General features: G+C 37.1%; 2 protein-coding genes across 6 annotated transcripts; both read left to right on the forward strand.

The window, feature by feature from the left end:
• Positions 1-24,006: 24,006 nt before the first annotated feature.
• Positions 24,007-29,357, forward strand: LOC144704604 (MLO-like protein 12). 3 transcript variants are annotated; one of them, XM_078577081.1, is made up of 15 exons: positions 24,007-24,316; positions 24,424-24,481; positions 25,714-25,958; positions 26,379-26,495; positions 26,588-26,648; positions 27,093-27,181; positions 27,311-27,385; positions 27,455-27,549; positions 27,641-27,690; positions 27,778-27,818; positions 27,891-28,064; positions 28,156-28,191; positions 28,265-28,332; positions 28,703-28,763; positions 28,852-29,357. In XM_078577081.1, the coding sequence occupies exons 1-15, from the start codon at positions 24,197-24,199 to the stop codon at positions 29,236-29,238; spliced, it is 1,677 nt and encodes a 558-aa protein (XP_078433207.1). In that variant the 5' UTR covers positions 24,007-24,196; the 3' UTR covers positions 29,239-29,357. The 3 variants fall into 3 exon arrangements, with proteins under 3 accessions (XP_078433207.1, XP_078433210.1, XP_078433209.1); XM_078577084.1 differs by lacking the exons at positions 24,007-24,316; positions 24,424-24,481 and adding an exon at positions 25,302-25,440; XM_078577083.1 differs by lacking the exons at positions 24,007-24,316; positions 24,424-24,481 and adding an exon at positions 25,421-25,557.
• Positions 29,358-48,966: 19,609 nt separating this feature from the next.
• LOC144704162 (polyadenylate-binding protein RBP47-like) lies at positions 48,967-55,933 on the forward strand. Of its 3 annotated transcripts, XM_078576445.1 has the most exons (8): positions 48,967-49,637; positions 49,886-50,266; positions 52,054-52,507; positions 53,261-53,316; positions 54,196-54,326; positions 54,429-54,525; positions 55,044-55,205; positions 55,627-55,933. In XM_078576445.1, the coding sequence occupies exons 2-7, from the start codon at positions 49,892-49,894 to the stop codon at positions 55,194-55,196; spliced, it is 1,266 nt and encodes a 421-aa protein (XP_078432571.1). In that variant the 5' UTR covers positions 48,967-49,637; positions 49,886-49,891; the 3' UTR covers positions 55,197-55,205; positions 55,627-55,933. The 3 variants fall into 3 exon arrangements, with proteins under 3 accessions (XP_078432571.1, XP_078432573.1, XP_078432570.1); XM_078576447.1 differs by lacking the exon at positions 55,627-55,933 and having other exon boundaries at positions 48,967-49,313; positions 55,044-55,404; XM_078576444.1 differs by lacking the exon at positions 55,627-55,933 and having other exon boundaries at positions 48,968-49,637; positions 55,044-55,404.
• Positions 55,934-72,089: the final 16,156 nt, after the last annotated feature.

A 72,089-nucleotide genomic window follows, 5' to 3' on the forward strand; every position in this document is an offset into this window, starting at 1 on the left:
AAGTTTGGAATAAAACAATGATAGAAAGTAACTAAACCATGGAAGCTACGTATTACATGGCCACTTCTGGGGTAGGTCATTAGGCTATGGCGTTGATTTTAACTGGATCCACAGAGACACCTTGTGCAGATAGAATAAACCCAAGCAATGAGACTTGGTCAACGAGGAATGAACATTTCTTAGGGTGTGGATATATTTGTTCGGCCCTTAAAACTTCACACACTTGGCGTAGTTGTTGCATATGGTCAATTCTAGACTTACTATATATGAGCATATCATCGAAATAAGCCATCACAAAATCCCCAATAAAATGTCTAAGGATATGATTCATCAATCAATGGAAAGTGCTAGGGGCATTTCATAATCCAAAAGGCATGACTTTGCATTCGTATAAGCCATCCTTAATTTTAAAAGCAGTTTTCCATTCATCCCAAGGGCGGATTCGTATCTGATGATAACCCCTTTTTAGATCAATTTTTGAAAAGATGACTGAAACAGCCATCATATCAAACATGTCATCAATGCGAAGAATTGGAAAGCAATATTTAACAGTGATTTTATTGATAGCCCTACTATCAATACACATGCGCCAACACCCGTCCTTTTTTGGCACTAATAGTGCAGGGACTGCGCACAGACTAAGACTTTCCTGAATGAATCCTTTGTCCAATAACTCTTGGACTTGACGATAGAGTTCCTTGTACTTTGTGGGGTCAATGAGATAGTGGGGAAGATTAGGCAAAGAAGAATGGGGAGTGAAATCTATGGCATGTTGGATATCGCGCATAGGCGGAAGGAATTTAGGTAAATCCTCTAGGAATACACTCTTAAATTCCGTCAGTAATTTTGAGATTTCAATGGGGGGAGGATGGAGCTTTCCTTGGAATCATGGCAAGACAGACATATAGCTCGTTATCTAATTCCTGTTGGAATTGACGTCCATTGAGAAGACACAAACCTAAGGGCGTCGATATCTGAATAGGAGTCTTAGGAGTTTGAGTAAACGGGTGCCACGTAATCTTCTTGCCATTGTATATAAAGGAACAAGTGTTGCTCCTACCATAAAGTTGCACATCATTATCTTCGAGCCAAGGACGGCCTAAGATAATGCTCCCAACTTTCATGGGTAATACATCACACAAAACCTTGTCTTCGTATGATTGTACCTTGAGGGGAAGGAGACATTGGTTTTTCACAGGGATCGATGTGGCATCGATCCATGAGACATAATAGGGGTGGGGATGATCTATCAATGGCAACCTAGTCACTAAGTCATGGCATTGGATACCGCGTTGATACAACTGCCACTATCTATGATTGTCTTGCACATCTTATCTTTGATTTTAACATAGGTATAAAATATGGAAGTCCTCAAAGCGGAATCTTCGGTGGATGGTTGGGTAAGGGTGCAACAAACAACACCCCTAATGGAAGTAGAAGGGTCACCTCGAGGAGGGTATGGTGGGCAGTCAGTGATTCCTACGAAACTTACCAAACCATCCTCGTGCACAAATTCATCTACTACATAGTTCTCTGCCCTATATTCTTCCTCGTGGACAGGTTGTTCTTCTAATGGGGGCTCAATATCAATGGACTCATGTCCTATGTGTAATGCTAGAGAGGGACACAAGGAGGCTCTATGGCCACGTCCCTGGCACTTAAAGCATGTCATGCCGGATGGGCCAATTTGGGCTGGATTAAGTTGAGTTGGGACCCTTGCGATAGAGTCGAGGGAGGAAGAGGTACGACTATTGGGGAGTAACAGAGCGGATGATTGTGGTGTGTGAGTAGAAGCACGGTGTTCAGCGAGAGTACGATGTGGAGTGGGTATGGGTGCTGGGAGAGCTAGAGGAGGGTTGCGAGGAGTTGACTTGTTGGAGTAGGAAGGATAGGTGCGATTGCTAAGAGTGGGTCGGCCACTAATTATAGGGCTACTGTAAAGAGTTTGGCAGAGTTCGAGATCCTCTACAATCTGATAGGCCTGCTCAAGCATGGCAGCCTTTCGAACAAGTAACTCCGTCTCCAACTAAGGGTTAAGTCTGGTTCTAAATATGGATATTACAACTCGAGGGTTCTCCTCAACTCGACACCTCATATAAAATTCTTCAAACTCAGTGATGTATTCCGACACAGGGTGTCTACCCTGTTTTAGCTTATGCCATTGATCCAGGAGATTATATAAATAAGCAAAATGTACATACTTCTCACTCGACTTATCTTTTATTTGGGGCCATGTGTCTATGGGTGTCTCTCATCTATTATAGATTGAAAACTCAAGGTTCTCCCAAAATGTTTTGGCTTGGCCTCCTAATTTTATTTTGGCATATTGAAATTTCTGCCACTCGAGCATATCATACCATTTGAAATAACTGTTTAGCTTGGATTCCCAATCAATATATTCCTTAGGGTCTCTAGTTCCCTCATAATACGGGACATCGACTTTGACACTCCTCTGAATCTGTTGCCAGTGATTGTCGTGATCCGAATGATGGTGATCACGAGGTTGTATCTCGGGTGTAACCTCGTGATCACCATCATTCGGATCACGACAATCACTGGCAACAGATTCAGAGGAGTGTCAAAGTCGATGTCCCGTATTATGAGGGAACTAGAGACCCTAAGGAATATATTGATTGGGAATCCAAGCTAAACAGTTATTTCAAATGGTATGATATGCTCGAGTGGCAGAAATTTCAATATGCCAAAATAAAATTAGGAGGCCAAGCCAAAACATTTTGGGAGAACCTTGAGTTTTCAATCTATAATAGATGAGAGACACCCATAGACACATGGCCCCAAATAAAAGATAAGTCGAGTGAGAAGTATGTACATTTTGCTTATTTATATAATCTCCTGGATCAATGGCATAAGCTAAAACAGGGTAGACACCCTGTGTCGGAATACATCACCGAGTTTGAAGAATTTTATATGAGGTGTCGAGTTGAGGAGAACCCTCGAGTTGTAATATCCATATTTAGAACCAGCGGGTGTAACCTCGTGATCACCATCATTCGGATCACGACAATCACTGGCAACAGATTCAGAGGAGTGTCAAAGTCGATGTCCCGTATTATGAGGGAACTAGAGACCCTAAGGACCGCTGAATCGGTCCTTAACAAGATGATCCTTAGGAGGATAGGGATCATCTTGTTAAGGACCGATTCCTATTCCAACCTTGACATCTATCCTTACGCGGATAGGGATCATTCCGTGGTGAATGATTCCTATCATGACCAGGGATCTTATCCTCAGGTGGATAGTAATCGTCACGGGGCGGACGATTTCTATCTTGTCCTAGGTGTCTATCCTCAAGCAGATAGGGATCGTTCCCTAGAGGAAGATTCCCATCACGACCCAAGGTTCTCTTCTCAAGTTGATAGGGATCGTCTCGATGATTCCTATTGTGGCCTGGGGTTCTAACCTTGGGAAGATTCAGATCATCACGCTCATGACGATTCTGATTACGACCTTCAGATCTATTCTCGGGTCGATATGGATCATCATTTTTTGGATGATTTCTATTGTACTCCCAAGGTCTAGGTTCAAGTGGGTATGGGTCGTCATGATCACCATGATTCCTATCATGACCGTGAGTTTCTAACTGATGAGTTTGCTCACTAACTACATCAATAGAATTGGTTAGGTGGTTGTCCATGTTGGCTAGATGTGTGTTTACGTCACGAAAACCATTTTGGACAACTTCTAACATGCGGTCGACATCCCCACGTGATGAGGATGGTGGAGCAGGTGGAGAAGAATCTTGGATAGGGATAGAGGTCTCACGGTTATCTAAGGAAGGATTGGTCATTGCGGTGACAAAGAGTTGGCCTGAACAAAGATGCATGCAAATGAAATGAAGATGGACGACGTCTACGAATGCGTAGTAGGTAGGCTGACATAGGTTAGGCTCTAATCCCAAATTGATGCAGGATGTTAGGAGATGTGGGATGATGGGACTGACCGGGTAGGGCAGGCTAGCTTGACTAGGGTAGGATAAATCAGACCACAATTTACACGATCGAATTCGAAGATTTAAATCTGGTGTAAATACTGATGGTGTAGCTCCTTTCCTCGATTGAGGGCGGGAGTACTGTCTTTTAACCACCTTGGTTAAAAAAAGCGACAATTTCAATAAATCGAACGGTCGATCACAAGAATATTCAAAGGCCTAATCAACTAATCGCGAGAAGATTCAAAAGCCAAATCAGCTAATCTAACGACGGTGGAACAACAATCGAGGAACACTGGAGGAAGAACACCGACACCAACGAGGATAGAATTTATCTCGGCACTTGAGTAGTGCGATGTGGGTAATTCTTGACACGTCGTTGGCAGGGGGCGAGTGACGTGCACTTTAACAGGGTGTCGCAGATCCAACTACGCGGTCAATTGGCGGAGGGTCAAGGGGGGAGTTGCCCCTTTGCGGGGTTTCGGGCCGCGCCCCGAAACCTAAAAGGTTTATGGGGCACGCACTTGTAGAACGAGGCACGGGCAGGTGAATATATGCGCGGAGGGATGGGTGGGCGACCTGCGTGCGGCGGGCGCAGGCGGTCAGCCTGCACACGACGGGCACGGGCGGGCGTCCTGCGCACTGCGTGTGCGAGCCCTGGCGGTGCGCGCGGAGGGCACGGGGACGGCCTATCGCAGGGGGGTGGGTGGGCGGCCTGCACGCGGCGGGTGTGGCAGGCAGCCTGCGCGCGGCAAACGCAGGCGGGCGGCTCAGTGCATGGAGGGCGGGGGCAGGGTAATGTACGTACAGTGGGCGCAAATAAATCACCATGTGCGCAGCGGGCGTAGGAGGCTAATGGTTTTCCCTTGACGGTGGCGGCAACGGCAAGAGGTAGTGGTGGTGACTCGGGATGGACGACGGCTAGGGCAAACTTCCATTTTAGAAGAAGAAACTTCAATTCCAAAAGAAAATTCACCAAGTTTTTCTTATAACATTGGCCTATGTCATAGGCCTCGGATGAAAGAGAAAATAAGATAACCGTAAATTAAAAAACCTAATATTAATCGACGTTGGCGACTTATCTACGTGTCACGTCAAAGGATGGTTCTGAAGTTGGCGGTGGTGACGTGCCATGACGCGAGACGACGCATGAGAAGGCGGAGGCACGTTTGGTACTGGTGCGTTGTCTTGGTCGCCATCAGATACAAATGATGACCACTCCTTTAAAGCACTCTTACTGCCACTAAATACTGACATGTCCACTCTTGCTTGCCCTAATGCCTAGGAAATCTGCCTTGATTGCTGCTTGCACCATCGATGGTTGGCCTACTTTGTATTAGCAAATGTGATGGTTGCGATGGGCACCCTATGCACCAACAATGGGTGTTGTGATCACCATTTTTGACATTTCTTGCGTCTATGAAAACCTAAAACCTTGTTTGATACTATTGCTGGTATTTTTGGCCTTGAAAAACTAAATCCAAAATCAATTACACAGAAAAAGATCAAGTAGAAAATAGATCTGAAACTAAAAGCTTAAATAATCTCATCACATTTGCAAGGATCAAATCCCTAATTCTTTGGCACCTTGGAAGAATCTCTACGGGCCATTCATATGTCTGGCTGGTAGACATATCAAATCAGATATTTAGAGCATTGTATCTTGTTGTTCCCTCAAAATATGCTGCCATAAATTTCATTTGCTAATCATCTAGCCTCACTAAAAGCATCATGCGGGAGGAGCAAGAGAAGAGAGTAGAGGGTACTCAAGAACAACTTGCATGGATATAAAAAAGTGAGTTCCTACACGAATATTTCATAAAGCCCCAAGGGAAATTTCATAAAATTCATCACATGTGAGAAAGTTTTATAAAATTTGCTAAACTTAGTGTATACCCATCAACACCTAAAAGTGTTATGCATGTGGTTGTCTAGGCCCATGTATCAGTCTAGTTAATAGCTCTAATGGCCCACGTGCATTTGTTGAAAACATATTAATTAAATGATTCTTCATATAGATTAATTAATCAAAGTATCAATTTAGCAAAATCAATAGGTTTACTTTGAGCTCTAGAAGATACAAAACAAGTAGGTGAATTCTCTCATGGAACCTTTACTATCATCTTTTATCATACATGTACGGTTCTTCCTTCACTGGAGATTCCTTAGTGATTTAGAGTATGCATAAATTTTAAACCCTAATTAGTCATGCTTATTACTATTAATGCATCGGAAAATCATTGGAGGGAACCTTATCCGATACTTACACTACTCTAGACATGGATTTAACTTCATTTTATTCCTTGATCCAATATCCTCTTATATGAATGGGGGACAATACTATGTTGACCAAACAATTACCTTCATTTAATTTTTTTGTATCTAATCTAGGAGTGATTTGAATCTTATACTTGGAGGCTAGTGTTGGGTTCTAGAGGCCTAGATCTGGATGAACACAAGGATTCCATGCAGTAAAAAATACAACGAAATCGAACGACCTTCATAAGACCATTGAAATGAAAAACCTGTGCACGGATCATATCCATTATTTCTCGGATCTTGCAGCAAGATGAGCCAAGCTTCTCAAGTGTGCAACCTCTAGACATATCCACGCTGTCCTCGGCACATTCGATCTCCTCCTTCTCGTTGATGAGCCCTGTTTAACCTCTATCCCCGTCGTTACGTCATCCCGATTGCATCAGTAGTCATGGGGAGAAAGGAGAAGAAGGGGAAGGCCCCTGAACAATTTTGGTGAAGGTGAATTTCGTTCAAGACCTTCCCCTATTTATACTAAGTGGGTATTTTTCATAAAACCCCCAAAACATAAATATATCTTTCGACATTCAGAAGACCATTTGGCATGTGATCCTCTAGGCCCATGTACCAGTCTACTTAACGACTCGGGCGGCTCACTAACCATAATGGCCTTCCAAATTATTAATTATATCATCATGTAGATTTATTGACATCAGATCGATTTAACCAAATCGATAGGTTGAGTCTCCAACACATGGGGTGCCAAGCTACATCTCGTGCTCAAGAAGATACAAAAGAGTGTGTATCGACTCACTCATGGAACTTGTTCATCATTGGTTTCCATGTACGTATAGTATCCAACCACTTGATGCTCCTAGGATGAATTTGGGTATGGTCAACTATCGAACCCTAATCGGTCATCCAAGTTAGTACTGATGCGCTCGGAAATCATCAAAGAAATCTTCTCCGATATTTCACTAACTTGGCCGTGGACTTCATCGCATCATCTTCCTTGAGCTGTCCCCTCTTATATTGAGGGCGGATGATCCCATCTTGACCACTCAATCGTCTTCGTGAACTTCTTGATGCACCCAAACTAAGACTATTTAGAATCCCATGATTAGGGATATGTAAGTCATAAGTCAAAGTACAACTGTCCGTCCACAAGACGTATTTGGTATCTCGAGCCTTATGACCACTTAAAAAACTTTGACTTGAATCAACGTGATTGATAGTTTGGTTTAACTCCATTCAGGAATTTTTACAGGTCGATTCATTGAACTCTTTCCACTAAAGAACACCCACAATCTATCCTTAGTGTCTCCACAATAATAGATTAAAATAACATACACTCCAAAATTCCAATTATCAGGGATTTTAAATTATTTTTACATAATTTTCTGATTTTTATTCCCTCAGGAATTAATTCAATAAGTTAGTGAATGAGCACATTGTATTACCAGACATTTACTAATTTGTCTTGATTTGACATATTTAATGGAATTTTCTTCAATTAGAATCATTAAGAAATTAATTTTATTTGTTAGAATATATTTTTAATTTATTTTTATAATTTTAAACAGGTTTATTATGCTTTATTTGTGTCTCATAATGTGTACTTTTTTCCTTGGGAATTGATCGGCTGCCTCATGCATTGGAGGAGGAACATTGTGGCATCGCAAATTTGTGATTAGTTAGTTATGTTATCATTATCATGTTTTTAAACTTTTTCAAAACACTCGGCTTGGCAAGATATCCTTAAATACGTTTTCTATTAAATGTATTTAAGGGTTGGGCTAGCATTGAAAAATAAGAATTTAATTTTTGTTCACCACAAATGTGACTAAGCATAAACCAATGAAAAAGGCAAGATGAAGTTTTGGAGATCTCAAAATATGGAGGGGCACATAACCTGTTCTAGTTGTCTGAATGTAGCACATCTTTGGTGCTGATACAAGCATATGAAAGTTTGTAGGATCTTTTTTATTCCATTTCTGGAATTATTTTTAGCCCCTTCAAACATGGCATAGTGCAATACAAAGAGCAACATATATTATATTTAGTTGTTATCTAACAGTCATTGATTTCTTATAAAATGTCGATCAACAGTGTGTGTTGAAGCATGCTTTGTGGCTATCATGCCACACATGTTTTTGTCAAATCAATGGTACATGAATCCTAATGTCCTGTTAGCATTGTGGAAGAGAGATAAGGAAGAACTAGCTGCTATGATTTATGCACTTTAATGACGCCATATATCAATCCATTCGTTGGATGGACCTGAAACTTTAAGGGTAACTTTTTGTTTTCTCCCTCTTTCCATCCATTTTGAAAATAATAATAAGTAAATTTCAGAATAGGAAAATTTTTATAAAGCTTTCCCCACCATTGGTTTGCGTAGAAGATTCACAACAAGCTTTTGAAGTCAATTCTTGTAACACTCGTTTGATTGTTTGTATGAGTTTCTTCTTGCCACCTTTATTAATTTCTTGTTTGTACCCAAATTGCAATCATTTGAGAAATGTGCATGCTATAGGAGATGTGATATAGAGAGAGAATTGTATCATTTCAAGAGTACACACAACTTTTTTAAAATTTAGTAGGGATTTTTGCTTTAATTGGTTAATTGATCAGAATTTCCAATGAAGATTCACATATATGATTTCCAATTCATATTCATTTAATATTGAAGATATTTGTCTCCAAGTGATGACAAAGATCAAGAGGATCTAACCCTATCATCCTCTTTTTGCTTTCTAAGATCTACACCTCTTAATGATGATCAATCTCTAGAAACCCTCGTGATTCTCTTTATATCAGGTTGTGCTAGATCTTCAAGAAAAAATTTAGGTCAGCTAGGGTCCCCTACCGCATTTCATACTATGTACTCCATTGTCAAGCACTATCTATAATTTCTAAATTTCTATCTCTATCTCTCTCACTCCCTAAATTAGCTTTAAGATTTCACATATCCTCATTCTTGTACGTTTATCCCTTTCTCATCTTTTATTTTTCATTATTTTAAAAAGGCAAAGTTTAAAATATTTTTGCATGAGTTTGACCTATTTTTACACAATTAATTTACATTATTAAAACACTTAAAATGGGCTTCTTAAAAGTTAAAACTGACTGTCCATCCATAATGTTTGTTTGTCATTTCAAGGCTAAGGACCGTTTACACGTCATTGAGATGAATCAGCTTGATTAATGTTGGGAGTAATTCCATGCAAGGATATATATGAAACAATTTAGTGAGCTCTATTCCAAAAGAACACCTGATATCTGTCTTAAGTGTCTCCACAGAAATGTTTAGGGGATAGGCCATAACCATGAGATGAATTATAGTAGATAGTGATATTATTCTCAGATTACTCAATACCCTTCTTGAGATCACATGTTTAAATATTTGTGATCACTATATTATGATGTCATCATAATTCACATACTCATTACACGTTATAGTGAACTTTATTCTAATCATCTCACATACATGTTAATGAATATATTTGATTTATGAATATCAAATGACATATATAATATGCAATCTTCTTGCACGGCACATATATTTGATGGATATTATGTAGTCATCAAGTTAACCACACTTCCATTCCATGTCTAGGTTCATCAAAATAAGTCTTAATTGATTATTATTTTATTCTGATATTTATTATGAAGTCCTTAAGTATACTTAATGACTTAGTGAGCGGTGATGACATCATAATATAGTGATGAATGCTCGAGAATATGGATGTGATGGTCTATTCATTTAGCATGTAAGCTTGAGGCTGAGACAGGTATGGGGATACTCTTTGAAACTGACAATGATCTGTAGGTATCCAACTTTTTTCATTTCTGGAAAATATTTCACTACACTCTCTTTATGTATGTCCAAATTTTCAACATAGATGACATTGAGTTGGAATATATGATTTCTAGCTCTCCCTCATCCACTATTTTGATAGTACCATTTTTTTTAGTATCCATCCCTCCCCTAAAAAATTGGTGTATTATGTGAGCATACACACCCTCAAAAGACATTAAGAAAGTAAAAATCATGAGTGCATCACTATTTTTTTATTATATATCTCAGCCAACTCAATTGTTATCTGCAACTGTTGAAATTAATCAAGAATAAGCTATATATTCGTTACTAGACATATTACCTTTGTTCATATAATGAAAATTTTGATTCAAATCCATAATTTTTATTGATTTATGCTGAAGAAAATATTTTAAAATATCTCCCCTGCTTTTTGGAATATCTTGCACTGCTAGTGCAAGGCATGATCAAATCAAATGTCGTTGAATCAAGAGACCAAATCTCTTGCTGATGTACTTTCCACCATATCTTGTAAAATTTTGTTAACACCATTTCATTCCCTATATGGAAAAGAAATATTCAATATACTTACTTAAATAATAACTGTTTAGTAGTGGTAAGATTTACTTTTCCAAGATTGCTAATTGTAAGTTTTAAACTTTATGGGCATCATTATTCCTGCAGGAAAAATTTTTGGGACTTATCCTGTGGCTTTCAAAACTCCCCTAATTTTGGAATTCATGGCAAAAGATCTTTCATCAGAAGAACCTGGAGAGATATTTAGATTGCAGGTATGATACCATGAAAGAACTTGAGATCAGGGAACATGGAAGAAGAAATAGGTGAGATGATAAGGAGAAGGACATGGTCACAAACAAGTACTTGAAAGATCATTATGTTTCACAAGGTTTATGATATGTGTTGGTTTTTTTAAGAGAGAAATTTAAAAAATGGTTTTTAGTGCTCTATTGATGCATTTTTTATCTTTACAGAAATTATAATCTCAAAATTTATAATGACTTACATATGTTAAGTAATGGCTTCTAAACTCGTCCTATGTATGTTTCATCCTAGCCATATATCTGTGATCTTCTAAACTCATCCTATCTCTTAGAGAGTACATGGTTCATGTAATATTTTACATTCCCATTTCTCTGTATTGAATTCTTTATTACTCTGACACACTCTCTCAGTCTCTTTCTCACTCTTCCACTTGCTCTGTTTGTCTCTTGGCTGCAAACCTCTCATTTTTCTGCCAAACCTTGTGAAAATATAGGGAGAGAGAGATAGAGCAAGGTACAAAGAGCGGGAGAATCATCGGGAGAGAGTACGAGTAAGAGAGAGGGATAGACAGCTAAGAAGAGAAGAGAGTAAGAATTAGAGGGAGAGAAAGAGCAAGAGTGAGGGGGAAAGAGTGAGTGAGAGAGAGAGAAGAGGAGGAAGAGAATGAGGGAGAGAGAAGGATAACGAGGATAAGGAACAAATGGGGGCCAAGATTTTACAATTTATTTATATAAAATAAAAAAATTATAAAATCTCATATACATCACAACCAAATAGCCTCATTGTATACTTTTATTATCAATAAATAATTGATATCGATCTTTGTCATCATCCTGTACATATATTAATTGTTCACTCAATAGGGTTTATTAGCAATCATTATTCATTCTTTTCATTTTCACAAAACTTAAAATTTTTTAATAATTTTTAAAAATATTAGTAGAACCACTATATCTCCCTTTTTATTCTAAACTGAAACACATTTATTATTCTTCTTTTTGTTATTTATTAACTTGTCACCTTTATGAGCCTTGAATCATACGCGGCATCATTTGTCACCCACTATTTTATCATGCCATCTGTCATCCAGATGACCTCTTTAAGCATCTTCTATCCTATTATGCCTCTGTCATCCATTTTGGAAGATGTAACGGGTGATGTTTTCTGGACCCTACTCTTGCTCACTCTTGTTCATTCTCTCCCTTCTCCTCTCCGTATCTCTTTTGCTCACTCTCTCTTTCCCTATCCATCTATCTCTCAATCACTCCCACTCTTGCTCTTTCTCAATCTCTACCTCCTTTCTCTCTGTCTCTCTCTACCTCTCCCTTTCCATCTCTCTATCTCTCTTTCACATACATGCTCAACCTTTCTCGAAATCTCCTTATCTGTCTCTGAATCCTTCCGTCTCCACCATTCACACAATCTGTCCTTCTTCATCTCTCTCGAATTGGGTCTTTCAGATGTTTTGATTCCAACAAGCGACGATAATACCGCATCAGACGAACTGTTACTTCAAAAATTAGACACACACATTCTATCACTATCTTCTTCTCTCTCATTCTCACATACACAAGTACACACACTCATCTTCTCACTATCTCTCTCCCTATCTTTCTCTTTATCTCTCTCTCTCTCTCCCTCTCCATCTCTTCTGGTTTATCTTTTTCCATCTCAGGTTGGGTTCTAGGGCCTGATTGAGATGAAACCTTGAGGATTATGCAATATAAAGATAATAACCAAATTGTAAAAAACCTTTCAAAATTGTTGATCAAATCATGCATGAAAGGATTGTATCCATGATATATTAGTTCCTCTAGAGAGTCATGTTGAGTTGTTCATGTCCAGGTTTCCTGAAGAGCACAATGTATCGGTTAAATCCATAGAGAGAAGGTATTTATAATTATAATTTCAATTCATTTATATTTTAAAGGATTATGGTTTGAGAAATTAAATATAATTTAGTGCAATAAAACTAGCGAATATAAGGTAAAAATAATGATATATTGTTAAAATGTTTTAGTATTTAGTTCAAGAAATATCCTATAAATTACGAAAACTAGCATTTTGGTTATGCCAGGTGATGGTTTATCATGGCGAGGGTGAGTGGTGTGTTCTGTAAAACACCACAACTGATAGTGGCACACATTCTGGTTTATATATGCCAGAAATTGATAGAAAGGATCAAGGATGTGGATAAGTACCAATGGTTACATGAGAAATAGTGAGTGGAGTGTACATTGATGGGTCATCTATGGGTAAATATGAGACCACAGCTGGATAATGAAATATTTACAGAGATGCACATAAATTTTATCATGAAAATCCTTCTACATTCTTATGTATAATGTTTTAACATTGGAGAATTTTGGACTATCAATACTTTCTCTGTCATCCTCAATCTTCATCGTGGATTGCCAGTACCGCATAAAATTCTCAGATTCTCCATAGATCCACATCAAGATATGCGTTTAAATGTGGTTTAATTCTGCTTCTAACTCCTGTCCTCTAAATTTCCCAAAAAACGCAAAGGTTAGTGTGAAAATATGTGTTTGAGCAGTACATCCAATCATATTTCACCACATGTGCCTGAAAAGGGACTAAACTAAAACAAATCAAGAATTAAACGTGTTTTTCCCTTTTATCTAATAACACCTTCCCACAGGTCAAAGAACATTTTTCAGTTTAGGCAAATTTTGTGTCCCACACGTATCATATCACATTTATTGAGATTTTTACTGTCCAGTTTCTCATATGCCTTCTCATTTTTGAAGTCAAATTATTGTGATGATTGACGTCTTAAATAGAAAAAATAATCCTAAAAAATGTAATGGATTAAATCAAAATAGAATGCTTTTCAGAAAGAAAAACATATTAAAATAAACCAACGTAAATATTATGACATAAAGTAATTTGAATAAATTATTCTATTGTTCCCCATAGTGGAGCTAATGCTACTACCTAATGTACCTAGGAGGATAAGCTGTACATATAGCATGAAAAATCCTAGATATTTTACTACCTCTTTGCCCAGATTGGACATAAAGAACAACCATGTGAGCATGGTTCATAATGGGACTTCATCTAATTTGAATAAATTGGTCAGATGGGTCCAAAAAGCACGTAAGGCTGGTGCATGCATAATAATACAAAGTGATTATGTTGAATAGGGAGCTGAAATCTGAAGTAAATGGGACATAAACGTTGGCTAATGGATAACTTAAGTGGTTGACTCAACACACACATTAAGTCAATACAACTTTTCTTTTATTTTTGCTACTTAATTTTAGGTTTACAGTTACATTATTCACCATTTAATATTAAAATAAAAAGATTACAGTTTATATCCTCAATTTCTATTTTTGTATACTTTATCAATTTCAGAGTCTCAGAGTCAAGTGGATTTTTTAACACCTTGTTGCTGTTTAATTTAATATACAAGACATAAGTGAATTAAATGGTGATTTTTGGATGCAAATTGGAGAGGAATACAAGCCCAAGACACTTCCTTGAACATAACATGAAACAAATGTCATGGCCCCAACGATAAAAAGAGGTCCAATATACAAGACGTTCCTTCTTCAAGACCATTAAGACATTTTTTAAGAGCTGAGTCAGATAAAAGCGAGAATTCCAGAACTAACCCCAAAATTCAGTTCTGAACGGTATTGTTATTATCATTATTGTTGCCATGAGTGAAGTCTAGATAGAAATATATCCTAGACGTCCAGATCTAGGGATTTAAATTCAGGGGCTGGGAGACTTTGATAAATTCTCTCTAAACTCTTTCCTCCTTATTTGGTGATGTGATGCCAAATAAGCATATGATATCTAGGAATTTAGATATCTAAAAAACCTTCAATTTCTTTAACTATGATAAAATCCGTTTGGCTTAAGGGTTAGTTTATAAACCATTATTTTGAGTAAAATATGTCATTTTAAGGTTCAGATTTATGAAATAATACTTATAAAATTCTCCTTATAACAGGGTAACTGCTAATTTCAAAGGGAGATGTAATTTAAAAAAATTTCAGGAATAGTTGGTTAATATTTTACAACTATTTTGAATACTTATTGGAATGTTTTATAATTTTATAAGTATTCATTGCCATACAAACTAAACCAAACTATTTAAAAGTAAAAATAAACAAAATAACTTCGGTTTGGTTCAGGGTGGTTTGGTCCTGGTCAGTTGAGGTCTCTCTCTGTCTCATTTTGGAGAACACCCCCAATAGAAGCATGCAGAAAGAAAGATACTTGCATAAGCTTACATAGAGTTTAAGACTTCAATTGAATGGTTTTTATTCTTCTTATTTTTAATTTTACCTTCTCTGAATGAGTGAATCCCTTGCCCACTCCATATATAACAGTGAGGGATACATGTGAATTTTATACGTATTATTACATTAAGTACATTTCTACAATGGCCATAGTTAACTGTTAAAAGTAAGTTAATACTCTCATCAATGTCAATATCCAGAATTGTATCAGATACCCATTACAGACATCTAACCTAAATCAGTGTTGTCTATTATCAAATATATGATAATGCTAACTGACTGTCCATGTATATTTCTGACTTCTTAGCCCTTGGTGGTATGTTATCATCATCTGGCTCAATGTGGTCATCAGTATCCTTAAAATTGAAATCTTTAGTATCATTTTGAAATTTATGTTTATTGTTCTGTAGTGATGCGAAGAAAGGATACAAAAATTCATTTGAGACCGCTCTTAAATTACTCACCCATTTTAAGATAAACGGATACAAAAATTCATTTAAGACCGCTCTTAAATTACTCACCCATTTTAAGATAAATGGATCCAAAAAATGATTTCATCTAGTTAAAGATTATCTAAGATACATTTTTTTCCTAAATGTTTATGAATATTATAATTTCAAAACCAATTTTTCTTAACCTTAGGAAGCTTAATTCCCTTCTCAAACAATCTATAGAGAGTGAGTTAGTAACTAATCTGAATTCTTGTATTTGAATTTTTTGCCATTTCACGTTTTATTTTTTCCTTAATTATTCATTAACCAAACTACTTCTAATTCAGTGTTAATAGTTTACATTCAGTGAAACAAGCAAATGGCTATGAAATATGAGTGACATCTTATCCATGAATACTAGAATAGGTTTCTTCATACTTTTATATGAAATATAATCATTTTCTTGGGATAATAATAAGTCGTTATGGCCAGAAAATATTACTTTCCATATATGATTATTCATACTTAACTTTTGTTCTAATAAATTAATAGTGTTTTGGTTGACGTATTAATTAACTCTATACCACATTCCTTTATGTCGGTCAAGATTTTATCCACTAGATATTACCGACATTATTTTATCTAACCATCATTAACCTATATAGGTGTAATTTATAGTGTGAATGTCACATATATTATGCTCCTACAAGTGGATCTACACATAATACAAATAAACATATGTTATCTATTGGATGATATCTAAAAATTAGAAATTTCTCACAGTTAAGGTAATGTCTTACAAAGAATGATTTTTGTACTTTTAGTTACATTTAACTTCTGTTTCACATTTCTAAAAAAATAATGAAAATCATCTTCATGCATTAGTTTAAGACCATTTGCAAATCCATCCTCATTGTCATCTTTCTTGTTCTGGAACTCTGAATATAGTCTTCCACGCTCAAAGATACACTTCTTTAAACTTTAATCGGGTGCATAGTATTGAGGCATAATAAGTTAATAATGTTTTGGATATAATACCATTATTTAAGATGTAGTATTTGAATCTAAAGGGTTTAAAGCATCCTAAAGTAGTTCCTTTTCAATTAACAGCTCATAAAATGTAATTTACATATTATTATGAATCAATAATGATCGTGAAGTAAAGAATATATTTCACAAATTCAGCCCACAAATTGTGGGATTGTCCGTTCGTGAAACCGAACAGCCGAATGTGCAATTGTGTGGTGTGGTGTGAAATTTGCACACCGCACCGCACAGTATTTTTGCACAACCCACTGCACACCGCACACAGGTCTGTGCGATGCGATTTTGTGCGAATGTGCACTTTTGTGAGAGCCCACACCGCCCCCCCTGTGAACCACGCCATCGAAGGCGCATGCCACATCCAAGCACACCCCGCGAACCATTCCGGGCACTGCTGGCTGTCACACTCATCTTCATCTTCTTCGCCAGGGGCTCTGGTGGCCAGCCTGCGACCGCTCCTCCCACCTCATCGGCAGCGTCCGTGACTTTGTTTTAGAAACTAATTCCATATGCAGAAATGCGAGTGTTCTTCATTTGGATGGTAGACCCTAGAGTCTAAGTTATCCTTCATTTAGATGGTAGACCCTCGAGTCTAAATCATAAAATCATTCCCTTGATGTTGAAAATTGATAGGATATCCTACTTACTACAGTTAACTAAATATGAATCATATAAGGATTATCAGGAATAATGCTACATAATAATAATAAAAAGATTGTATTAAGTAAAGGCCTGGGAGATCCCCAAATTGTGTACCGGGCACAATATTACCTAGGGTGTCATTTTATCAACATGGCCCTATTTAAGTCCATGCCAGAAAGTCTTTAGCCAAACTAATGAAAGTCCATTAAAATAAACAAGTGTTATTATTTACGGTATTTAAATATTTATCTTTATTAAATTATTTACCTACCTAGGTGGCAATCATCTTGAAATCGATCTTTATTTTTTGATTCAGACACAATAGCCACCACTTTGATTATAGTCCTCAAAGGATTCGTGAACATCCTCATTATATTCAATCCTTTGATCAATACTAAATAACTGGTAATATCATGCATAAAACTGAATCATTTTATGCCATAACATTCCAACCAAATCAGTCTAAGTCAAGTTCAATTTCTATCTAATTTCTTATACTCAATCCATATGGCATTATTTGGCAGTATATCATTTTAATTCATATTTCAATATTTATTATTTTAATCCAAATAATATCCATGTTTTGTATTTCATTCATCTTGTTAAATAGTTATCAACATTTGAAAAATTCTATATTATAAAATATTTCATGTAACTCTAACTTCTTTTTTAAAACTCAAGTTTTAAGTCCATTTAACATTATGATATTTTATCTAGTGAATTTTTATATCAGTAACAAGTCCTCATTCTCTCATGCCACATTGTAATATAAAATTATCTGTATTCATAGAATCATATTAGCCTTAACTATCATTGAGATTCTTAATTTATAAAATTAGTCATCTCAAATGGAGCTCGATATCTTTTTTCCAAAAATTTAATGTATTTTCTTACACGTAATTTTATTTTTTGTGGATTGAGGGAGTGATAGATATGATGTTTTTATTAAGCTACTCAAAATTCTTTCATTTTTAAGTTCAATGAAATAAAATTTTATTCATTATTATCCTTGTGTGATTTTCATAATGAAGCCCATGAATACATGAAATCACTTAGTGAATTATCAAGGCACCATAATACATTGATTGTTAGTCTTGAAGTATGTAGTGTAATTATTCCTATTTAAAGATCACTTGAGATGGAAATCCAAATCTCGAGAAAGAATAAGACTATTTGTCCTACATATATGATAAGTATGGCTTATCCTCTGGCCATAACTATAGAGACCCTAGATACAAAAAATATGTGCTCTTTGGGTAAAGAGTCCACTTAGTTGGCTCATATGAATCCTCAGATGATGTTATGCCTCAACGTCAATCTAGTTGAGGCATCTTATGTTATTGTTAGTAGTACTTAGACCCGAGACAACAAAGAGATATTTTCAATGTATAAATATTTTTGACTATGATGCACGAGTCCGGAAACAAAATATTCAAATCAGTATATGCTTGGATATAGCAAGAAGTACATGAAGATGATAGAGTGTCCAAGATGATATCACCTATGCTCATTATAATAGGAGACTATATCGAGGACAAAGATGCATACAATTTCCTAACCAGGATAGTAGAGATATCAACGAAGATGTTCTCTGATGATTTCCATTACACTTTATTTATAACTGGAATGTTGGATTAGTGTTTGATTGCTAACCATACCTTAAATCATTTATGAGTCTTCTATGGGTGAATGGTTATGCACATAAAATAACCGAACGCGATATGAGGTTCCCGATAAGCTCGAACAGACGTGTTTATATGTCGTTATTGAGGGGTTTTTCGAACTTAATCACAAAAAATTATGTAACCCTTAATGCGTAAGGGGTCGAACCCTAGGGAGGCGGCTGGTTATATTCAATTTTCTGTCTAATTAGGGTTTAGAATTCGAAACCTAAATGAAATGATGTTTTGACTACTTGTTTAAATGCTAATATTGGTAATTTGCAACTAAACTTATATCTTTTTGAACTTTAATGATTTTAATAATTCTCTGTTATTTAATAACAGAGATTTAAAATCACTTAACTTTATCTTTTTATTTGATTGAAAATCTTTATTTGTTTTGAATTATATATATATTTTTGTTCTTTTTAATGAATTTGAAATCGATTTCTAAAATAGATTTAACTCTAATTTTGTGTATTTCTTTGATTTGTTTCACTATTTTTATCAGAAAACGTTTTACTATTTTTAAAGAAAAAAAGAAACTAATTTTTATGCTATTTTTAGAGCATTTTTTATTGCATTTTTATTTTATCCTAATTAAATCAAAATTGTGAAAATGTGCTAAAAGAGCAAATTGTGAAGATGATTCACCATTTGCTAATTTCAGAACTATGATATCGTAATAGATCAATTCGAATTGATTTAGAAATGAACTAAAATCTACAAATTAAGACGATTAAAATCAAAAATTGAAAAACCAAAGGCGAACATGGACGGAATACGAATTTGAGAAAATCAAGTAGGAAATAAGGTGCAAAAATCAAACAGAAATAGCCTAGAGGTTCCAAGAAGGATTTCGACTCAGCTGGAATGAATCTCGCGCGACGAACGACGAATTTCCTGTGATTTTGTGCTTCGCTTTGGGGGACAAATACAATGACGGATCTGCACAATTCAAGTCCAGTTTGAACTCCAAATCCATCCAGGTGGTTTCTTGAGTCTTCGAGAAGGGTAGGCGCTCACTCCTCGAGCTTGAAAAATCAAGAACAACCTCTTCATATGTCAATTTTTCGCGTTGTTCGCAAAGCGTACAACACAGCGGCGTTCGCCGTTTTGGTATCGTCTACAGGTTTTCCTCCATGCTCACTGCACTATGTGCGCATGCTTTGCACAGGAGAAAACCCGCTCAGCGCTGTGCATGCGCTTAACTTGTTGCGTTGCACGCAGCGAATTAAGCCGCATGAGATTGGTCAGCGTGCCGTCGCCTGTCGTGCACGACACGCATGGCGCTGCATATGCGTGTGTCATGCAATGAAGACACCAATCTGCGCGCTGATTGGTCTGCAGTGGTCTCGTATGCCCTGCACCATGTAGCACCCGCGTGACTGCCAAAACTGGCCCAATAAGGGCCAGTTTAAATTAAAAAAAGGTTTTGTAATTATAAAATAACTGGAATCAATCTAAAAAATGTTTATTAATGACTAAAATGATTTTATTAATTTCTAAATTTCGTTTAATTTGTTTATTTTCTTTTTATTTATAGAAATAGGTCAATTAATCATTTAATTTCATTTAAAATTCATTTTAAAAACATTTAAAGTGTAAAAATTGACCAAAATATTGATTAAAAGTATTATTTAACTTGCAATTCAAAGAATTTATTATTTCAACCTAAAAGGATGATAACATGCGTTAAAATCCATGTTTTATGCATTAAAAGCCCAAAAATATGATGAAATTAGTACTTATTTAGCTCCTATTTGCATGTTATCAGTTCCATTAGAGAGTTCATCTAATGATATGCATCTTCTAAAGCAAATGTGTTGCCGAGATTCCAAGGGATATAATTTGAACCTATTGATTGATCCTTGATTAATTAATATATATGGTAATATAATTACCCAAATTTTTTGGCCAATAGCTATTATTTTCTATACTAAATTTATTACCTAAACTGATCCATGGGCCAAGAGGAAATTTTTTTTCGTAAAATAATAAGAAATGTTTCAATCTTGTGTAAAATAGCAAGAAATAAAAGTTTTATACATTTTTCAAATGTTTTGGCATTAAGTTTAAAATAATATTAATGTATTGTTGTATAATAAATTATTTTCAAAGAATATTTAAGATTGTTTTGCTCTATATCTTTTAGTACCATATAATAAAATAAAATGTACTCAAATATATAAGTTAGTATGGAATTAAATACTTAGATTTATGTTGATTTGTGCCTCTCTGATTTAGATTGTTACGTTTTTTAAAAACTTTCACTTGACCTCTCTTGTAACCATTCTATTTTCCAGGTCTCTGCATTAACCTGAAGGATTAGCTCAAGAAATGTATGTGCAAATATATCTGTTTATCCTATTATTATTTCCTCCTCTCTATCCCTTTCAATTTAGACTCATTTGGTTGAAAATATTGCAGTTATCCTTTTAGAAAGTAAACTCACAATAAAAGATGTTGAGAGTATATTAAAAAAATATTTTTGTTTCCTCTCTCTTCCTATCTTTTCCATCTATTTCTCCTTTTTTATCTTTTATCACTCTTGTTCAACAAATTTTTTATGGATATTTTATGGGGTTTAAGCACCCTAAAAATTCATATACTATACCAGATGAAACTAAGAAACAAGTGGGAATACGTCAGATATATGTTTGATATTGATAAATCCCAGTCCGTTGTGTTTTAGTAAAATTTTTAAATACTACTCTTTGAAAATGATAGACTGAATCTATGTAACTATGTAAAAATAAAAAGCATTTTTTTATGACCCTTTGAATCAACAGTTTTATTCTATATGATCAAATGGGTAAGATAAGTGGAGTGGAGTTTTTTTTGAGTGAGCTGGAGTTTAGAGATGACTTTGGGTATGAGGAGAGCCAAGTTTATTATGAGGATAGAACACTTATTATTGAGGCAAAGAGAAAGAGATGTGAATTTGTGTAAGGAAAGATGCTAGGTGTAGAACCTTTTATTGGGAAAACAATGATTATCACTGAGAAAATAACTGAATAAAGTAGGAAAAAATAATTATAGAACAGTTGAAAGTTCAGAGAGAGAGTGTAAATCCTAGACAGTAATTGATATTTATATTGTCAAATCGTTATATGAATATGTTTCTCTTCTAAAACTTTAAAAAACAGAGTGAACGTCATCATTTTCATAGATAATCAAACTTCAAGACATCACATTAAACTATGTTGATTTATCATTGACTGTGCTTATTGTCATGTTAAAAAGTAACCTTTTCTTTCGACTTAATTATTTAAAAATAATTAAACTTTTAGTTCAAATTTTATGAACTAAAAAATGTGAGGATACTCAATATAATTATTAAAATTTGACAATATAGAATTTCCGAAGTCCTAGTAAACTAACTGGTAGGAATGTGATTTTGAACTCATAGAAAGGGATAAAATGGGGGGGAACAAAATCTCTCTCATGTTATGTTTCGTTTCAAAAAAAAGCTGAAGAATTCACTAATTTTGTGGGATGAAAATGAAAAAACAATTGTATGAAATATTTCAATATAGAGGAAGATACTAGTTATATAAAAATATAGATATTGAGTTTCTCTCCACCATAAAATCTGCATTGTATAATTCCTTTAGGGTTCAGGTCAGCATTCAGGGACTTATGAACGTTATTTTTAACAAGTTACTTTACAAATTGAGTATTCATTCTTTGACATTTGACATATGATTAAATTAATTGACATATACTTATTACAACCTATATCATCAAAAACCCCCGTGACATTTGATTAAATTAATTGGCATATACTTATTACAACCTATATTATCAAAAACCCCTCTGACATATGATTAAATGAATTATTATTTACTTTTTATTCATTTGAACAGAATTTTACTCGTTCATGACTTTTGAATATCATTTATAAAATTTATTTTTTGAAATGGAACTCTTTTTTGCAATATTTTATTGGGTAAATTAAAGCCATAACTAACCAAATATGGCCTTGCATATTTGAGAACTAGACACATTTTCATGGATCTAATGTGAATAGGTTACTGCAAAAAAAATTTATTGCATAAGATATTTGAGTAATTTACTCAATATATGTAAATTTTAAATTATTTTACCACGACATCGGATTGGTTGAATAATATCAGACTAATATATATTTTTAATATATATACATAACTTACTAAATTTATGCAATAAAATTTTCATTTACAAACACATGCGGTCTTCTCCATTGATTGTAATATGGAAATACAAAAATATTCATAGGATTGAATTCTTCGGTGCTAACTCCGGTCTCCTTTTTATTCACAACGACATCTATTTTTTCACTCAAATACCGCTTGCCTTAAATTTACCATCATCCTGTCTCTCTTTGACTCTCTTTCTGTACGTACAACCGTATTGTGCGTACCTGCAAGCAACGGTCTCTCCTACTCTATCTTTACGCCCGTTTCAACAAGGTGTTTCAAAAATTGATAATTACACTTTCTGTCTGTGTCAGTTTCGACCAATCGATATGGTTTCTCTTAGCCACATGATTAAACAAAATAAGTCAATGGTTGAAAGGAAGCAGAACCTCAAAACTTTATATAAAGAAAACCCCATAGGTATTTCAACATCCGAGTTATTATTAAATAACCCATGGCGTAAGCAGAAACGTATTTTCCGATGAAGTCCACAAAAATGAGAAATAAGATGCATCTTCTAGGACTTCAACCCTGCGCATGACATATTGCAGATTCCTCTCCTCTAACCCCTAATCCATTTGGTGGGTTTTATCTCTAAAGTTGACTTAGCGTTCTCTATCTTTATCGCATAAACTTGTGGTTGCTCTTGTCTAAGGAATCGTGGAGAAAATCTAAGATAATTCTCTTCCTTCTTTCTCCTCTTCTCCATCTCTTTCAACGGCTTATGATTTGCCCTTAGCCGTATTGTGCCAAGTTTCTTTCAATCACTCCTTTCCCTCTATTTTCCTCTCTTTCTTACCCTCCATGCAATAAAATTTATTTCTTCCATCCAATAGAAGTCTCACATTCGTCTAGAACAACAACGAGAATCTATGTAATGAATAATTCTCTCTCTTCTTATCCCTCCTCTTCTTCATCTCCATATATGCCTTTTGACTTGCTGGCCTAAGCCGTACTTCGCTAAGTTTGTGTCCATTAGTCCTTTTCCCTCTATTATCCTCTCTCTCTCTCTCTCTCTCTCTCTCTCTCTCTCTCTTATACTGCAATAAGTTCTTTCCTCCATCCAATTGAAGTCTCAGCTTCGTCCAGAACAACAAGAAGGCGAGATATTCAGAAGAATACTCTCTTATCTGCATACTGCGAGATAGCGCGATGGCCGGAGGTAAAGGGCGATCTCTTCAGGATACACCAACATGGGCGGTGGCGATTGTGTGTTTGGCGCTGGTTGTGATCTCCATCTTGATCGAGCATTTGATCAATCTCGTCGGAAAGGCAAGCCAAATAGGAAAAAATATGGGGAATAAAGTCTTGTTTTTTATCACATTTAATCTCGCTCCATGTCAATGGGTTTACATTCTTTGGCTCAATTCGCGCCGCAGTGGCTCATGCGTCGAAACAAGACGGCGCTCCATGAAGCTCTAGAAAAAGTAAAATCAGGTTTGTTGACAGCCAATCAGGACTTTCATCTCTCTTTTCCCTTCTCTCTGTCTCGTTTCTCTCTTCTCTCTATCCCGCTTCTTTCTTCTTTCTCTCTACTTCTCTCATCTCTCTTTTCTCTTCTCTCTACCTCTCTCATGTCTCTTTTCTCTTCTCTATCTCTCTTTTCTCTTCTCTCTATCTCTCTCATCTCTTTTTTCTCTTCTCTCTAGCTCTCTCCTCTCTCTTCCCTCTCATTTCTCTCATCTCTCTATCTCTCATCTTTCTTCTCTCCATCTCTCTCTATCTCTCTTATCTTTCTTCTTTGCATCTTTCTCTATCTTTCTTCTTTCCATCTCTCTGTCTCTCATCTCTCTTCTCTCCGTCTCTATCATCTCTCTTCTCTCCATCTCTCTCTATCTCTCTTATCTTTCTTCTTTGCATCTTTCTCTATCTTTCTTCTTTCCATCTCTCTGTCTCTCATCTCTCTTCTCTCCGTCTCTCTCATCTCTCTTCTCTCCCTCCCTCTCACCTCTCTTCTCTCCCTCTCTCTCATCTCTCTTCTCTCCGTCTCTCTCATCTCTCTTCTCTCCATCTCTCTCATCTCTCTTCTCTCCCTCTCTCTCATCTCTCTTCTCTCCGTCTCTCTCATCTCTCTTCTCTCCATCTTCTCTCATCTCTCGTCTCTCCGTCTCTCTCATCTCTCTCCTCTCTTTCTCTCCATCTCTCTCATCTCTTTTCTCTCCCTCTATCTCATCTCTCTTCTCTCCGTCTCTCTCATCTATCTTGTCTCCGTCTCTCTCATCTCTCTTCTCTCCATTTCTTTCATCTCTCTTCTCTCCATCTCTCTCATATCTTTTCTCTCCCTCTCTCTCATCTCTCTTCTCTCCCTCTCTCTCATCTATCTCATCCTTCTCTTTCCCTTCCGCTCGCGGTTTCTCACTTCTCATAATCATCATCATTGGTTCCTCTATAACATTGTCAGTTCGTTGTTATTTTAATCAATTACGTATTCTCTGTCCTCAATTATATGGTTTTGATATGTATCTCTTTCTTATGCTTGGGTACCCACATGAGAGTTCCTTCTATCTTGTTCAGTATGGTTTCCCCGCTCCCACTTTCTTTTTTTGCCTTCCATCTATTAATTCTACTCGGATATATTTTTTTCTATCGAGCTACACGCTCAACAGAAAAATTTCAAACCCATCAATTCTAGGAGAAATTCTCTTAAATCTATGTTTTTTTGCTTTCAGAGCTTATGCTTTTGGGGTTTATATCACTGCTTTTAACGGTGGGGCAAGCACCCATATCTGAGATTTGTATACCCAAGAGCATGGCTGAAAGTTGGCACCCTTGCTCCAAGTCTAAGGAGTTGGCGGCTGGCTACGGCAATAAAAGTGACGGCGCTGCAAGACGTAAACTACTTGAGAACATACCTATTTCTGCAACAAATCGCCGAGTTCTTGCTTCCTATGGTGTTGACAAATGCGCTGCAAAGGTGAGAACTGTTTAATCTTTTTTTTTAACTGTAATAATTTATATGAAGTCACCGAACTTCTGCTTATGAAACGCTCCTTAATCATTTTTTTTTGAATGAAGACATCCAAATAATCCTCATGCAATAACTCTCTTTTTAATCTTTATTTAGGATGCTAGCTCTTTCTATCCATATTCCGATCATCTATCTATAGGCAACTTTTCATTTTTATTGAGTTTAGGACGCAAATTAATCAGGAAAATTTGCGGGTTTCTCATAATTTATATCTTTCATTCTTTTTCCTCTGGAAAGTGATGATATGATTGGTATTCAGTATCCAAATTCTACCCAGATGATTTTTTGTGCGAGATAGTGAATCTCTTTTGTCAAACATTTCACCATAAAGTTCAAATTACATCTAATTAATGTTTAATTATTCAGAATATGGTACCTCTGGTGTCAACTGACGGTATTCACCAACTCCACATCTTCATCTTCGTGTTGGCCGTCTCCCACGTTATTTACTGCATTTTAACCCTAGCCCTGGGACAGCTCAAGGTCAATACCACTACTTTGCATGACACTTGACTTGATTTAGTATATGGGTCTTGCCTAACCTGTAGTCATAATGTGTGATCTGGAAATTAAAGATGCGGACGTGGAAGGCATGGGAGCTGGAAGCCCATTCGATCGAGTACCAGTTCACACATGGTAAGTTTTTCCGGAGCAAAAAATATAGAGATGCAAGGAGATAAATAAATAAATAAAGACCAGATTGATTGATGGATGGAGAGATAAATACTTGGACAAAGAGATAGATATATAGATAAATAGGTAGGTAGATAGATAGATAGATAGATAGATAGATAGATAGATAGATAGATAGATTGATTGATTGACGGATTGATAGGTAGATATAGATAGATAGATAGATAGATAGATAGATAGATAGATAGATAGATAGATAGATAGATAGATAGATAGATAGATAGATAGATAGATAGATAGATAGATAGATAGATAGATAGATAGATAGATAGATAGATTGACGGATAGATAGATAGATAGATTGATTGACGGATTGATAGGTAGATATAGATTGATAGATAGGTATCGGCAAGTTACTAAGAATAAAGTAAACGAATTGCATGGCAGATCCCGAGAGGTACAGATTCGCCAGAGATACTTCGTTTGGCCGGAGACATCTGAACTTCTGGAGCAGCTCCCCCGTTCTTATGTGGATTGTATGACTTCTTCTTCCCTTTCTTGATTCATGATTGAATTCAGAGGGATATATCATGCCACAAAGTACGCTTCACGAACACCGTATTACTCGATGATTTACTCCATAACTTCTCTAATTGTTCCATCAGGTTTGTTTTTTTCGGCAATTCTTTCCCTCTGTAACCAAGGTAGACTTTATGACCTTGAGGCATGGATTCATCATGGTGAGGCTCAGAATCTTCTTCCACTTGGGTTTTAGCTTCTTATCCCATCATTAATCTAGCTATCTGCAGGCGCACCTAGCCCCATCGTCATCCACCAAGTTTAACTTCCACAATTACACCAAACGATGCCTTGAGGAAGACTTCCGACTAGTCGTCGGAATAAGGTTTGACTCAAACGACTATAACTGATCATTGAAGATATATTTAAAATCGCATGTTTGGAAGCGTTTAACTTATTTTTCTGTTATGTTTCAGCCCCCTGATATGGTTCTGCGTGGTTGTTTTCATTTTGTTCTACACGCACGGTTCGTCTGTCTTATTTCTTTCTTAACTTCAGCAAAAAATAATCTTATTGCTCAAATAAGTCTTGAGGTTTGAGGTGTTCTTTCCAGGATGGTACTCCTACTTTTGGCTTCCCTTTATCCCTCTCATCGTAAGTTTTCAAATATAGAAAGACTGAAAGATTGAAAAATAGAACGGTAAAAGTATATCATCATTGGAATAGGTTATTCTGACTATTGGGGCGAAGCTACAAATGATCATCACTAGCATGGCTAACCAGATTATGGACAGAAGAGACGTTGTTAGAGGTGCTCCTCAGGTCCATCTAACGGATGAACACTTCTGGTTTCGCCGTCCCAAGATTATTCTCCTACTCATTCATTTCGTTCTCTTCCAGGTTCTATATCTCTATTTGTCAGTTTACCCATTCATCGGTCATCTGCCTATAAGTTAGACAAATGATAAGCAAATGTATGATTTTTTTGCAGAACGCATTTCAGCTAGCGTTCTTCGTCTGGAGCTCGGTATGTTGATTGAGTCCTAGATAATTAGCTTTTGAAAGAGCTGATATATCAATTCTATTTGAAAACTTTGCAGTATGAGTTTGGGCTTAGCTCTTGCTTCCACGAACGTGCGGAAGATATTGCCATTAGACTTTCCATGGGGTAGGAATCCTATCTATTGTTGCATTATAGTACTCAGAAGTCATGGGAAGTAGCATCTGAATAAACTTCAAATCTAGAATCAAAATGTTTTAGTCTTGGAAGCCTTAGCATCTCAATTTTAACTATTAATTGTTGTAAGAAGGGAATTACCCAGACATAATGATTTGTATTTTCCATTAGAAATCAAGTTTGACTGTTTCTTAGTTAAGCTAGTAGTTTCCAATTCACCAACACTTATCTCTTTCGAAAAAAAGAATAATAAAGAAATAAATGAGTATTACAATACATTATGAATTAGAAAAAATATTTTAAATTTAAAAGGAAAAAAAAATTACCACTAATTGTATCAAGGTTTACTTCAACTTTCCAGAGTCCTCATCCAGGTTCTATGCAGTTACATAACTCTTCCTCTCTACGCCTTGGTAACCCAGGTAGACCATTGAACCTTCCTCCCAGTTAATAAACTCTTATTTTTTAAAATTCCTTTACAGCGATCATCGACATTCATTAAAATTTCAGATGGGTTCGAATATGAGATCGTCAATGTTCAACGAGAGGATATCCATGGCACTAAAGAAGTGGCACAACACAGCAAGGAAGAACGTAAAGGAAGCTCACAACCGTTCTGGATCAGCGAGCCCTCGCTTCAGCCGGACACCACCAAACGGACTATCGCCAGTTCATCTTCTTCACAACTTCAAAAGAGATGTGGAAAGCTTGCCGAGCTCCCCACGTTTCTACAATGTGGAGGATGGCTCGTCATCGCCTAACTACAGAAGAGGGGCAGACACAGAATCAATAGAAGGGAATGATGGTGCAAAGGCTGAGGCCAGAATAGGAGGGGAAGGACGTGCTATCGACGTGTCCAGGAGTTTGTCCCTTGATGGAAGTGGAAGAAAGGCGTGATACTTTTGGAATCTTATGTTTTTGGTGTAAGATTAATCTCTTAAACGATGGACAAGTACATCGTTATAACCGCATGTTCCAATTGACAGGTTCCAATTAATGTGATTCACTTGTGCCAATGATGGGATTCAGATATTTATGATGTAAGTCTTGTGATTAAAATTATATTTTTAGAGGATAGTCATCTTCATGAACTTCTTGATGCGCCAAAACTAAGAATGTAAGTCATGTTTAGAATCCCATGATTAGAGACTTGTAGGTCATGGTCAAAGTACAACTGTCCATCCACAAGACTTCTTTGGTGTCTCAAGTATAAGGACCACTTAACTTTGATGTGACTCAACTTGATTCAAAGGTCGGTATAATACCATTTAGGAATTCATATGGATCACTTTAAATAAACTCTTTCCACTAAAGAGCACACACTATCTATCATTAGTGTTTCATAAATCTAGCTAATTATTTATAATAATATTCATATATATATATATTAATATGTATATGTATATTAATTATGGATTGACCTTAGCCAAGGGGTCGGTTCAGCTTCCAACCTGAGGGGTGCCAAGCTACACCTCATGCTCCAAAATATACAAGAGTGTACCAACTCTCTGATGGAACATTTATTGTCATTGGTAGTTATATACATATAATCACTCATATGTGGAAGACTCTGAAATGACTTAAGTTATGGTTGAACACCACCCTCATGAGTGATTCCAACTAGTATTTATGTGTAAAGGAGGTCATCGGAGAACCTCTTTTACAACATATACACTACCATAGTTACATAATTCAATGTGTCTGGTTTGAGTAAACTCCAATCATAAAGAGGGTGGACAATCCCATCTTGAACGTCCAATGATCTTTGCAAGCTTCTTTTTATATCTGAGCTAAGACTACACAAATTCGATGAGTAAGGATTCTTAAGTCCTAGTCAAAACATAATCGTTTATCCCTAAGAGTTCTTTGACATCCAAGTCATATGACTAATTACAAGATAGTGACATGAATCAACCATATTGCCAAGTAAGTGTGATACCATTCTGGAATTCATAAAGATCAAAACTGTATACACACTAACTTTGTATACACCAGCGGCCACATTATCATTCATACTCCTTAGATAAGTAAGATTAGATAGTATGTTTTTTTCTGTTTATTTGTACATCTATCATGAGTATCCATTGAACATCAATATCCAAAACATTTTATAAAAAAATAGTGATCATTTTATTATGGTTGCATCATAATTCACTAAGATATTAGACAATTTCAAATACTTCATTATAAGCATTATGATCAAATAAGAATGATCAAACATTTATTTAAATTAATTTAATATGACATAGAGTAGAATCAACTTGAAGGCCACATAATATCTATCAATATCCCACTTAGAAAAAAATCGATTATCCCTATTCAACCATCCGATTATTTTGTAGTGACGCTGAAAACATCATGAGATAAGGAAATCATTAGTGGATATTCCATCACAATATCTCATCTAGTAGTGATATCCATATTCAAATTACAGAGCCTGTAAATATTTTTTCCCTTTAGATGAGACAGTAGTTCTTTTGCTTGTGCTATTGTACCATTGTTGTCACAAAATAAAAAATAAGTTCTGAGATCGAAGGAACAACACCAATTTGAATGTTGAATTTCTTTAACAATACTATTTCCTAGTGGCATATGATGCTGCAATATATTGAGCTTTTCCCATTGAGTCTATAGTAGTACTCTATAAATGGACATTGTAAGCTATAATCGAAGTTATAATGCCTCTTATGAAAATGTCCGAATGAGTATAAACAACCAATTCTAAATCTCATTTCAGGTTCCAAGGCAAGCTAGACTTGGTTGTAACCCCCTCCTTTCTTCTCTCCCTCTCAAAAGCTTCCTCCTCCTAATGTGGCTGGATGGTGAGAAGATTGATAAAGTCTCACGAAGATTTGGATATATTGAATACGAGATCTATTATTGAAGCAATCGTGTCGATATATCTAGAGCTCAAACACATGAATGACTTGAAGGTACCTTTCCAATGAATCAATTGAGAGTAGAATATATTTCACCCAAGATTATTTAGAATACATTCCATTCAGTCCCATTCCATTTGTTCAAATAGGCCATTCTTCTTTCATCCAAAAATCCCATATAGAGGATAGGGAGAAGATAGGAAAACTGTGAGAGAGAGGAAGTGTTGTCACACCATAGAAAAAAAAAGTGAAAGTTGATGAAAATGAAGATACAACACATAGTGTCTATAAAAATGCCTAAAAGAGAAAGTGTTTAATTAGATTTTTTATTTACCTATAATCTGAAACTTGACAGAACGAGACAATACATACATATGAAAATTTAGTTATTTTCTAAGATTTTAAATAATTAAAAAACAAGGAAAAATTTTAGGAAAAATAGTTGGAAAATTAAGATAATCGACAGTTGTTCAATAAAATGGGTAGAATAGAAAGAACAAGTCTTTTGTAAAAAATTTAGTAAATTTTTGTTATGTTTGGTTTAAAAATATATTTTTTCATATGAGTCTTAATTATATTCATGTGAGACAACTTGTTAGATTCAGCTTCTTCCTCCATATTTGTCCTCACATCTCCTTTCTCTCTCACTCATTCCACACCCATCCCTCAGGCACAAAGGACTGTCACCCTCTAGATTTGAAATGATACGATAAGGATGAAGGAGAAGAGGAACTTCTTCCATTTAAATTTCAAAAATCAGTTTCATGTTCCGCTAGAAATATCTCATATTAAATGAGAAACTAGTGAATATACAGGCAGGAAGGACGTCTAATTTCCTGGTAGACAAAGAGAACAAAGGGAAGGGATGTAAATTGATGATTTTGCCCTTGGCCACTCATTTTCCACCATTGGGAGGTTAAAAAGTGCAATTTAATTGCAATTGTGTACCCTTCTTATCTCTAGTGGATCTTCATCTAAGTCACCATGCTATGTCAGTTGCTGCTGCCACCTATTACTGATTGGTATCCTGAAACAAGATGAAGAAAGAGAGTACAATGGACAAAATTGATCTCGGCCATTTTGTCTTCTTTTAGATGATAGATAGTCAGGATTTTTCAAAAAAACATTTTCGAAGCGCTCACTTTAAGACTTGCTTTTAGCCGGGTTATCTTAAAGCCCACATATTGATACCCTCTTGTTCAATTCAAACTACAGCTCTCAAGTCGTGATGGGTATCTTCTCTACTTGCCAAAGGCCTAGCCCACACTTCAACTAATATAAATTGATGATTTTGCCCTTGGCCTCATTTTCCACCATTGGGAGGTTAAAAGTGCAATTTAATTGCAATTGTGTACCCTTCTTATCTCTAGTGGATCTTCATCTAAGTCACCATGCTATGTCAGTTGCTGCTGCCACCTATTACTGATTGGTATCCTGAAACAAGATGAAGAAAGAGAGTACAATGGACAAAATTGATCTCGGCCATTTTGTCTTCTTTTAGATGATAGATAGTCAGGATTTTTCAAAAAAACATTTTCGAAGCGCTCACTTTAAGACTTGCTTTTAGCCGGGTTATCTTAAAGCCCACATATTGATACCCTCTTGTTCAATTCAAACTACAGCTCTCAAGTCGTGATGGGTATCTTCTCTACTTGCCAAAGCCTAGCCCACACTTCAACTAATATAAATTGATGATTTTGCCCTTGGCCACTCATTTTCCACCATTGGGAGGTTAAAAAGTGCAATTTAATTGCAATTGTGTACCCTTCTTATCTCTAGTGGATCTTCATCTAAGTCACCATGCTATGTCAGTTGCTGCTGCCACCTATTACTGATTGGTATCCTGAAACAAGATGAAGAAAGAGTACAATGGACAAAATTGATCTAAACCATTTTGTCTTCTTTTAGATGATAGATAGTCAGGATTTTTCAAAAACATTTTGAGCGCTCACTTTAAGACTTGCTTTTAGCCGGGTTATCTTAAAGCCCACATATTGATACCCTCTTGTTCAATTCAAACTACAGCTCTCAAGTCGTGATGGGTATCTTCTCTACTTGCCAAAGGCCTAGCCCACACTTCAACTAATATAAATTGATGATTTTGCCCTTGGCCACTCATTTTCCACCATTGGGAGGTTAAAAAGTGCAATTTAATTGCAATTGTGTACCCTTCTTATCTCTAGTGGATCTTCATCTAAGTCACCATGCTATGTCAGTTGCTGCTGCCACCTATTACTGATTGGTATCCTGAAACAAGATGAAGAAAGAGAGTACAATGGACAAAATTGATCTCGGCCATTTTGTCTTCTTTTAGATGATAGATAGTCAGGATTTTTCAAAAAAACATTTTCGAAGCGCTCACTTTAAGACTTGCTTTTAGCCGGGTTATCTTAAAGCCCACATATTGATACCCTCTTGTTCAATTCAAACTACAGCTCTCAAGTCGTGATGGGTATCTTCTCTACTTGCCAAAGGCCTAGCCCACACTTCAACTAATATAAATTGATGATTTTGCCCTTGGCCACTCATTTTCCACCATTGGGAGGTTAAAAAGTGCAATTTAATTGCAATTGTGTACCCTTCTTATCTCTAGTGGATCTTCATCTAAGTCACCATGCTATGTCAGTTGCTGCTGCCACCTATTACTGATTGGTATCCTGAAACAAGATGAAGAAAGAGAGTACAATGGACAAAATTGATCTCGGCCATTTTGTCTTCTTTTAGATGATAGATAGTCAGGATTTTTCAAAAAAACATTTTCGAAGCGCTCACTTTAAGACTTGCTTTTAGCCGGGTTATCTTAAAGCCCACATATTGATACCCTCTTGTTCAATTCAAACTACAGCTCTCAAGTCGTGATGGGTATCTTCTCTACTTGCCAAAGGCCTAGCCCACACTTCAACTAATATAAATTGATGATTTTGCCCTTGGCCACTCATTTTCCACCATTGGGAGGTTAAAAAGTGCAATTTAATTGCAATTGTGTACCCTTCTTATCTCTAGTGGATCTTCATCTAAGTCACCATGCTATGTCAGTTGCTGCTGCCACCTATTACTGATTGGTATCCTGAAACAAGATGAAGAAAGAGAGTACAATGGACAAAATTGATCTCGGCCATTTTGTCTTCTTTTAGATGATAGATAGTCAGGATTTTTCAAAAAAACATTTTCGAAGCGCTCACTTTAAGACTTGCTTTTAGCCGGGTTATCTTAAAGCCCACATATTGATACCCTCTTGTTCAATTCAAACTACAGCTCTCAAGTCGTGATGGGTATCTTCTCTACTTGCCAAAGGCCTAGCCCACACTTCAACTAATATTTCCAAAAGGATAATACCATATGGAAAAAATTAGAAAGAAAAATAAATATATAAATCTCAAATAAAAATCATTATTTATTAAATATCAGACGTTTCTCTTGTGTTGCGCATGTGGGACCCTTGCACGATTTTAACTCAAAAACCATAGATGTAGCACTGCATGTGGCCTTGTATTTTGGCCACACATGCTGCTGCTGATGTGGGTTCTAAGGCTTGTGGTTGTGGCTTTGGTTCCGGGTGTTCCCACCAACTACAGCTGCACACCCTAGGTGCAGTTGTGCCCTCCAGTTGTAGCCTGCTGCTTGTGGCTGAGTTAAAGCCCCTTTTTCTAGAGTTATCCTATTTTCTCATGACAAGAAAGGGGTAAGACAATGAAAAGTTCAATATCTATATTTGTTGTCTCATTCATGAATAAATCAGGGAAAATAAGGATACATAATAAATTTCACGTCATACATGAATTCATGAATGAAATAGGATTATTCGTCAAACAAGGACATATGTATCATATATCAATGTTTTTAACATGGTAATACCTTTGAAATGATAAAATGGATAAATGACTTTTTATATGTCAGTATCCTAGTACATCACGTTATTTTTAAATTCTAGTTGTACAAGAGTATAGGATATAACCAATTTGGTCTTGGACAGTAAAACCGAACCAACCAAACTGAACAGCATAAAATATATATCTAAATTGTTTTTTCCATGAATTTTCTTCCTTAAAAATATCTAAAATTATAAATTTTATCTTTTTGAAATTTTTTTTACTCAAACCTAATTTGTATTTTCCTCTCCCCATGGTTGTGAGCCTTACCATGTACTGTTCCATAAATTTTATGAATACTGTTGCATAAATCAGACCCTTAATTATGATTTTTTGGCAAAAGATTTTGATTCAATACTCACAGAATTTATTCATTTCTTGAGTTTTTCTCACAGTTTGATTCATTAGATGATAAATATTATAAATTGGTTTGCCTATGTATGAGGTGAGACTTACAGTATGCTCTTGATCCTGCGAGTGAGGTAAAAATGAGAAATTATCAAAATTCATTCTTAATAGTTAATTTTGGATACAATAGCATTATTGTTTCGATAAAGAAATGTTTAAATTACCATAAAAAAATGAATTAAATGAAATTAAATAAATACCTATCAGTACTCCAAGAAATCCTATTGCTCTCTTCAACATGCTTTTCAGCACAAATGGTTCCAAGAAGCTATGTGGTGAAGATCTTGTTGATGGCCTTACCAGAAATCACAATCTCCGACATCCTTCTTCTCAACCTTCACATTGATCACATATTTGCTTTGTTTTTAATATCTCTCTCATTTGAAGGAATAGAAATGAATTATTGGGTTTTTGTTTCCAATCTTTGGATATTGTTTAAATAATTAGAAACCAATCAGTGTTTTCTCATTTATTTTTATAAACACAGCCTTCCTGTTTGAGCTATAAAATCATCCTTGATTATTTTTCATCTCATTCATATCTCTATTTACATTGATCGATCTGATCGTCAAAGAGTTTTTTTATTATTTCCATCATAAAGCTTCAGATTTCTCATTCAATATTTCTCCATGTTCAATATTTTTATGTGTTCCATTTTTGTTTACATTCAATATTGTCTTTTGATTCAGTTTTTTGTGCCCCTTTTTTTCTTCCTGATCAATCTCTGTCTTGCCACCCATTCATTTTCTTTCCAATCAGTTTACTTCCTCCCAATCGCTTATTTCCCCATCAATCTCTTTCGTCTTATTTAATTTACCTTCCCCTTGAACTTTTCATTCACGTGCATTAAGTACAGTGAGGTGTGCTTATCTTATGGGTCAAGTTCTATAAAATCTTTATAAGCTGTATTGAATAAGATTCTTTTTTATCTAAATCTCACCTCATTCATCACTATCTCTTTTTTATTAGAACTGAATTCTTGCTGTCTCCGCAAACTTTTGTAATAAGGCATAACTATTATTGTTATTTTTCAATTCATAATTTATCTCCATGATTATTGATTTTAATTATAATATTTTATAATATTTGGTGTATTATTTTAAATAATATTTAGACTAAATATAAATTTGGTAGGTTTTGGACAGAATAATATCGTGAGATAAGAAGATTGTTGGTGTGATATAAAACTTAATAGCTTATTTAAGCCCTTTTATAACCTAACCACATTACTTAGATCTAACACCTATAACAATGCATGGGCTGTCCTGGGGATAGCCTTTCTCTCTCTTAGATAAGATTGGGTCACATTTTTTGTGGTTCACTTTTCCATTCGTTTATTCTACCTTTCTGTACTATGTATTTATCTTCAATTTGAGTAAGAATTTTATGTTAGTCATACATCCTCTGATTCATTATTTCATGTTAAACTGTGCGAGAAGAACCACTAATTATAACATGTCTTCAATTGTAAAACCATTTGGGTGAACATAAATGCATTTTGTTTATGAGAAGGCCAAATTTATTTTCTGTGGAATTTATGGAGGAAAAATTGACAAAACTGAAATCCAAAAAGATAAGCTTTAATTTATTTTAGTAGAAAAGTAAGAATGATACTTGTGTTTTTATAATGGTAAGCTTTATTACATTTTCATGAATTAAACATCCTATTTAGATTTTGCATCCTTTTTATGAAGGTTTAAATGATCATTTTCAGGATACTTAATTTCATAATGCAAAGGATGATCACCAACATACAATCGTAGTATGAATATGGCTATTTATGGATTTATTATCCATGACAGCAATAATAATTTATAAATATTAAACATTATTTAAGCATTAATGATCATTGACTTAAAAAACATGTCACCAATTTGTTAGGAAGGAATGTATAGTATGAAGAGGAGTAAGAAATATTTCATATAACTTTCATATCAAGTTTTCAAATACATCATAAAACTTATTTATTATTTCTAAATTAAGTTGGTGGTTATATAACTAAGAGGAGCAGTGAATTGGTTTCCAAGTTAGTCTCTGTGTTTTCTAAATGATTTTTTATGGATTAGTGGATTTATTACGCATTGCTCAATATCACAAAATAGGTATTTTTATTTTGGTTTGGGGACCAAAATGTCATATATGTCCAGGCTCCAGTACATCTACCTCTACTCCTAAAATCGTCACCAGCGAATCCTGATCTTTACATCCATCTCTAGGGTTGTAAGACTACCTTAGTACAAGACACAGCGAACCCCCCCATGGCACTCCCTATCACTCACTGTCGTCCTATATTACCACCCACTCTAATCTCAACCTCCTTTGCTCTCAAACACTTTAACTTTCTCGGGATGACCTCTTTGTTGAGATCCTATGTTATTGCGGATGTGTTGTGCCTTTGGGTGGTGGGCTTCTCGACTCAGGTAGTAATTCTTGTACTTTTTAGGTTTTCAGTCTACACAAATCCTTTGGCTTGCAAAGAATCAATGATACAATATAATTTGGATCTTGCTTTGAGATTCAATATGCATTCAATTTGAACTAGGGAGAAATGATTATGCGAACAACATAGTTAGCCACCTAAAGGGGATTTTCCTATGCCTATTGGGTTCTGGTGCCTTGGTTGAATGATAGAACAGCATTTATCGATTGAAAATTTATCCTTAGATAGGAGTGCCTCCATTATTTACACTTTACGTGCAACTTTTCATAAAAACCCATTAAGTGTATTCTCATATACCCCTACGATCTTATGCGTGTGACCCTATAGGCCCATGTATTGTTCTAGAACTAACTTTAGTATTCCAACAATTATTATTAGCCAACATTATTAATTAACTATATATATAGAGTAACTAACTAAGGATCAGTTTAACCCAATTGATATTTTAAGCTTCCAACCCGTGGGGTTCCAAGCTACAGTATATGCTCTAGAAGACACCGAGTGGTGTTTGAACTCTCTCATGGAACCTTTATCATTCATTATATCAAATTAAATCAATGAAATTATGCTTCTATACTTCTTTTTTGTAACACATTTTTAGATTTGCACAAGCACGCTTATTCACCATTTAAGGATAAAATGAGAGATTATAATTTATTTTCCTAACTTAGATATTTTATTGATTTCTCACATCTTTTTGGAGTTTTATTTAAAAAAACAGGACTTAGGTAAATGCAATTGTGAATCTGAGACACAAATGAGAGGAAAGTAGAAACCTAAGCCATCTAGTAGATAATAGGAGGCCCACTACACAAGAAGCCCATTCTAGAAGCCCATTCAAATCTCCTTAAAGACTGAGTCAACTAAAGGCAAGAATTGTGGAACTAACCCACAATTTGAATTTGAAAGGTCTATTTTCAAATCCGAGGAGGGGACATGGGAGCACACTGGAAATTAAGAAATTCTAACCCTCCAATCCCTTAGAATTAAATCCAATGGAAGGGAGAGTTAGGGCATGATGGCGGATGTCGTCAGAGACATTGTCTGGATGCATACGAGACGATGCTTTTATACTAATTCGATGTCGAACATCGTCGGGGACGTCATCTGACACTACCGAGATGATGCTTTGATACCTAGATGATGACAGACATTGTCGAGGATGTCGTCCGATCGGATAATTCCCTAAGGGGTGTAACTACGTGATGATGTGTCCTAGGCGAACAGTGACTGTGACGGTAACCTTCTGACCCTCGTCGGAGCGACGATGACAACTATGGCATCAAACTTAATAATTTTGTTGGCGCTCGCAAGTAACGGACTGGCTCGACCCATACCAAAGAACTCACTCAATTCATAGTTTTCTCAAGATAATCTCTCACCTATTTCTAACCCGAGCATGGTGGAGTGCAGCCAATAATATACTGAAAGACGTAATGTAACTAACGAGCAAGGGGAACGACATACCTCATCGGTGGCAATGTGATGGCGAGGACGCCAACACATCACCGTCGAACGCGTCGCCTCGGTCAACCAGAGTCAACACGTCTGCTATGGACCCTACGACAAAGTCAACCAAAGTCAACCCACCACGGTCAATTGAAGTCAACACCAAAGTCAACACGCCGCAGCCGTCGACAAGCACGTCTCCACCCGCGCACGTCCCTACTCACGTCATGACACGACGCCAGAGGCAGATCAACTACTGCCCTTTGGCGTGACATGGCGCACGTCTTTACTTTCTTGTCTCTAATTTCTCGTCATTTTCTCGTTCCTCCAAGGCCTATATATAGGCCATTGTTTTCAAGAAACATTAGGCAGTCATAATTTCAAGAATTCAGTTTTGTTTAACTCTTCTTGGAGGATTGCCCAGCCTCCCTTATCCCTCCTAACCCTAGCTGTCGCCGCCACCGTCGCTGACCCCGCCGCCGCCACATTGCGTTGCCTGCCTTCCACCTCTTCCCCTCCCACTCTCTCTCTCTCACTCTTCCCCCGTGCACGCGGCCACCCGCACGGGCCGTGCGCCGACTATCTGCCCGTGCCGCGCACGCGGCCGCTCGCGCGCTGACGCCTGACCGTGCCTGCGCGCGCGACGCTGCGCACGCGATCGCCGCCACGCCGCGCGTGCCGATCGCTGCCGCTCGCGCACGCGGCCGCCCGCCACGCCGCACGCTGGCCACCAACATTGTCGAGACCGTCCAACGGTTCATCGTCGACGCCGTCCACGCTTCGAGTCGCACGCGCTACGCGCGCTCCGAGTGCACGCCGCGCACTCCGCACGCTCAGCGCCCGCGCGCGCTACTCTGCGCGCTCCGTGCGCTCCGCGCACCCTACACGTGCTTCGCGCGCGCGGGTATTCACCTACGCCTGGCTCTGCGACAACGACATCTACTCTCAACCAGGGCTGTTCAACGCTCGGAAAGCCCAGAATCTTCCTCGTCCAATGGGCCGCTCAACGCCCGAATTCGCCAGCCTCGTCACGATCAGAATTTACCGCATCGTCTTCACGCACTACGGTGCCGAGGTACGCCTGAGCTCTTTGCTGTCGAAAGTGTTCTCCGTCCAGTGTTTTCTCGAGAAGTTTCCACCGCCGTCAGAATTAGATCTGGTTTGGATTTCCACTTCTGCTCTCTCTTTCTCGAGTGTTTCTTCGCGACGCGAATTCAGGTATTGATTTCGGTGCTTAGGCATCGTCGCGGTGGGGGAAGACAGTACTCCCGCCCTCGGTAAGGGTCGGAGCTGCACCACCAGATTTTCATCGGTTTTAAAGTCCAAATCCGACCGTGTGAATTTCTGTGGACTGTTTTATCCCTCCCTACATACCCATCTATCACCATTTACCCGTCGTCATCCCATCCATCTCCTCAGTCACCCTTTTCCTTAATCGTCCTACGTCACAATGTTCCTCGTCGATGTCTTCATCGATGCACGGGCTGCGGGCAGTTAGGCAGAGGCGTGTCGTTGACGAGCACGGCTTGGCTCGAATGACGGCGGTGCTATGGCGTAGGAACGGTTGTCAGAGCAGAGGCGAGGAGGGAAGGAGTGTCGAGGTGGCGACAGTGAGGCGGCAACAACAGTAGGGGTTGCGGTATGGAAAAATGCAAGCGGAGACCATGGCAGTTGCGGGTGGCACAATGAACTACGCTGCGGTTACATCGATGGCAGTGTGTACGACAAATGCTTAGTGGGTACGAAGTGCAGGTTGTGATGCAAAGGACGCGAGCAGCATCCCGAGAAGCTTGCATCGCCACTAGGGCCGGTGCCGGCCGGTCACAACAACAACAGGTGTCATAGAAATGGCAGCAACACCACGTGCGGAGGTGGCCCCAACGTAATGCCAGCGTGGTGCAATGCAGACATCGTTTGTAGTAGGAGGATACCTGCGCAGGCAACAACAACGACGTCGTAGCAGTGACGACGTCGCATGCGTTGAAGCTATCGGCAGTAACTTCTCGCATGGCAGTGGGCGGATGCTCGACAGGGCTTTTTTTGGCTGCACCAAGTGATGGCTCGACAAAAAGTCAGCAGCTGCGAGGACGTCTGGTAACCACGTGGCCGTGAATCGACTCTCCGTGAAGGCCTCATGAGCAAGCATTCACGACTTTCTATGAAAGCCTTGTCAGTGCCTTTGTGTGACTCAGTGGGTGTGGTCGTCAAGCCGTCGCGTGCACCAGGTCGCGTCAATGCAGTTGGCATGGCGCAATTTTGCGACGTGGCAAGTACGCACGTAGTGCGACCGATGGGGGAATTAAGAATGGGTGGTGATCTAGCGGTCCACAGTAGGAGAACAATGTAGAGGAGGTGGCGATCTTCCTCTCCTCTTCCTTCTCCTTTTGCTTCCTCACCTCCCCCTCCTCCTTGCTTGCTCTCCTTCTCATTTCTTCTTGGTGATACCAAATTATGAACAAAATATTCAACTTGATCATCTGGTCTGAACGGGCTAGGGCTCCATCATGCCCCTTATATAGGGGCACGATAGCCCTTACAAAGTGCAGGGAAGCCTTAAACATAGGACCTCCCCCACTTTTACACAAAATACAAACTGGTTTGACGCGTGTTCGACAACACGACTCGACACAACATGCGACGATATGACTACGAACATGCCACTACGGATACCGATAGGAAGAAAATGAAAATACAAACACGATAAACACAAAACTGAACAAGCATGATAAAACGACTAAAATGAGCATGAGCTGGCAAAAAATTCAAAACGGTTGATGGCGCATGCCTTCACCCGGGGTGTTAAACCCGAATGTCTTCACCGTCGCCTTGGCATGCTAGGTGGGGGGGGACATGAACCGGCGGGCCATCGATGACGATGACGGTGGACCCGATGACGTCTCTGATGGGGTGGATTGGCGTGCTCCATTAGGGCACTTCTATTTATTCACTTCTTCCCTCTCTTTGTATCTCATCTTGAATTTTTGCTCCCAACTTTTTTTTGGAGGCCTAGCCTAGTGCATCATATTTCTTTGATCCATTCTTTTTCTATAAGATTATGTTAGAGAGAGAAAAAGGGTGATTAAGATTCTTGGAGAAAGAGCACCATTTGGCCCTTGGGAAGTGACAACAAGGTTCTTATGATATCCTGAATGTTTTTTTGTAAGTTTTTTCACCATTAGATTATAGCCTAGATTTCAAGCTTTCCAAAACACTGAAAAATTCCTCCTTTAGCAAAAGTTATAGTGTTTTTAGTCAACTACTTGCCCAGTGGAGCGCCGCCACCGAAAAATTGCAGCCAAAGTTTTTCTTCTACGTTAAATCCTATTTAAAGCCCTAAAAATTCACTTGAAATCAAAATTTATTATTATAACTTATACAAAACAATACAATATGCATTTCATTTATTGTAAACAGTTTTGACTTGTTTTTATTTATTTCATTAATTTTTCTTTATAGAAAATACTTAAAAATATGAAAAAATATGTATCACCTAAAATAATTATTTTAAAATATATTTTAAATGCATTTTACTATCTCATTACCTGTTGTTTGTTGATTCGACCCTTACCCGATTCTAAGGAAAACTTTATAAAATTTGTTGCATAAATCAAAGCCTTAAAATGACTTATTTAACCCAAATTATGGTTTTATCAACCATTATCGATTACCGTGTATGTATAATTCTTCATCCATGCAGAATCCCAAAGGACTTGGTGTATGGTTAATTGTCAAACTCTAGTTTGTATCATTAGATCGGTGCTAATGTTTAACGGGGATCATTATAGATTGCCTTCTCCTATATCCTCACTCCCCTGGCTATAGTTTTAGCTGCATCTTCTTCCTTGAGTTAGTATCCTATTATATAGATAGCGGATGTTCCCTTATTGACCACTCAATCACCAAGGTGTGCTTCTCATTATATTTGAGCTAAGACATGTTTAAATCACATGACTAGAGACTCGTAAGTCATAGTCAAAAGATAGGCATCCATACACGAGATGTCCTTGGTATCTCAAGTTAATGGATTACTTATACTACTATGGCATGGATCAACCAAATTACGTTTAGGTATAATACCATTCAGAGATTTATATAGATCAATTCAGTGAAATCTTTTTTCAAAGAACACCCACCATCTGTCCTTTGTGTCTCCACCCTAATGGCCACAATATCAACCATACTTATCTTATGAGTAGGATCAGATAATGCTATTCTGTTCGGATAATTTGATGTTTATCTCAACTATCCATCGAATAGGTATATTTGGAATACATGTTTGAAGGATGGCGATCATTGTATTATGATCTCATCACAGTTTGCTAGTTCATTGCACATATTCATGAACTTCATTATAAACATCACTTTAGAATAATAATGAACTAATATTTTATTCAATGGACTTAAATAAAACATGGTGGTGTGATTTGTCTTGACGGAAACAAAATATCCATCAGTTTTTACAACCCTAAACCCTAAGCCCTAAACTTTTACATTGAACCCCAAAGTGTAAATACTGTAAAATATTACACCCCTGAAACCTGAAAACCAACCCAAACCTAAGGTCTAAGCTCTCAAACCATCAAGCCATTAACCTTGAACCATAATTGTAAACCCTAAATAATTATATCATCAAATCCTTCTTCAAAAAAATGTGAAAACTATTAAAATCAGAACCATAATCCCTAAACATCAAATCCTCAAAACCTTCAAATCCTCAAAATCCTCAAAATAATAAAACTTTTTATTTGTTATTTCAAAAATAAACAAAATCTGGGCATACATTATCTATTTTTATCATCTCACCCATGTGTTAAATTATATACATAAAATATGAATGGTCTATGTAGTTGAGACATGAAAATAAGGCTAAAATATTTTAAATTAAAAAAGTTCACCATTGGCTAGCGTATAATGCAGAACCTATTGATAGTGTATGGTAAATCACAGATTCAAATTGCTAGTAGTATTTTTAAAACTCAATCTATGGCTAATTAATCTTTGATAAGTTTGCTGATGTAGAATATCTTAATGCTTGAATGAAGTTAATATATTTAGTGTAGATCCTTTGTTGTGATTGAATGCATTTGAAATCATAACAACATTGGTGAAAATCACAAAATTAAATGAATTAATAACTTGAGTAGAGAGTTAGATGAATTTATTGACTACTTTTAGCATGAGTAAATTAAATAATTTTTTGAGGACTGTATTCTGTACTAGTTTTGAAAAAGTCGTGACTCAAGTTAAAGAATTGGAGTGAGAATGAAGCTTTTTTGGAGAATAACTTGGATACGCCATTGGATGGATGTGCGTGTTGAGGCTTTCTTTGGGTGGGATGAAGATAAAAGGATGATAATAATGATTGATGAGAGCCTAGGTGGCCTAGCTTAAGATGTTAAATCTGTAAAGGAGTTTGATGATATTTGTTTTAGATTTTTCAATTTACTGTTTCTTAGTTGACATAGTTGTTTCCTAGGTGGATTTTCCTATTGCATATGACATTCTGTGTCAGGATCTGCAGGAGGTAAGGTACCCAATACAATATTAGATAGTAGCCCAAACCTCAGAAGCAATACTTTTGTCCATCCATTTAATTAGCCCATTTACATAGAAGCGCACATAATACTTTATACTATTAACACAGCTTTGATTTGAGGTCATGTTTCATCATTCCTCTTAGATTACTATTTCTTAGTTGACATAGTTGTTTCCTAGGTGGATTGTCTGATGTGAAACGACAACGGCCGGGATCGATCGGCGCGTTTCACGTCACAGGGTTATGATGCGAATGTATGGGATGTAAGCCGAATGATGAGAAAATACGAATGAGCAGATAAGGACTTGACGGATAGCGACGTCGGCCGTACCGATCAATGAGAGACGAGTGAACCTAAGATCAAACTCCCAATGACCCGCTGGACCTACTAGACGTCTACTAAGTGAGGGGCATCTAACAGCCCTGGAGCGTTCGGCGTCCAAGTCGGATGACAGTCCGTCTACCACAAGAATCCCTATGCTCGACAAGGTGGCTAGTCCTATCCGATGATGTTCGAGAATATCACGGTAGCGGACGCGATAGGGGAAGACGAGACTGTCGAAGATAATAATACTGGAGTTTATAGAGGGAATTCGTAACTGACCTTTTTATTGCTTAGTCCAAGGCGTCCAAGTCGCCGAGCGGATGCTTAGTGTCGGGTCGTGCGGACGAGTGTCGTTGGCGAGGACAAAACCGGGTGCGGACGGTGCGGTCGTAACTACCAGCAGAGAGCTGAGTCCACGGGTGGCGTGCAACAAAAGTCGGAGCAGAGGGCGCACAAGGCGCGCGCTTGGCTGGCGCACGGCGTAGTCGTGTGGGCGGGCAAGACAGCGAACCAAGTATCGTGGGAATAGTCGTGGGGGTGGGGCAGAAAACCAAGTAATCGGTTATGGCGTAGAGGGTGGGAATCAAGAAATCAAGAAAGATGAGGGCGAAGGGGAGAACGAAGGGGAATCAAGGAGATATGGTGAGATCAAGAAATCAAGAAGTCATGAAATCAAGAATTCATGAAATCAAGAATTCAAGAAATCAAGGGGAAAGAAAGTGGGCGATCAAGAAAGACAAGAGGATGCGGTTGGGAATCAAGAAACGATGGGGAAAGGAGGGTGGGCGATCAAGAAAGGCAAGACGAGGCGGTTGGGAATCAAGAAACGATGGGAGAAAGGAGGGTAGGCGATCAAGAAAGGCAAGACGAGGTGGTTGGGAATCAAGAAACGATGGGGAAAGGGGGGTGGGCGATCAAGAAAGGCAAGAGGAGGCGGTTGGGAATCAAGAAACGAAGGGGAAAGGAGGGTGGGCGATCAAGAAAGGCAAGAGGAGGCGGTTGGGAATCAAGAAACGATGGGGAAAGGAGGGTGGGCGATCAAGAAAGGCAAGACGAGGCGGTTGGGAATCAAGAAACGATGGGGAAAAGGGGGGGGCGGTCAAGAAAGGCAAGACGAGGCGGGTGGGAATCAAGAAACGATGGGGAAAGGAGGGGGGGCGATCAAGAAAGGCAAGACGAGGCGGTTGGGAATCAAGAAACGATGGGGAAAGGGGGGTGGGCGATCAGGAAAGGCAAGACGAGGCAGTTGGGAATCAAGAAACGATGGGGAAAGGAGGGTGGGCGATCAAGAAAGGCAAGACGAGGCGGTTGGGAATCAAGAAACGATGGGGAAAGGGGGGGGGGTGAGCAGGAAAGGCAAGACGAGGTAGTTGGGAATCAAGAAACGATGGGGAAAGGAGGGTGGGCGATCAAGAAAGGCAAGACGAGGCGGTTGGGAATCAAGAAACGATGGGGAAAGGGGGGTGGGTGATCAGGAAAGGCAAGACGAGGCAGTTGGGAATCAAGAAACGATGGGGAAAGGAGGGTGGGCGATCAAGAAAGGCAAGACGAGGCGGTTGGGAATCAAGAAACGATGGGGAAAGGAGGAAAGAGGGGAAATTCAAGAAATGTGGGAGGGTGTTCAAGAACGGTGGTGGGGTGGATCAAGAACGAAGAGAAGGGGGGGTATGGATCAGGAATGGTGGAAGGGTGGAAAAAAGGTACCAAGAAATGGCTTTCTTGAACTGTAACAACCAAGAACCCTCCAAGAAAGAGGAGTTCTTGATGGATCTGGGGTGTGCTCCCTCGGCGGAGCAGATTTCCCAGGTTGATGACGTGTCGGCGACGCTTCTTGAATCTCCCAAGACCCCCGGAGTAATCTCGACGAAGGCCTCTTTCGATTCTTGATGGCGGCGGCTTCTTGAAACTCTTTCCTCGCACCGGAGTGATCTCGACGGCGCGCTTTAACACATCTCCCTCGGAGTGATCTCGACGGGGAGACGTGGGCTCTACCCACGGAGTGATCTCAACGTGGGGTGGGGCTAGCCAAACCCCCTACACTACTCTCTACGATAGGGGGGGAGACGAATTGTGAATAAACTTTTCAACAATGACTCCAAGGTGTTCCTTGGGCATGCCATCCCCTTATATAGTGAGGATGGGTGCCAAGTGAACGTGGGAGAGGACGAACCGTCGCGAGACGTGGTTCGGCCTCCCTTACAAATTCAAAATACAAACATAAAAAGTAAAAATGACGAGGACGGGGCCCAACAACATTGGCCCAGTCCACGAATCCAAAAATACAAACACACATGAAAATGAGCATAAGTAAAAAGATAAAAGTTCTTACGCGGGGTACTTAAACCCCGGGTGGCGAGCGTCGGCGCGAGCTGCTCGGCGTGGCTGACGACATTCCGTCGCGTCATCCTCGAGATGGTTCTTCGTCATCGTGGCGTCGTCCTCGAGATGGTCCTCCATCATTGTCCTATTGCATATGACATTCTGTGTCAGGATCTGTGGGAGGTGAGGTACCCAATACAATATTAGATAGTAGCTCAAACCTCAGAAGCAATACTTTTGTCCATCCCTTTTATTAGCCCCATTTACATAAAAGTGCACATAAGACTTTATGCATAGTTGATATATATTAACATAGCTTTGATTTGAGATAATGTTTCATCACTAGATTATATCAATATTTTCCATAATGCATAAGCTAACTTTACTTTGTGGAGTATAGTTTACTTGTGGGGTTCTGTAATGAGCTTTTGTTAGTCTTCGCATGGAATTCAAATTCAAGGGTAGCAATCACTAGAAAAACATTACTTAGGATTATATTTATTATGTTATTATTATAAAATAATATTAATTTACCATCCATTCCATAAAAGTTCCCTGGGTCTAAGATTAATCTACCCATGCTTTTCTAGGAGTTCACTTAATCTCAAGATTGTCTATTTGTGGTATTTCTTTGTGATTGGGCTATCCTCTCTGTGAAGACTTAACTCAACTATAATGAAATAGTATTTGCATATTGTATGCTAAAGTTTTATTAAAAACTTGCACCTTGTAATGTTAAACATGAGTTTGGTTATTTAGTTCAACTTATTCAAGAAACTCTCTGCTGATTGACATGGAAAATTTTAAAAGTCGATATCTCTAAAAGTAGTTATCCCCTGTTAATGATTTGAGTGTCAATGTTGCTTCCAAATAAAGTATTTTTATTCGAATGATGCTTCCGTATAACTTAGAACACTTTCAACCACGTGGGTAAAACTTAATTGCCAATAAGACATTCATAAATTACCATTAACATCAAATTCATATTAAAATTATTCAAAGCAGAACAACCACAAGATCTCAGCCAAAAATGCCGAGAAAGGTACAATTCAAAGCAAGGCCTAAATAAACGCAAATTTATTATTTATAGTAGTACTTTATGAGTCTTAATCCTACCTTTAAGTGAACATCAGAAATATTTTCCATACGCAGTTCCTCTGTAAGAGACTTCAGTATAGCCAAGTTGGAAAAATTTCACTCCATCAGCAGTAGTATAATGGATTAAAAACATGAATAAACTTAAATGTGCTTGTTATCAAGAAGGAAATTAAGGGTTTTTCTTTTGTGGGGCCAAAAACTGCCTTGGATCGGTCAAACCCCTGCCCTGAAAAATCGGACGGTTGCGATCGAATCCGCCATTGCCGCCGCCGCCCCCTGTATTTAATCCATCTTCTTCAACGAAGAAGCCATTGAAACTCTCCTTCCTCCTCTCCACCAGGCTTTCTTCTTCTTCTTCTTCCTCCGCCGCCTCCACCCTTTCTCTCTCAATCCAATCCATCTCTCTCTACCCTTTTCCCTCTCTTCCTAGAGAGACTCGTATCTCTCTCTCTCTCTCTACCCTCTTCTTCGAAGAGCGAAGCCAGCGGAACTCTTCTTCTTCGTCTTCTTCCTTCGCTGCCTTCTCAATCCAATCTTCTCTCTCTACCCTTTTCCCTCTCTCTCTAGAGAGACCCATTTCTCTCTCAATCTCTCTACCCACTTCAACTTCGACGAGAGAGGGCACCAAAAACTCTCCTCCCCTTCACTGGTATTCTTCTTCTTCGGCGGCCTTCGCCCTTTCTCTCTCAATCCAGTCTTCTCTCTACCCTTTTCCCTCTCTTTCTATAGAGACCCATTTCTCTCTCTCTCTCTCTCTACCCACTTCTACTTCCACGAGAGAAGTCACCAAAAACTCTCCTCCCCTTCACTGGTATTCTTCTTCTTCGGCGGCCTTCGCCCTTTCTCTCTCAATCCAGTCTTCTCTCTACCCTTTTCCCTCTCTTTCTATAGAGACCCATTTCTCTCTCTCTCTCTCTCTACCCACTTCTACTTCCACGAGAGAAGTCACCAAAAACTCTCCTCCCCTTCACTGGTATTCTTCTTCTTCTTCCTCCGCAGTCTCCACCCTTTATCTCTCTCTCTCTACCCTTTTCCCTCTCTCTCTACCCATTCCTAGTCTCCACCCGTTATCTCTCTCTCTACCCATTCCTAGTCTCCACCCTATCTCTCAATCTCCCCCATCTCTCTCTCTCCCCCCATTTCTCTCTCGACCCATTTCCCTCTCTACCTAGAGAGGCTCAAAGCTTGAATCTTGACGCGTTTCTGTGTTACCCATCACAGGTGGGCATGGAGGTCAACGGAAACGAGGACGGTCAAAGCCCGACGCCGGCGTCGCCACAGCGCAAGCCGCCGCCGCCGCCTCCGCAGTACCGCCAGCTGGCGGCGACGACGCCGCCGCCGCCGCTGCCGCCGCCGTGGATGTCTCCAATTCCACATCAGATGATGATGATACCGCATCAGATGGCGCCGCCGCCGCACTTCCTGCCGCCTTACATGCCGTTCCACGCGCCTCTGCCGTACCACCACTTGCCGCCGCCGCCGCCGCCCTCGCCGTCTCATCAGCAAGGTTCTTCGGAGGAGAACAGGACTATATGGGTTGGGGACCTCCAATTCTGGATGGACGAGGGCTATCTTCAACATTGTTTTGGACTCACCGGCGAGGTTGAATTGCTTTGTTGAACAATGCCCTTTTTTTTTGGTTTCGTATGTGCCCTTTCGATTGATTGCTTCTTACTTGTGTTTAGTTGTTTTTAGCATGTGACAGTTATCTTTTAATGAGAATCAACAGTGTGATTTATTTTATTTTGAAAGAAAGAATCAGTAATGCGATTGAATTGCTTTGTTGAACAATGCTCTTTTTTTTTTGGTTTCGTATGAGCCCTTTCGAGTTTTCGTTCTTGATTGATTGCTTCTTACTTGTGTTTAGTTGTTTTTAGCATGTGACAGTCATTTTTTAATGAGAATCAACAGTGTGATTTATTTTATTTTGAAAGAAAGAATCAGTAATGCGATTGAATTGCTTTGTTGAACAATGCCCTTTTTTTTTGGTTTCGTATGAGCCCTTTCGAGTTTTCGTTTTTGATTGATTGCTTCTTGCTTCTGTTTCTAATTGTTTTTGGCATGTGACAGTCATTTTTTAATGAGAATCAACAGTGTTGAGTTTTGTTCTTTTGAAAGAAAGAATCAGTAATGCGATTGAATTGCTTTGTTGAACAATGCCCTTTTTTTTTTGGTTTCGTATGAGCCCTTTCGAGTTTTTGTTCTTGATTGATTGCTTCTTACTTTTGTTTAGTTGTTTTTAGCATGTGACAGTCATTTTTTAATGAGAATCAACAGTGCGATTTATTTTATTCTGAAAGAAAGAATCAGTAATGCGATTGAATTGCTTTGTTGAACAATGCCCTTTTTTTTTTGGTTTCGTATGAGCCCTTTCGAGTTTTCGTTCTTGATTGATTGCTTCTTGCTTCTGTTTCTAATTGTTTTTGGCATGTGACAGTCATTTTCTAATGAGAATCAACAGTGTTGAGTTTTGTTCTTTTGAAAGAAAGAATCAGTAATGCGATTGCCATTCGTTTATGACAATAACTGTGCTAATATTTTATGATCTAAGTTAAGGCACAAGTTATTCCGTGTTGCCTCTAGATAGATTAACATTGTTTTTCCTTATTATTTTATGGGTGTACATTGTTACTAACTTCTTTTCCTCTGTTTCTTTTCAACTTCTCTTCGTATGAACCCTTTCAAGTGCTCTCTCTTGATAGATTCTCTCAAAATTGTGTTCTAAATTATTTTTAGTTTATAATGGAGTCGTTTAAATTGTTGTTTTTACAGATTCATCAATGTGATTGTCGTTCATGTCCTAACAATAAGTATTGTTTCCTTGAGGACTCAAGTTATTTTTTTCCTTTAAGACATTTTATGAAATCTTATTTCCTTGAGATTTTACAAAATACATTCAAGTTTTCTGGTTTCATGAATCATTCAAGAACGAGGCTTCACTTTTATGCACCATTTCAAGTTCTCAGTCTTGATAGATTGTCTATATTTTTTGTTCCTAATCATTTTTTCTGCATCAAGTAACATGCAGTTGTCATTTTTTAAGAGTCAACGATGTGATATTCTTCATGTCTGAAATTTAAGTTTACTGATATTTTATGAGCCTTCTTTTGCTCGGAATTTATTAGATACATTTAATTTCTCATGTTTCTTTAATCTTCTTATCATTGAATGACTCTTTGCACGATACAGAATCGTTGTTGTATCATGCCATGTCAGTTCAAGCTGATTAAAATTGAAATGTTTTTGTTGTGAAGATTGTATTCTGAGAGTCGAAATACTGTTCAATTAAGTGGAGATATTGTTCTACCATGTCATATCCCTTGTAGCTGAGAAATTTGAGACATTTTCACGGGTAAGCTTGTATTCTGAAAGTAAACTCATTTTTTCAGGTTGTACAATTAAAGGTTATTCGCAACAAGCAAACTGGTCAGTCAGAGGGATACGGGTTTGTGGAATTTTATTCACATTCAGCGGCAGAGAAGGTTCTTCAGATGTTTAACGGGGTCATGATGCCGAACACAGACCAGTTCTTCCGTATCAACTGGGCCGCATTCAGCATGGGCGATAAGCGCGTCGACACCGCATCAGATCACTCTATTTTTGTGGGCGATCTAGCTGCTGATGTCACTGATACCCTTCTGCAGGAAACGTTTTCTAGCAAATACTCATCTGTGAAGGGGGCAAAGGTTGTTATCGATGTGAACACAGGACGATCCAAAGGTTATGGGTTTGTTAGATTTGGCGATGAAAATGAAAAATCTCGGGCGCTCACAGAGATGAACGGCGTGTATTGTTCAAGCCGAGCCATGCGAGTCGGTGCAGCCACTCCCAGAAAGTCCTCTGGTTTGAAACACTCTCCATGAGTTACATTTAGACGACAGCTTTGTCCATTGATTTGCATTATTTTAGAACTTTGACTGGTTCCATGGTAATCAGGGTTTGGCATCCATCATCACCAATAATTAAAACATCGACTCTCCTTGATGTTGAAGAGGACGATGATGGTTTACAAGGATCTTGATGATGAAAGATAAAGTCTACAAGTGCCCTGAACAGTTGTCATATACTGTTGATGGCAACATCAATATTGTATCAATGACAACAGGATGACTCAAATAAATGGAATAAGGCGTCGACCGTCCATTGATGATATTTGCGTGGTTGACGATGACATTGATGATTAATGGCACCCCTGGACAGTTGACATTGATATTAACATTGATGTTGTGATTGACATATCAACAACAGTCGTCGATGTCCCATCTCAAGGTTGGCAGTATGTGCCAGACCCTACATATTATATCATTGACTTCACTGGCACTCACTTTATAATGAAATTAACTTGTTAAAGTCACTCGATCATTGGTTTCAATGATGTGCATCATGTTTCCCCATGACCGAGCATGATCTATGTGGGTATTTAAGCCTTACGAATGTTTCTTCCACCTTTTGTAATATATTTTGCTTCAGCATGGTTGTTTTTTATTTCTCCTTCATGAGTCACTTCAGTCTTATAGTAGTTGTCAAATGTCCCGAGAGAATATTGGAAACGAATCTTATAGCCATCATGTTTTGTAAATTCTTTGTGTTGTCTAGGCTCTGCATCTACTAGCTCGCATGGTTCCCCGTCAGGAGACTCAACCAACACTACAGTAAGTCAACCTCTCACTCTTCTAATCTTTCTAATCTTCTAATCTTTCTAATCTTTCTAATCGTTCTAATCTTTCTAATCTTTCTAAGTCAACACTACAGTAATTTTTTACTATCTCCCTCTTCCTCAGTCACTATATCTTACTTCCTATTTTCTTTCTAACTGCATCTCACTCTATTACTGTCACCTCCTCTCTTTTTTCCTACTCTATATTTTTTCCCCTCGATCTATCTTTTCCCCTCGTTCCCTCTCTTCTATTTCTATATCTAAATCTGTATTTACCTCTCTCTATCCTTATCTCTCTGTTTCTCTCTCCTCCCTGTCAATTTCTGTATCTCCTTCCCTCTCTTTCTCTTTTTCTTTCTCGTTTTGGTTTCACCCCCTCCCACTATCGCATTCGCTCTCTTTTCTCTCTCTCTATTCCAATCACTTTGTCCTCTTCTCCCTCTATGTCTCTGTATCTCTTTTTTTCCTCTCTTTCTTCCTTTCCCTCTCTCACTCCATTCCTATCTCTGTACATATTTCTATCTGTCATTTTCCCTCGCGTTCAATTTTTCTCTCTCCATCTCTCCTTATTTCTATTCCCCTCGCTCTGTCTCCTTTGATATCTCCCCCGTTTCTCTTTCCTTTATTCTCCATCTCTCTCTCTCTCTTACCCTATTTTTCTATCTGTCTGGATCGCTCTCGTTCTCTTTTCATTCATCTCTGTCTTTCTCTTTTACTACTCTCCTGCCTCTCTTATTCTCCCTCCATCCTTCTCTCTCCCCCTAACTTGCTCTCTCCTTTACTCTTACTCTACCTCTCTCTCCATTTACCTTTTTCTGCCCCTTTCTTCTGTCTTTCATTAACTTGTGACGAAATAAACTGTATTTTTCCACAGTTATTTATTGGTGGGCTTGACCCGGATGTCAGCGAGGAGGAGCTCCGGCAGGCCTTCACCCAACATGGTGAGATTGCCACTGTGAAGATCCCTGCCGGAAAACAGTGTGGTTTTGTCCAGTTTGTTCGCAGGTGAGTTCATTCGGTCTTTTAGTTTTCTAAATTTTCATTTTCCCAGAGATCTAAACACTTTTATCTGAATTTCCTCTCTGAATTTCCTTTGCCACGAACCAGGAATAGCGCAGAGGAAGCTCTGCAGAAGCTGAATGGGATAACCCTGGGGAAGCAGACGATTCGGATTTCATGGGGTCGCAACCCAATTAACAAGCAGGTTACTTCTCACTACACTCCCTTATTGAGCTGGATTGATTTTCATTCTTGGTTGACTTCATAGCGATCATCTTCATCTGAATTGACTTTGTGCTGAGGATGCCCAGTTAACCTAACAAGTCTTCTCTGGCCAGCATGACTTAAGAATGGATTTTTTATTATTAGTGTCAGTAATAAGTCTCATGGACGGATGCCAAAAGTAATGGAATGGAAGCCAATCCATCATCAGTCATCCACCTCTGTCCTTGGAATGGGAATGGAACTAAACTCCTTACTTGTGCCTGTTCTATCATCAAGCGTTGCTCAATTAGCTTAATTTCAAATTGTCATCAAGCGCTGCTCAATCCATCATCCGTTTCATCTAACCCTCAGGACAGCAAGGCCAGTGACAGATGATGGAACTGAAGCCTGTTTAGTTGCATTCCATCCGTTCCAGACTTTTGTCTGTTATCCATCCATGAACCTGAGTAAAGACTGAATAACTAATAATCTGACTCTCTCTATTTCTGTTCTCTCCAGTTCCGTGCCGAACCCGCTATTCCCTGGAGCAATGCCTACTATGGTGGTCAACTCTACGATGCCTATGGGTACGCCGTGCCGCCACCAATCCCGGCCACATACTCCGGTGCCTATGCCCCTTACTACTACGGAAACCAACAGCAAGTCAGTTAAGTGTACTAGGTGAGCTTCATACTCTCAACTGGCTTGTGTAACTCTATATGGAAATTAAGTTGCCAGCCTCTCCCGCGCCCAACAAATATACCACGAGAAAATAATTTAGGAATGGCATGCTATGTATTGACAATATGGGTGAAAATCCCAGGCTAAATTTTGGTTTTAAGTGGCTTAAACTCTCCTTTACTGTCATAATTTTCTTATTGCTCGCTGTTTGCATCATCAAGGTTTGCTAGATATGCATACTGCAGGCGGACGTTCTATTGTTTTTTTTTGATTTTTGGGTTTCTATGTTTTTTATGATAATTGAATGGTTTATCAAATAATAATCATGGGAGATGAATCCATAACATAGTTGCTGGTTTTTCCAATGGGATTATAGATTGGTGGGTTTCTGAAGTACTATGACATGATTTTGGGATTTCAGGTGGTCTAGAATTTATGGACAGAAAAGCTCTATGATTATCACCTCTTAAATTGGAAAAAGCTTTAATGGTAGGCGGTATCTCATCGCTGCCTTGATAACCAAATACAAGCTACATCAACCATCTCAACGGATGGAAAGTTATGATCTTTGTTACAATATATTTATTCAGTCTGCAGTTCTGAGTAGTTTTATGTCGATCGCAAGCTTGATATTTAATGATTAATTTTGAATGCTGTGGGATAGAGGGACCTTGTTTATATTATAAAGAGTCTCTGTCAAATACATTGAGGTGATGCCAAAGCCATTATACAGTATTTTTTGGTAGTCATCCCCAACATGATTTGGTAAGCGATAAAGGAAGAGCCATAACTTTGTCGTATGCTCATTCTTGTATTCGTTATGGACATGCCTTCCTCACAATACTGATGACAAGTTGTGACTCATGAATGTAATGAAAATGTAAATTAGCTTAAGATGTCAAATTTGAGCTGTGTCATGCCCTTTACTAGTTATAATTCATCAGCCAATCATAGGAATCAGTCAGGTCATACTGGAAGGTTAGACTAACATTAGTAATTACCATGGAGACAGATATCAGAACATTTTTCATGCTCCTTGGTAGACCATTACTGCTAAAAAAAAGTGAATATGATGTCCATAAGAAATAATGACATGCCAACTGTATCATCAGAAAAGATAATATTGGTTTAGAGATGATAACAAAGTTGAAGTGACCAGCTAATTAGCTGTAGTGAACTAAGTTCTATGAGAACTTGTAACAGTGATTGAAGTGTAACAGAAGTGTTGGTAAATTTTTCACAGCGCATTAAAAAGTGCACTAGGATTTAAGGCAATAGTTAGCTCGATTTTCCATCATGTTTAATCATTCCATGATTTCTCTGTGTTTCTGGATTTATTGCACAATTTGGGGTTTATCAAGCTCTCCTGGCATTCTAGTATACTTTGATATTTCTGTACAAGAATATTCTAAATATTTCAGTTTTTCAATTTTATTTTGATTGCTAAGCTCAGATCACATCACAAAAGATCATGTCTTATGGTCCTAAGGTGTCTCCATCTAGCAGTGCCACTCTCATGATATCTGTTGACTTGAAAGTAATCATAAAAACCAAACATGGAGCTGAAAAAGATCTAAGATCTTGGACTAGATCGAATTCGTATCCAATGGCACTTAATGGTTGCCTGCTAAATGCAACTATGACCTTCAAATGGTTGCCTAGAATTCTAGACATTTCCAAGGGAGGAATTGGAAATGGGTTTCTTGGAGATTGGTCAGCCCATTGGACAGAAGCACATACCGCAATGCGGTTTGTCCTTAACAGATTTTGCTAGTATTCAAGAACCTGTTTTTATTTTACCCTTCCTTTTTGAGAATTTAATTTTCTGTGTTCACATAATGTCTTAGTTTTTATTGTTGTAAATGGGTTAGTGACCTAAGATTGGAACCCGATATGTATTTTATAAAGGGTCTTTCTCCCTTTTGGATACATGAGGTGATTTTCAGACAAAAGTCCTGTGCACTTTCTCTTCCCAGCTTTCTTATTCTTCCTCTCTGGTTCATCGATGCCCGAATCATGTCTGCCTGCTGAATCTTTGGAAGAACGTGTCAGGAAAGTGAGTTATGCAACATGGTACAAGAGCAATAGAGTTGCCATCTCTTTTATTTTGCTCTGATGAGTGCATAATGCCTTATCAATTCGCGTAAGATCTATTCCAATAACCGTATTTCATGTTCCTGAGGGAGAGCTCTTATATAAAACCATAGTACTCTTTACATTTGTGGGGGAGAACTCCTAGATAGAGCAATAGCCTTCTTTCACTCATTGGGAAAGTTGGATAGAGCCATTACCTTGATGTGAAGTACACCACCTTATATTTGTCACTGTTGAAATATACTTGTTAAGAGAGCTCACTCCTTGCATAACTCTTGGCAACATTTTCTCATTTCAATGGCTAATGACCTTCCCATAATATCCCTGGTGCTGGCCACCTCTTTATCAGAGTATGCAAACAATGTTTTTGAACTGCCTAAAATTCCAGAGCCGTATAAGATCAAAGTATGGCCTTGCTATTCCATTGATACTCGAACTGAAGCTCCATCTAGTAAGTCCTCTAATTACGTCACCATCCCATCTATCAAATTGCTAGTTAATAAAGGATGACCAAATGACACGCCGCCAATAATTCTTCATTTGCTATAAACCCTTTTCTACGAATAGTAATGTGCTTAAAGCTAATGGAAAGTTAGTTCATATTGCTGATACAGGTACCATCCTTATTCCTAGAATTAGGAAATTAAAAAATGTACTACATGTAACCAATTTATTTCCTGACCTCATCTCTGTTAGTCGATTAAAGCAGTCACTCATACATGTCTTTCTAATCACAAAGTATGGGTGTTATCTGTTGATCAAGACTACATGAAGGCAGATTATACTCCCTACTGAAGACGATGTGATCTGTACCACCTTGTGGACCATGAATCAGAGGAAGAACTTCCAATAATCCAATCCTAAAAGCTCACCAAAACACCCCAACTCCCACACGGAAGGCCATTTTACTTAATCAAAGACTGGATCACTGCACATTTCCCACTTCGCGGCTTCTCTTTCCTCAGTTATCCAACACACTCAACAAACTAAATTTGATTTGTGACACCTGTGAAATGGGTAAGTATAGCCATGCTAATTACTCTTCTATTTTTTATTATTCTCCTAGATCTTTCATTTTGATTCATAGTGACATCGAGGGCCCACCCCAGCATTTATTTTTGGAGGGAAGCCCTGGTACATCATCTTTATCAATGGCTTTTCAAGGACGATCTCTGTCTAACTGATGACCCATAAGGTGGAATCAACTCAAATTATAATGGATTATTTCCACATGGTTAAAATATATTTTAACAAAAGAATATGTCATTTGTTATCCAAAAATGCCAATAGTTATGAAGATAACAACCTTAAATCCCATTTAACTTCCTAGGGAGTCACTCAAGAGACGTCACGTAACACACCCTAACAAAACATGGTGGTTGAGAGAAAATTTATCATATCTGTAAGGTTACGAAAGCCCTACTGCTACATAAAGTTGTACCCTATTTAATGACCAATTGTCCAGCTAATCCTGAAAGGCGCACATCATATTCAGGACCTTGGAAAACATGTTCCCACTATTCAACTGCAATCAAATGAATCTCTCAGAGTATTTGGTTGTGTTCCATACATACACTTATCCACTCTCAAGAAATTAGTTCCACGTGTAATTATGTATGTCTTTGTTGGGTAATCAATAACTCAAAAAGTTAACAAATACCATGATCCCCTTGATAATCAATACTATGTTTTCAAAGACATCACATTCAATGAAAAAAGGGGGGAGGGACCATATTACTGAGATAGAAGAATGTCAGTTAGTATGGACCGATCCAATAGATTGATCTATAGCATCATCGACCTCCAATATCATGTTAACTCATCGATTGAGGGGGAGCGTAGATTGGATATTACATTTTTTCCTCTACGGAGAGTTCATAGTGACACGTAAAATCTTACCCACCTTGAGCTCACCCAGTCTACAGATAATCCCTAAGGCTCAATATGGACAAGTTTATTTGCAAAAGAGACCGCACCTTAGCACTCATGTGCCTATTCCTAATGTGACTACATCTGATCCACTGTCACCTCTCCCACCTAACCAATCTTTGGCTTGCCTCAATCAATTTGTGCATGAGGAGGGTAAATCCCTATATCCCCTACATTACTATGCTTCTCCCAAGAACCTGCCTGTTCCGTATCACACATACATTTCTATACTAAGTTCCATTACGATTCCATTCTCAAAGGCTATTCAAGATCCACATGGGAAAGCTGTAATTGACATAGAAATGCTAGCCCCAACTAGGAATGGGACTTGGTCCATAGTTACAGCACCTATAGGAAAAAAATCAATAGGCTATCGTGGGATTTTCATAATAAAATATCAACAAAATGGACAAATTGAGATGTAGAAAGGTCTCTTTATAGCTAATGGATATACAGTATGGGATTGAAGACAAGAAAAATTTGCACTTTTTGCCAAGATGATTTTATTTTGAATTCTTATCTCTCTAGCAGCAGTTAGGGGATGTACCCTTCACCAATTAGAAATTAAAACTTTATTTCTCCACAGATATATAGAGGAAGTCATATACATGCAAGAATACCCAGAATCAGCACCTAGTCTAGAAATTAAACAAAGATATGTATGGAAAATTCACTAAAACTATGAAACCTATGAATTACGAACATAGTAATGGGGATTAAACGTTACTTATAAAACATACTTTGAGTAAATTCAACAACTTGATGAATATATCTCCATGGAATTCGAGATCTAACTGATGGGCAGACTAAAATACTTCTTAGAGATAAAAGTTATCTACTCTCTTCATGGCCTTGTGGTCTCCCAATTAAAATTCACGATTGACATATTGCAGGACACTAGCTTATTGGGATATAAACCATATGTTACACTGATTGACCCCAACCATAAATTAGATATTGGAAAGGATAGTTCCCTTGTATGTCCCGAATGGTATCAAAGATAGGTAGGTGAATTAATCTACATGACCCAAACTTGAGCTGATGTTTCTTAAGAAGTTAGATTAATTAGTCATTTTGTACATGATTCAAGGGAAGTCCATGAAAGAGCTGTATGTTGCATTCTCACATTCCTGAATGGTCGTCTAAGAGGGTGTATATCTATTAAAATCTAAAAATAATGCCGACCTTGAGGTTTTCAGTGATACTGATTATGCAGGTAATATCATTCATTGATGATCTACATTGGGTTATTACTCTCTTGTGGGAAATCTATCGCCTGGAATAGAAAAAAAGCAAGTTGTTGTCTGGTATAGTAAAGGAGTTTAACTTTGGGACTTGTTTCTAGACATTTTTCAAACCGTTTTGCATCAAATGTAGCCTTGATGGCATCAAGATTCATTGGGCCCAAGCCCATCATGTTAATGTATGGCAATCAGTCTGCAATCGCTATGACTCACAAAACCGGTCCACTAAAACTACACCAATCACGTTGATGTTGATTGAGACATCCAAGAAAAAAGTGGAAAGCGATAACATGAGTACATATCAAATCTACAAAAAAAAATTCCAATCTTCTTACAGAAGAGATAAAGTGCTGTTGATGAAGATGCTTGTCTTCAAGCTATGAATAGAAAAAAATTCATTCCAAGCTTGAGGGGGAGTGTTAGAATTCAGGAATAACATTGTCTTCAAGCTATGAATTATATTTTTCCTATTGATTTTCATGGATTTAGTTATATGTCTACATCTAAGATTTATTATTTTTACCCTTGTAAATGGATTCAGATCTTAAGATCCAAACTCGATATGTATATTTTTAAAGTCCTTTCTCCTTGTCAAATTCATCAGGTGGTTTTTTGACTAAATCCAATGAAATCTCTCTTCATTGATGTCTTCTTCCTCTCTGCTTTATTTTTGAAATAATCATGCTTGCATGTTAAATCCTTATAAGAAGGTGCATCAAATAATTGAGTTCTCCAAGGGATTTTATTCAGAGGTATGGGCTCTCCAAATTAATTTTTAAGTCCTCGGTCGTCCAGATTTAACTTAACTAAAGAGGATAAATTAGGATAGATTTCATCAATATTGTTTTCTTATTATTCTCATTTTGTTATTTTTTCCTCCCAATAAGAGAGAATCTAATTTTTAAGATCACTTTCCTTTTGTCCAAAAGAAGATGACTGTAGTAAGAATACTTATCAACAAGAGGAAACATCTAATAGTTATATAGATTTCCAATATATTATAATCATAGAGTACCTTTAGCCACAATTAAATCTCTGCCAATTTCTTTGAGTTTGCATCCTACTGCCAATTTCTGAAATGAAGTTAATTGCAGGTAGGGGTTGATATCTTGTCCAAATTGACTTGTGAAAAGAGTCAATTTCTGGTCCCAGCCAATTCTGCCCTAGAATCAACTGTAATCAGAGTTGATTCTAGTTTGGCAATTTAGCCTGACCATGTCCGATGTCTAGACACAAGCCAGCTTTGGTTACCATTCTTATCAAACATCTACTTCATAAAAAAGTCAATGTTCGATCTAAATTCAAGTATAAAGAAGAAATTGACTATGTTGAGTATGGACACCATTTTATCAGATCTGATTCCTCACTGTAAGTGAGCTCTGGTTTGAATGCAATGTCTGATTTGAAACATTTCTGATTGAACATGACAAGAGTTGATGTTCAACTTAAGTCTAGTTTGATCAAGAATCTAGTATGGTAAGAATGTATTCCAGTTTGGAAATGAAGTCTTACCAGAGCTGATTTACAACATAAATATATGAATTGCAACTAGAGTTTGATCTCAATTTTGATCAATCACCACCTTCTGTCTAGAGTTAATGTCCAACCAGAATTGATTCTAATCAATAATTGTCTCTGAGTGGAGTTTATTCAAGTGTTTTAATGGATTATGACCATAGATGATTAGCCTCCCATTTCAACAAGATGTCTGATATACATCACTATATTCAAACATTAACTTATAACCATATTTTATGTCTGGTTAGAGTCGATTTCAGTCAAAAATAAAGTCTGGTTTTTATTGATTCGAGTTTGGGTATCAAATTTGACCAGGACTTATCCTTCAAAAAAAGTTAATTTCATTTTCAGGTTAATGCCTGATTCAAGTCAACTTTGATGCAACCTCAATGTTTGACAATAATGGATGTCTAATTGGAGTCGATTACAGTAAAGAACGACTCAAATCATACATGAGTTCTGATGGCTAAGAGGGAGGTGAATCAGTCTAATTTTTTATTTATGTTATCTAATTGTCTTTTTAAGATTTCTTATTTTATATTGTCTCTCAACCACTCTTCTCACCTTAACACAGAATTTTACGCTTCTTGGGGGCACAAAAGTGCCCTTAATGCAGCGACGTGAGATCGTCTAGATCTCAGGACAGTCACATGCTCAAGTGCCCAATGAAAGTCCTATAAAACCGCAATTCACTATATGTTGGGTGAGCATCACTCTCGCCTTACAATTACACTTAAGTCAAGAATAAAGAAACTAGAGATGTCTCCTCCACAGCACCATGGAGCTCCTAACGTCCACCCTCCTTATCATGTTCCAAGCTAATCTTCTCAGTCTCGGTGACCACCTACCTGCAATATTACAAGGCCCAATCTTTCCTAGTTGACCCGTGGTCAACACACTAACTTCTTAGGTTCACCAAGTTCAGTCCAAATATATTTCCTAACTAAATCGATAAAAAAAGTAGACTATCGATTTCAGAGTAGCAGAATGATAAATCACTTACTATCAAGTTCAGGTTGTTATTATCTAATGTAATGTGGTTCAGATACAGGATCTTAGTAATAAATTTTAATCAAATCAGAATAGTAGAATGAAATCTTTTGGAAATTCAAATTCAGTTCAATACTACAAGTCAAAGCCAATAGGATCAGAATGGTCAAATAAAATCGAATAACAATCTCGATTTACTTCAATTGTCTTAATCGTATTCAATTAGTTCTGAATAGTCAAAAGTAATTGATCAACTTAAAATAAGTCAATTTTACTGATTAATTAAATTTAGACCACGATGTGGTCAAATCAAACTAGATATAATTGATGTGATCAGTTATGATTAAATCAATGATAACATCAAATATGATTAATTGAAATCAATCATTAGAATCAAATATAATAAATTTAAAATAATGAATATAATCAATTTTGATTTACTTAATGAGAGAAAAATAATGGTTGTCTATTCCAATCAAGGTTATGATTGAATCTATTAATCAATTAGTCAGAAGTGATCGAGTCAAAATAAGGTATAACTGGATGAGATGAAGTATTATCAAATCAATGACAGAAACAAATGTGATCAATTTTTCAATCGAATTTACAATTGAACTGAATTAAGAAATATAATCAGAATCAGTTGAAGAATATGGTCACAACAAGATTAATTGAATTCATCTGAAGTGATCAAATTCAATTAACAGGTCATATCAAATCAAATTATTTGTTATGATCAAATCAGATGAATAAACTGGCTTGATCAAGTCAACAAGTATGGTATGGATAAGACGAATGATTAATAACAGATTGATTATCACAGAGCTGATTTAACAAGAATGGATTTCAGAGTAGATAACCAATGATTAAATATGGATTATCAGCTCAGTCTTCAAGATATTGACTTAAGGATTTAAGATTTCAATTTGGAAAATCAATTTCAACTTTCAATTAGAAGTTTTCAGGGATCAAAATAGAAAATGTAATTTCAAATTTTTCATATTTAGTAATCCAAAACAAATTCAAATAGCCAATTATGAGTTACAGATTAAAGAATCAAGAATCAAATTAGAATTTTTAATTTCAGATTTTGTAATAGTAAACTCAGATTTGAATATTCAATTATGAACTTCAGATTGAAGTATTAAGAACTCTAAAATGAGAGATGACGAATCTGAATTAATAATGTCCAAATTGTGATTCAAGATACAGATCTCAGATTGAAACTATTGTTACATTCACAAAAAAATATTAGCAGGATTGAATCAATTAATCAATTTCTCAGGAATTAGGAATTGAAAATATCAAGAACAGTTATTATGAAACAATCTCATTAGTCTTTATGAATGCAGATCCAAGGAGTAAATGCTTAATCAATCCACTAGAAAGCCACAATTTCTTTGAAACTTGAAGCTCTCAATCAAGAAGAGATCTCATATCCCAAGGTGAGTACAAAAAAAAATTAGGAGAGAGAGTGGGCGCTCAAAAATTGTACCTTTTTCAAAAAGATGCTCAAAAAGGTATTATATTGGTTTCTTTTTCTTTAATATCAAAAACATAAAGTAGAAGGAATGTCTAAAGGCCCTTTTCTTTTAAATTCTTGAGGTCTTGGGTTCAACACCCAAACAATCCTATATATATTTAATATTTTAAAACCAATTTTATAGTGAGAAAAAATATTATTATTTATAAAATCAAATAATTTTACTCTTTTAACTACTAAAGTAACTTGTATAAAAAAATATCAATTACTCATTAAATTCAAAATATTGATAAACCATTAAAACTTACCTGATCAAAGTTTTATTCTCATGAAGATCCAACAAGTTCCAATTTGCGCTGAACTCTTACAAGATCCAGTTTTTAAGAAGTCAGCTGCAGCTTGAAGTCAAGGTCTGATGCAAATAAAAAGGACTCATCCAAATAAACTTTGGCCAATAATTGGTTTTGGCCAGAGTTGTGGGATGATAGTTAATTTTGATCAAGAATCGACTCAACTCAGAATTAATTACAGTTCGCCAGTCAACTATGACTAGGCTCATATTCTGAACAGAAGTTTACTTTCCTTTGGGGTCCGCACAAGTCTACTCTCATTTGAGAAATTGGCTTGTAAATAAAACATATGATGAAACATCAACTTTCAAGCTAAGTCAAAGTAAAGTCAGAGTCCATTTTGATGAATAATTAATTCTGGTCAGACTTGATTTTAGTTCAGCAGACAACTCCAGCTGGAATCAATTTAAAAAATAACTCTACCTTGGTTTACAATCCATCTCCTATGCTATGAGAGAATCTATATCTATGATCCCGTTCTATGTATTTATTTTTAGAGTACGATCGAATAATCCCATCTTTCTCATAGTGTCTCTTATCCTCATATTTCTGTCCATCGAGAACACTATGAGATAATATGTATCTTTTATCTTTGGCTAACGTCTTGTTAGGTTCATATGATTCCACTATTTTCATTAATTGTGCATCTTTATCCTTGATCGTTTTCTTTTTCTTGCAAGGATCATATCCTGATCCTTCCTAGCAAGAGTAGGGTCTACATGATCCTAATAACATTTGTAATGTTTTTTCACTATCTGAAAATTTTCCATATATTTCAGATAGTTGTTTCCTATCTAATTTCTTATTCACATTTTTCTTTTTTAATACATCTATATGTTTCTTAAGTTCATTGTTTTCTTCTTCTAATTTTCTGATGTTTTGGACTAATTCCAGATTTTTTGCAAGTTGGGAGTTTGCTTCGTCAAGTATCGAAGTTAATTCTGCCACTTGCTTGTTTATGCTGCAAAGTTCATTTTTTCAGATTCTCAAATCCCTAGTGGATATTTCTAACTTAGAAGAAGTTTCTCGTAAGACTTCTTCCAACTCTCCTCGGGAGTGTTCATCTTCTAAGACTTTAGGAACTTCCGATCTACTTTCTACAAGTTCAGACTTGAGATCTGTAACTTGTTGATTTAAGTTGCAAATTTATATTTTGCAACTTTTTAGTTCCTTTCGGGAAGATTTTAATTTCGCATATGTGGTTTCTAATAATTCTATCAATTCATCACTAGAGCTTTTGTAAATGAATACCTCAGAATCGCTCCCCTTTGCCATCATGCAAAGGTTTGCTGATTTGGTCTTCTCGTCGGATTCTCCATCTGAGCTGTCCTCGCGTGAGTCACTCCAAGTTGCTTGAAGAGCCTTCTTCTTCTTACCTCTGACCTTCGTTGGTTTCCTCCTGTACGGTTCATCTTCTTCATCCCTGTTTTTCTTCTTCTTTGGGCATTCGTCCTTGAAGTGACCTGGTCTACCACACTCAAAACACTTTTTAGTGGTTTTTGAAAGTTTCCCTTTAGCCCTAATCATTCTTGCTATCTTCTTTGATAGCAGCACTATCTCATCATCATCATTACTCTCGCCATCCTCAACTGATGATTCTTTGACTCGGAGAGCTATATTTTTTCTCCTTTTTATTCCTGGATCCATTTCTCCGAGACTCATCCATTTCAAAGGTGATGAGTGATCCAACTATGTCAACTAACGGCGTTGTTGACAAATTTTTCGCTTCTTCAATGGCAACAACCTTGACTCTAAATTCTGAATTTAAATCACTTAAGAATTTCTTATTTAGTTCTAGGTTAGAATAAGTTTTATCTAGGTTTTTTAGATTATTTACTAAAGAAGTAAATCTCCTGGACATCTCCCTAATTTCCTCACCAGGATTTTGACTAAATAGTTCAAAATCCCTAACTAGCATTCCAACCCTAGTTTCCTTCACTTGGGTTGTCCCTTCATAAGATGTTCTTAAATAATCCCAAATATCTTTAGCTAAAGTGTAACTAGACACTTGATGGAAATTGGTTCCTTCTAATGTAGCTAATAATATATTCCTACCCGATGCATTTAGTTCGAGTTCTAAGGTCGAAAGTTCTTCGACCTTTTTCTCGAACCCAATAGTTATAGCACTCCATAGAGAGTGCTTCTTGCCCATGGTATATGCCTCAATACGGGTTTTCCAAATTCCATAATTTGTACCATCTAAAACAAGAGGAAATATCCTAGATTCACCAGCCATTAGCTTCCGATCGGTCTTGCGGATTAATTACAATCCTTAAGCAAGAACCTTGCTCTGATAACACTTGATGGAAGCTAAGAGGGGGGGTGAATTAGCTTATCTACTTTTAATTTGCCTAAATTACTTTTAAAATTCCTTGGATTGTCGCTCACCTTCTTTCAGTCGAACACAAGATTTACTTGGTTCCTCGATCCGCTAGTGATCGAGTCAATCCAAGGCCCCCCTTCGAGTACTAATTAGGACTCAGGATAACCTTACTAAGGATCCTCCCTTGTAAGGCACCCAACCCAACTCACCGAGTTGCCTCTGCAGAGGAGTCTTCCGATGGTACGTCACGTCCTTGGGTGCACGAGCTTCACCCCGACCGCCGGGTAGACCGTCACGAGCTCTTCCTCGTACGTCCACTTCCCTCGTCACCGTCACGTCCTTGGTGCCACCAACGTCACCTCCCTGCCTTCTCGATCTTCAACACCTGTTCAGATTAGTGGAAGAAACGATATACCACTCCCCGTGATTGATTAAAGGTCAATCATCGCTCTCAATGATGTATGAATGATCAAATGCACTAAGATTCAAAATGTGATATCAAGATCAATTCTGCAAATCTGTCTCAGAAGTACTTTCATGATCAACAAATCAATTCCTCTTAATCGCTTTCAAAAATAACATCAATCCCTTCACTATCCTTCACAAAATCTCATAAAAATCACCACTAACTCAATGATTGTGGAGGAAACTATTACCCTATTCAGTAAATGAATGAGTGATGAAAATGAGAAACTTCCCTTGAGAGTAGAGAAGCACAAGGATACTGATTGCAAGGGAAGAACTTCACAAGAGGGAGCACTTTCTTCTTCAAAGAGGAGCTCAAGAGAGATGGTTTTCCCAGTCAGATCACTCAACCCTTGCTGTGAAGGGGTATTTATAGTGCTAGAGGGGTAGATTGTAATTTTCTGAGAATTTCAAAAAAAAATTCGACCTCAAAAGGAGCTGTAATTAAATTTTTATGATTTTTCAAAGTTTTATAGAAAGTTCCCTTAATTAAAAAATTAATTATAGTAGTTAGTGCTAATTAATGTAGTTAGGTTTAAATTAGGAATTCCAAAAGTCGGAAAAAATATGATTTTTTGAAATAACAAATGAATTTTGGAACGTCAACTTTCGGACCCGACCTTTGGAATAAATCGAATTTCCTAATTCGATTTATCGGGTCCAAAGTAAGTTAAATATAGAAATTTTATTTCTATATTAAAGTGCACACGTGACGCACTGGTAAAGCGCCACGTTGCCGGGGCGGAGGTCGCGGCTTCGACTCCCGCCCGTCGCATTTTTTTTTAATTTAAACTTTCTACTGCGGACCCGACCACGGACTTAACTGGTTAAGTCCGCCCGTCGGGTCCGCCACTAAGGCTAATGGGCTCTGCCCATTTAGGTCTTATTGGGCCCTTTATAACCCAAAATAAATAAAAAAAATGATTAAAAAACCATTTGTCATTCAATAAAAATTCTTTTAATTTCTTTATTTTTTGACATTTTAAAATATTTTTAAAATATAAATCAATGTTTTAAAGACACTTTAAAACCTAAAACACCTTTATATTATTTAAAACATTTTAAAAACATTTTCAGAATATTTAAAAAGAATTTTTAATTATACAGAAGATTTTAACAACTTTTATTAAAAATTATATTAATAGCTCTTAATATTTTAAAACAATTTTTTCTATTTTTTTTTAAACATTCAAAAACCTTTAAAAACCTTTAACTTCAAAGAACTTATTAATTTATAAAGTCATGATTACTATTGTAATTTAATGTACATTAAAACACAAAAACCTCAACAATTATCAACGACTGTTGAGCTGTGAATAGAGCAGATTTAATGTTGGATCATACCAGATTTATTCTGATCAATAATTGATTGTGATAAAAGTTTATTCCACTTCACCCATCAACTCTGAAATGAGCTGATTTCCCGAAAGAAGTTTACTTTATTTAAAGCTGATGTCTGATCCAAATAAATATTTGATCAGACATTGAGTTTTGAGCATATTTAACATCAGATCAGAGTCGATTCCGATCAAGCTGGGGCTTTGATAAGATTTGATTTCAGTTTGGCAATTAACTTTCACTAGAGTCAAAATCTGTACATTACTTGGTTCTGGTTTAAAGTGCAAGTCTTATCTAAGTCAACTCTAGTGACCACTTAGTTTTTACCTGATAAATGTCCACTTAGTTTGATTTGAGTATTTTCTAATTCAATAATTGACTCTCACTAGAGCCACTTTTAAAAATAAGTTTGCATTTGTTTCAACTCCATGTCTGATAAAAAACAAACTTTTTACTAGAGTTGTTGTGCAATTAGTGTGAAATATGATTAAAAAATTGGCTCTTTCCTTATTTGGTTCCAATTAAACAACCAACTCTGGCAGTTACTAACTTTCCTTCACAATTTTGCTTTGGTGTGAAATTAATTTTCAATCCAAATAAGCTCTAACCGCAAATTGAGTTCCATAAGAGATGGTGCCCATTTTTTTTAATTTGGACTAAAAATAAAATATGACCACTGATGATTTCAGACAGGCAAAAAAATATTACGAAAGCCAATTTGTGGATACATATTGGGTCTGGTTTGAAGTAAATGTCTGATCGAAATAACTCTGCTTGAAAATGTACTTATGATTGGACAGAATATTTTATCTAAGTGAGTTTTGCAATTGACTTTAACTAGAGCCAATTTATGAACATAATTTAAATTTTTCTTGAAGTCAAACCCTGATATCAATCCCCTTTGACCACAGATCATTTTAGGTTAGAAATTGACTCTGATTAAAAATAGATTCTGATCAGAGTTTGAAGTTAATCTCCGTTCGAAATCAACTTTGATAAAAAATTGACAGCAGCCCACAATTTTTGTGAGGTAAAAGTCAGTTCTAGTTAAAATTTTGAGTCTGGTGAGATGGGAGTTCAGTACCACAATCAGCTTTACTGGAGCCCATTAGAAGCAGATGTTTGTTATGTTTTTACTTTATTAATTGATCCAATAAAGTTATGGTCAAGCATGAACTTCTGACCAGAGCTAGTGTGAAATTAGAGTCTATTATGATAAATAATTGACTTTCATCATAGTTTTTTCCAGTTAAAATCAATCAACTCTAAACAAAGAGGATTTATGAAAATTAGTGGGCTTTGCTTTGAAGGCAATATCCTATCCAAATCATATATGGTAAAACATAGACTCTTGACGAGAACTAATGTCTGATCAGAATCAGTTCTAGTCAATACTTTATTGTGACCAAAGTTCATTCGAGTTCAATTCTATGTTAATGTAGCCAATTTTATAACATAAACCTCATACTGAGGTCATTGTCTGATCCAACTAAACTCTTGATTAAAAATTAAAATTTGACCGGAGTAGATGCTCATATTTGAGGTCATTGTTTATTGTTGTTCAGTAAACTCTAACTAGATCTGCATCATTAACATAATCCATCTCTGTTTTGAGGGTATTGTCTCATCCTAGTAAATTTCTACTGAAAAATTGACTTTTGACCTGAGTCAAATTTCGATCAGATTTAATTCTACTTAAGGATGAAATATGATCAGAGTTGATTCTAGTTCTACAATCATTTCTAGTGGTATCACATTTTGAACATAAGTCTGCTGGGATTTGAATTCAATGTCACATCTAAAATTTCATCAATGATAGTTACAATGTACAATCATAGTTTATTATGATCAATAATTAACTTTGATCTTGATTAATAACGTTTCAGCTACCAATTCTAAGACGAGCCAAATTCTGAACATAGATTAGAGCTGCCTTGAACCTAATATATTTTCCAAGTCAGTACTGATCAAGTATTGATTTATGACCAGATTTAATGTCAGAATCAAAGTGAGTTGTGAGTGAAAATTGACTCTGAGCAAAGTTGATCATAGTTGAGCTGTTGACTCTGACCATAGCTAATTTCTAAGCAGAAGTCTGTTATGGTTTAAGGTCACTTCTAATTAAAATATACTCTGATCCAACATAGGATATAACCCATTATCCGTCCAATTTCAGCTCGTAAATTGTCAGTTCAAAGTCCATTTCTTAAGCGAAATCAACTAAAGTTAAACATCATTATTGATTAAAGTCAACTTTGACTTGAAATCAACTATGTGGTGAAGTGGATGTTAATTGGATATGAACTTTGGTCCAAATATTGGTTTGATTAAAGTTCATTCTGATCACGGATCAACTTAAACCACAGTAAATTTTTTGTTCAAAAATTGGGTTTTCAGAGAGTACATTATCAAACTGGAAGGGACTCAAATTCAAAATAGAGTATGGTTAGAAGTTGATGTTTATTCAGAGTTTATTCGATTCTGACAACAACTTTAAATGAAGACTCAATTTCTTAAAAGACTGACTTTAATCAAAGTTGATTGCCAAAAAATTGAACTCTGGCAATAACAATAATGATCGGAATCTAAAATGATTGCACATATACGGTTCAAAATTTTAATTTTCGGTAAAAAAATAATTAGGATCAGAGCGAAAAAACATGTTAAGGGAAAAAACTCGCAGGTTGGTTGCGGGCATTCTCACTATTGAACCATGCATCACTCAACCTTTTCCTGCACATTACCTATCATTCAGTGCCCTGCCATTTGTTGTCTAGCGGTCACTCAAGTTGCCACACGGCTTACCATTCAGCTATTTGATACGTAAGAAATGTCTGATTTAAAAAAAACTAGTTCTAATCATTAGAAATAGAATTATTTAGCTTAAAACCTTTAATCATTACTTATCCATTCTCATTGCCGTACTAGGTGGAGCTCTACTTACAAAATGCTACGTGGGTGTCTTGAAAAAAAAATAGTCATTGATATGGTGATGTTGTTCCCTCTTAGGAAAATTACTTTACTTGATGCAGAATGGGACCTAGTAAAAAAATTTGTTGACTTACTCAAACCATTCTAGGAAGGTACCTCTATTGCTATTCAGAGCAAAGCACCAACTTCAAATGAGTGTATAGTCATTATTAAAGAATT

The sequence above is a fragment of the Wolffia australiana genome, chromosome 6 (assembly GCF_029677425.1).
Source record: "Wolffia australiana isolate 7733 chromosome 6, ASM2967742v1".
NCBI classification, from domain to species: Eukaryota; Viridiplantae; Streptophyta; class Magnoliopsida; order Alismatales; family Araceae; genus Wolffia; species Wolffia australiana.

Coding starts and splice junctions, on each gene's coding strand:
- LOC144704604 (XM_078577081.1), top strand. CDS start 24,197: ATGGCCGGAGGTAAAGGGCGATCTCTTCAGGATACACCAACATGGGCG. Junction 27,182..27,310: donor CCCCCGTTCTTATGTGGATT/GTATGACTTCTT, acceptor TTGTTCCATCAG/GTTTGTTTTTTTCGGCAATT. Junction 27,819..27,890: donor TTCCCTTTATCCCTCTCATC/GTAAGTTTTCAA, acceptor TCATTGGAATAG/GTTATTCTGACTATTGGGGC.
- LOC144704162 (XM_078576445.1), top strand. CDS start 49,892: ATGGAGGTCAACGGAAACGAGGACGGTCAAAGCCCGACGCCGGCGTCG. Junction 50,267..52,053: donor GTTTTGGACTCACCGGCGAG/GTTGAATTGCTT, acceptor TCATTTTTTCAG/GTTGTACAATTAAAGGTTAT. Junction 52,508..53,260: donor CACTCCCAGAAAGTCCTCTG/GTTTGAAACACT, acceptor TGTGTTGTCTAG/GCTCTGCATCTACTAGCTCG.